Below are 72,089 nucleotides of genomic sequence, written 5' to 3' on the forward strand. Positions count from 1 at the left end.
AATGAACCCAGCCTAAGAGACCTCTGGACAGTGTTAAACACACCAACATTTGCATTATAGGGGTCCCAGAAGGAGAAGAGAGAGAGAAAGGACCTGAGAAAATATTTGAAGATAATATATTAGATAATATATTATCTAATAGCTAAAAACTTCCCCAGCATGAGAGAAGAAACAGTCAACCAAGTCTGGGAAGCATAGAGAATCCCAGGCAAGATAAACCCAAGGAGGAACACATCAAGACACATAGTAATCAAACTGACAAAAAATTAAAGACAAAGATTAAATATTAAAAGCAACAAGGGAAAAATGACAAATAATGTACAAGGGAACTCCCATAAGGTTATCAGCCAATTTCTGAATAGAAACTCTACAAGCTAGAAGGGAATGTCATAATATATTTAAAGTGATGAAAGGGAAGAACCTGTAACCAAGAATACTCTACCCAGCAAGACTCTCCTTCAGATTTGATGGATAAATCAAAAGCTTTATAGATAAACAAAAGGTAAGAGAATTTCGCACCACCAAACTAGCTTTACAAGAAATACTAAAGGAACTTCTCTGGGCAGGAAACACAAAAGAAGGAAAAAAACCTACACAAAAGAAACCCAAAACAATTAAGAAAAAGGTAATAGGATCATACATATGAATAATTACCTTAACAGTAAATGGATTAAATGCACCAACCAAAAGACATAGACTGGCTGGGTCGATGAAAGCATGTGCATGTGTGCAATCCATGTACAACACCACTCTGCTTAACCCCTCAATCTTATGTAATTATTTTCTTTTCTTGGAGCTTCCCAGGTGATGCTATTGGTAAAAAACATGCCTACCAACGCAGATGACATTAGACATGCGGGTTCAATCCCTGGGTCAGGAAGATCCCCTGGAGGAGGGCATGGTGACCCACCCCAGTATTCTTGCCTGGAGAATCCCAAGGACTGAGGGAGCCTGGGCAGGCTGCGGTCCATGGAGTTACAAAGAGATGGACACGGCTGAAGTGACTTAGCATGCACACAATTTATATTGTTAGGTTAATCATGTTTCCATTATGACTTGCAATTATAATTATATTTTATTTTTTGTCTGGCTATTGATTGTGAGAACTGATAAACATTTTTTACTATTGTGATTATGTAACTATTATTCTTTTTAATACCATTGTATCATGACTAGTTAAAAGAACATGATAGAATTCTATATCACTAAAACTACCATTTAATAGAAAAACCTATGTTCACTTTTTAATATCCAGATGCACATTAGAATTTTCTGAGAAATACAAATGCCCAGATATTGTTTTCTTTCTCTAAAATTCCAGATGTGATTCTAATGAGCAGCCGTGTTTAAAAACAACTGGACTATATGATTATCTTTTACTTTAATCTAGTTTGTTTCACTTTTTCTATTTCATATTCTGTGTTCCCATTTCATTTAGTTTAGGTTTTACAATTTCTCTGTCTCTTTTATTTGTATTATTTCTCAAGCCTTTATCAAGTATAGAAGAAAAGCTCTTATATACATATATATGTAGTATGTATAATATAATATATATATTTTAGAAAACATGAAGTTTTGCATAGCAAAAAAATTTATGACATTTTGTTCCACTTGTTTGACTATGTTTGAATAGGATGTTAGATTTATAATTTATATTCACTCAAAACTTTGATTTAATTCTACTTATTCTGGCATCTGTCATTATTGCTAAAGTCTAAAAAACATAATTTTAGTGATTTTCAAAAAAGATTGAATGAGTCTCAAAACTTCTAATACTCCAGTTCTGAGAATATAAAGAAATACTATGTTGTTTTTTTAAAAAGAGTAATTAATAGGTGATACAGTGCTGTTAACTAAAGCACAGATTTTGTTGAAATTTCACACACAAAAAAGAAGGTGGAAATAGAAAGGGTTTGAGATCTCTGTAAGGCTCTATGATGTCAAAGAGGTGAAATTAGAATAACTGAACAAGCCGAAAATCTAGGAGATTATTTGTATTGAAGGAGAGTATGTATGAGCCTTCAGATTTATGTTTTGAAGATCATTTAATGTGTCTGCAGGATGTCGAGGGTTTCCAGGGAGGAGAATGACTGCCGTGGGAAAGGGGTCAAAGAAATGACAGATTTGGACATGAGTTGACTCTTCCACATCAACACTCCAGTCACATGTAGGAGAGAAGAAGGACTCAGGAGTTCAAAGTGCCAGAAAGGTGGAAACCTTTCAATAAATGGTACCTAGTGATCAGCGAGACTGGCAGAAGTCAGTGATAAAATCGAGCTGATTGTCAAGGATGTCAAAGGAGAGGTTTTGCAAAATGGCGGAGGAGTAATGATCAGTAAGTTAATGCCAGTAATAAACAGAGCGGCAAGTCCATCTCAGGAAGAGGCTCCGGGCACTGAGAACAAGAGTAGTCTCCCCTCAAGTTCACTGCAAGAGCATGGTGTCCTCAGCAAAGGGCCATGTGTGAAAGGAGGTCGGATGGGGGTGACTCTTGAGAGAGGAGATGAGGATGAATGAACTTGTTTTACCACAGTTGAAAATCAGGGTACCAGAAGGCCTAACTAAGAAATCTGAAAGAATGAGAGTGGGGTTTTGGACAGAAAAGAGAAAAATCATAGAGCAATAGGGAGATAAGGAACAAAGGAGGAATCAGCTGTCTCAGGTAGTTCTCTAAATTATAGATGAAGTCCAAAACATTTTCAAAAATTGGTCCAACTGTTTTCTGACAGACGGATTTAGCGAGGCAGAAGCGCAGCCTAATAAGTGAGTCTTTCATTAAGACCATAGGGGTTATGCTAGTCCAAATAAGTGTGTCCTCAATTGTAGCCTTTGGGGCCTAGTGATACTTTTTATCATCTACTGGAAACAGCAGCAACTTCTGGTGTTTGGGAAATATTGCATCTACTTTTGCATCTACTTGCAAGCTGAGTAGCTACTCAGCTGTGTCCTAGATTTATTACAGGCTGTGGAATATGGGGAGAGATCTAATGGTTTTAAATGTGTATTATGTTTTCAGTCAGAATATTACTTTATTTTCAACAATTGTTTTTTAATATTTAACTCACGATTTTGCTAGCTTTAATAACTTAGGTGTTATAATTAGCATTTGTGTTTTTCTTTTGAGAATTTCCTTCCTTAGAAATGACTGTTGTCTTAAATAATTCTATTTCCTTAAATATTCTTAAATACTATTTCTGCAATTCAAACATTATCCTAGCTCATCATACTGCCAGTTTTAGCAGAAAAACCTAGAAGAAAATGAATGTTATGTGGACAAATTCTATTTGCAGAAAACTAAATGAGACTATTAATGTGACTTCACTGAAAGAACACAAAGGCACGTGCATATGTTTTTCTTTTAACTTGAGTGTTATGTGTGACTCACAGATTTTATCTGATAAAAAACTGTATTCATGTTAATTTTAATGCAGAGCTATTGGATAGAGTTACGTGGTTAAATTCTGAGACTCAAAACCCTTATATAATGCCTCTGCAAACACAATTTTTTATTCTGGTATCTTCTATGACTTAGTTAAGGGTCATTTTTGTTTGCTTGAATCCTCACCAACTGAAATAGTATCTGTGACTAGAATTTAGCAGCTGTAGAGTATCATATTTACAAAATGCCTTAGCAAATGGCATTAATTCCTGCCTTTAAACTTAGAAATATTTTAGAAGGGAGAAGTAAATAAAATATATTTATAGGGTTTTATATCCTAGTCTTCTTAGGTGGACAACGGTTGGAATTGTAAAGACTTTAAGGACCCAGAAACTTTAGATTAATGAAGTTTTAAAGTGAAGTAAGGGTCAGAAAGAATTTTGATAAGCAAACTATTAGTCTTGATAAGTAAACTTTTGTCTTACATTTTAAGAGCAAGCATTCCATGGAGCTAGGACCTAGGTCATTTTTGCTTGAATCTGGCACTAAAGCAGGCACTTAAGCTTTGACCCCAGATTATTTAGCACTGGGATAGGAAAGAGTTTGGGGTGTAGTGCTTATCACTGCCTTTGTGAGTGAGCCTATGTGCTATGGTTTGAATATTTATGTATCCCCAAATTTATAGGTTGAAATCCTAACCCCTCAAGGGAATAGTATGAGGAAGAGGAGGGGCTTTGGGAGTTCATTGGTCATGAGGGAGGAAGACTTAGGAACAGAATTAGTGCCCCTGGAAATACTCTCCAGCTTTCATCATGTAACGGCACAGTGAGAAGGTCATCCATGAACTAGGGAGTGGATATTAATCAAACACTAAATCTGCCAGCCCTTGACCTTGGACTTTCCAGACTCAAGAGCTGTGAGAAATGAATTTCTATTGTGTATAAGCCACCTAGTTTAAGGTATTTTGTTACAGCAGCCTGAATGGACTAAGATACTAGGCCTGATGCTCATTCAACCAGACACTGCAAAAACAGAGTGCTCTGTACCCTCTTTTATTTTATTTTATTTTTATTTTTTTAAATAGTCTATGAATCTTTTTTTTTTTTAATTTATTTTTACTTTATTTTGCCTTACAATACTGTATTGGTTTTGCCATACATTGACATGAATCCGCTACGAGTGTACATGAGTTCCCAATCCTGAACCCCCCTCCCACCTCCCACCCCATATCATCTCTCTGGATCATCCCTGTGCACCAGCCCCAAGCCTCCTGTATCCTGTATCGAACATAGACTGGCGATTTGTTTCTTACATGATAGTATACATGTTACAATGCCATTCTCCCAAATCATCCCACCCTCTCCCTCTCCCACAGAGTCTAAAAGTCCGTTCTATATATCTGTGTCTCTTTTGCTGTCTCGCATACAGGGTTATCATTATCATCTTTCTAAATTCCATATATATGCATTAGTATACTGTATTGGTGTTTTTCTTTCTGGCTTACTTCACTCTGTATAATCGGCTCCAGTTTCATCCACCTCATTAGAACTGATTCAAATGTATTCTTTTTAATGGCTGAGTAATACTCCATTGTGTATATGTACCACAGCTTTCTTATCCATTCATCTGCTGATGGACATCTACCCTCTTTTAAAATCTATATCATTGTCACCCTCTTGTTTGAAAGTATAACCCTAGGGATAGTCAAGGGATGAGAGCTCAAAGAAGGTAAGATCCTAGAGTGGAAAATTGATTTGGTTAGTTGGCATCTTTTGTTCTGAAGGGATTGCAGGATGGTAGGAGAGAGAGCCCAGCTTTCCACCAGGAAAACTAAAGGGTCAGGTATCTTCTCTGCATACCTCTCTGCAAGCAATTAGACCTCAGGGTGGTCACTCTGATGGTCCCAGCCAGGACTTTGAATCTTGAGAGGATGGCTCAGACCCACCATCATATGTGTCGCCACTAGAAGTTAGCCCATGGGGGTTGTGGCTGCTGACACTGTGACCAGGGCTGGTGTGCACCCAGCTGGTGAACAGCCCCGTCCTAAACAGACTGATGATGTAGTTTCCTCCTGGCTGCTCCTCACTTCCACTGGATCCAGCTCACCTGGTTCTTATGTTCTTTTGATGAATTCTTTCGATGAATTCCTTTTCCTGCTTAAGTGCATCAGTGTTGATATCTGTTGTTTGCAATCCAACCCCTGACAGGTTCACAGCCCTTAATAAATTTATTATAAATCTTTACTGCTCTTGAAGCCAAAGTACAGAAGGTGCTCTAACTTTTCCAGAACTTTAATTGCAAAATCAGTAGTGAAAGTTAGTAGGGAGGAACCAAAGGGAAAAATTGAGTTTTCATTTCAGTGCCTTCCTTTTACATAAAAGGGTAACAAAAAGAGGGATGGTAGAGAGAAGAGTTCCTCAAGATGTCCCCGGCAAAGTTTATGAAACTCTCAATAAGGAGACAAGGACAAGGCTTCATTATAATTATTCCCTTTTGACTGTTCAAGCTGGTAGGCTTAAAATGGACTCCAAATGAGAGTGGTTCACACTGCAATTAATTAAGTGCATGAAATTACAAACTGCATGCCTTTCCTCTCTGGAGAATATTCTTCCTCTATAAGTACTAATTTATTTTAATTCCTCTCGCTCGCTCTCTTTCTGTGTCTCTGTCTCTCCTTTTAAAAAGGAGTTCTCCCTGAAGGAAAATGAACTTTGATTGTTGTTAGTCCACTGAGAAAGCTTCCATTTGAATATGAGAATATACTTCTCTCTAATCCTTCCTTACATCTAGTGCTAAATTTATCAGAGTTGTTCCTGATATATTTTCTGAAAACAATGGTGAGGAAAAAAGATGAGAAACTGTCAAACTCTTTTGGTAAGTGTCCTTGTCTTTTAGAAGTCATTTATCTTTGTTGTCGTGTGTGTGTGTGTGTGTGTGTGTGTGTGCATATGCACATATGTGCATGTGTGTGATTTTCAGAAGTACTTCAGAGAGAGATTATTTCCAAAACCTTACCACCAGTCGGCAGAGTTAACTCCTGGCAGAGGGTATACAGGCCTGTTACCTCAACAGTCTCAGAAAACCTTGAACATTCTTTCCTTCTTGATTCCCTATCTACCTTATTATACTATCTTAATTATATTCACAGCTTTTAAACCTCAATTATAATTCTGTGCTTCAGAATTTGTGTTGTTCTGCCACTTTCCCTCCTAGATTAACATTTATTTTCAGGATGTTTGCTCTAGTCAAATGGAAAGGATCTAATAAGGCCATTCTTCTTGAGATGGGAGTCATTTTAATTAACTTAACAGCTTGTTTCAATGTCAATGGTGGAACTGTGAGAAGAAATGGATGGGTATTTGAATTTTCCAAATTCTTCACATTATTAAATGCATATCCAGTGCTATTTCTTATAACTGAGAAACATCTGGTTGCTTAACAAAAAATCCAGTTGGAATAGTTTTAAAACATCTGGCTTCAATATTCTTCCTTTGAGATCATTGTACTTCTCTGACATCTGCCTGAAATGACTCCCCTCTTTCTAAAGAAGGCCCTGTTGATGTCTACATTTATCTAAAATATTCAGACATGAGCTGAAGATTATTTTTCTAAAGTAACCCTTTCCTGGGATGAAAGAGACCTGGGTAATGAGGGTTCCTGGGCATTTGAGATCCTGAGAAAATTCCAGGATGACTTTCCATAAAGATTCTCTCCCTGCCCTGCCCCATCCTGAAGCCTAATTTACCAGTTAGGAAGCTACATCTTCATTGCAAGATGGTCTTGGCCTTGTTGGCCTGAAAGAGTTAAAGCACTTTTAACAAATATGAAAGATCTCTCCTAGGAATATCTTAAACACCGGGAAAAATCTGCCTTAACAGTAGTCACCTAAAGTTAGTTAGATTTCATTGTTAAAAATTATCACCACTAACTAAAACCCTTGCCCATTCAAAATAATGTGTTGTCACATAACAACAAGATGTATTATTAACCTGCCACATTATTATTGCTTTAACAATTTGAGAACTATTATGTTTAGAAAAAAGACCTTATTCAGCCCCCTATTAGAGTCTATTATTTGACAAGAAAAACCAAATTGGATGACATTTGCAAAAACATAGATTGGTACCACTTCTCATATTTAAAGGACATTTTATCCTGGAAAATGACTGACTACTTCGATTAACCTCACATCACAACAATAAAATAAGGTTGCCTTTGGATGACTTCTAATTTGCATTGCAATTATCCCCGTGGGAGCATTTTGTAAGCATAAGCAAACAAAAGATTGCTTGAGTGATATAGGCCTATGCTCCTGAGAGAGAAATCTATCAACTACACAATTAAAAATATGGGTCTTAGTAAACACCTCTGAAAAGGAATTATAAGGATGTGCATTTTTTCACCTTTTAGAGTTTATCTTTCTAATAATGCTCCAGAAGAAGATAATTCTGATGTACTTTCCTTGGAGAGATCATGGGACAATGATGTCATTTGAAAGTTATGGGAATAAAAATCATGTGTTGTCCTAGAGCTGAGAGACTTTCTTTTATTTATTTATTTTTTTATCTCTACTATTGGCTTTCATGGTCTTTCTAAGATGATTTTATGTCATTAACTAGTAGTGACCTGGAGATTCAGTGGTGAGATGAGTGTAATGAATGAGATCCTCATTTGTGAAGAATCAAAGACTCTGTGAGTCAATAGGGCTATACATGTACATCTGCAGAAAGAGGAGATGTACCAGTTTTGGGGGGCTTGGAACAGGTATATTGCACTTCTGCTTAGAAGATGAGGTAAGATGCAGAAAAACAAATTCCTGACCAGGGCTGGCACATTAGGGCCTACAGGCCAAATCCTGCCTGCCACCTGTTTCATAGACAAAGTTTTCTTGGCGCACACACTGCAGAGTGAAGTAGTTGAGAAGGAGACCCCCTGCCTGCTGAGATGAAAATATTTACTCTATGACCCTTTAGAGAAAATGTTTGCTGACCATTGACTTAGACTGTAAGCAGTTACTAAGTGGACAGCTTATCAAGAGGTTGAGGCTTTTCAAGAATTAGGAGACCATAATCATCTCTTTCCTGTGGCAGGGAGAACAACAACAAAATTGACACTGCTTCAGTGCTTATACACCCATCTTCTCGTTCACCAGCGTGGTCCAGTACCATCTCTGGGACAAGGGTGATGCCTGTCATTCAAGGGCATAAAGAGGCATAGTTCTTTCTCCCATGGGATAAGATAGTGTACAGTGTCTACAGACAGAGTACACATATATTTCTGCTCTTATAGAGCTTACATTTTAGTGAGTAAGTGATAGGGAAATAGATGTGACCTATCTGGAGAGGTTGGAATTTCTTTCAATCATTTTTTAGTGTAAGTATAGTTGATTTACAATATTGTGTTAATTTCTGCTGTGCAGCAAGTGATTTGGTGATGCAAATATATATTTTTTATATTCTTTTCCATCATGGTTTATCACAGGATATTGAAATCAGTTCTCTGTTCTATACAGTAAGACCTTGTTGTTTATCCATGCTCTATATAGTAGATTCCATCTGCTAAGCCAACCTCCCACTCCATCCCTCCCTCAACCCAGTTCCTCTTGGCAATCATAAGTCTGTTCTCTGTATCAGGGAGTCTGTTTTGTTTCATAGATAGGTTCATTTGTCTTATATTTTAGATTCCACATATAAGTCATATATGATATTGGTCTTTGTCTGACTTGCTTCACTTAGCATGGTAATATCTGATTACATCCATGTTGATGCAAATGACATTATTTCATTATTTTTAATGGCTGAGTAGTATTTCATTATACATACGTACCATATCTTCTTTATCCATTCATCTATCGCTGGACATTTGAGTTCTTTCCTTGTCCTGGCTACTATAAATAGTGCTGCTGTGAACAAAGGGGATATTTTAGATACAGTGACTAGGCAAGATCTCACTGAGAGTGGGACTTTGGATGAAGGTTTGCAGGCGACAAAAATAATTATCCACTACAGTTATATTAATAATTATAGCAGTGTATTGAGAAATGTCCATTATATTTTGTATTCCTTATTTAAGAGGGAAGCACAAAATATACTTTAAAAAGAATCTTATTAAAATGGAAAAAAAAAAAAAAACAAGGCATGGAACAAGTCACCCCTCACTAAATAGGACTGTGTTTCTCACCTGAGCAGAAGGAAGAAGATACTACATTTTAAATAAAGGCCCATCTTAAATTATGGGAAAAGTCCATCTAACTATTAATATAAAGTATATGAATGGAAAGATTAGAATGAAGAGCCAAATAGAAAAATTTAAGGACACTGATTTCAAAATAGAAGTTTCTAAATTTGAGAGAGACTAATCTTTCTGATTCTAAGGCTAAATTAGGATAAAGAATCAATACATTGGAAACCAGCCTGTTTCTAAGTTCTGTTATTTTCCTGCTTTGGGTATAGATTGATGACATTGTATTCTAGTAAAAATTCCCTTCTTTAGGCTGCTAGGAGAGCAGAGCAGGGTATATGAGTGGTGTGGGTATTGGTGTGTCCATAAAAGTGGAAGTGGACAGGTGTGAAGCAAGAGTGGTTATTCACTCTTATTTCAAGATTGAAAAGCATTTTAGTTAAAATCTTCAATTCTATGAAATGAAGACTTGGGAACTTAGAATGTTATTGGGAAATGAGGAATTTAATCTGGCTCTCAAAATTCTGAGATTTTTGGCCAAGATGGAGAATGAAAGCATAATTGGGCTGGGAATAGATTGTAGAAAGAGCTTCGATTGCCCACATGTTAATAAACAAAGATAGAGAGGAAATGCAGTATGACCTTTTAGAGCCAAGCCTCTCTTTGCTATTCTACAATGCTTTTTTCCCTCTTAGGAAAAGTGACTCTAATTGTGTCTGCTTGTCTAAGACCTCGGCTTCTCCAGGTCTCCAGAGGCCAGTTATATGCATGTTACCCTTCCTGCTTTCCATTCATCTCGTCTCCTCTACAAAGCAGATGCAGATTTGAGGGCAGAGGACAGCTGAGGCCTAGGCCTAAAGCTACTTCAGTAATATTGTCCTCTTTAAGACAAAAATTATTGTTAGGATACTATAAGTCAGGTCCAAAGTAGGTATTGAACATGAGAAAAGAAGTGACAAATTAAAAATCTGAGTTGGCATATATCACAAATATCACAGATATTAAAAGTCATAATGTACCCAACATAATTCTATGGACATTTTCCATACACTTTTGGCTGTGTATTATTTTATTGCATCTATTTTTAAAAATTTTATTGTAGAGTAATTATAAATTATTAAATTTAAATTTAATTAAAATTATAATTTTAAATTAAAATTATAAATTTATATAAATAATTATATAAATCATATTCCAATAGTAATTTTTTAATTAAATAAATTAAGAAAAAATTATATCTCTGCTATGGTTGAGGTACAGCCCAAGCTACGACAAGGCTCAGGTACTGGAATGATAGGCTCCAGGAGCTGGAGTCTTTGTAGAAGAGGGTGGCGGGGAGGCAACAGCTTGTCTCCAAGTGGTAGGGGCCCCAGAACTATCTTGTGGATTGAAAACTGTTGCTTAATTTAACACAATACTTGCTTGGGCCCACCCCAAATTCATTTTCTCCTGTTGTAAGTCTTGAGCAAGGAGATCAAGCCAGTCAATCCTCAAGGAAATCAACCCTGAATATTCATTGAAAGAACTGTTACTAAAGCTGAAGTTCTAAATACTTTGGCCACCTGATGTGACGAGCTGACTCACTGGAAAAGACTGTGATGTTTTGAAAGATTGAGGGCAGGAGGAGAATGGGCAACAGAGGATGAGACGGTTGGATGGCATTACTGCCTCTATGGACATGAGTTTGAGCAAACTCTGGGAGATGGTGAAGGACAGGAAAGCCTGGCATGCTGCAGTCCATGTGGTCACAAAGAGTCAGACACAACTTAGTGACTAAACAACAGTAAGTCAATGTTCTATTGATGTGATGACCATCTGCTTTATTATTCAGTTTCCTGTCACCCAAGACCTAGAGCACTCACCAAGATTTAGGACTCTTGCTTCTGTACCATTGTTTAATTCAAACTTGAATCCATTGACTTTCTGTCTTGTTTGTGGGGCTTAAAAATGCAAGCGGTCTTTGAGGTGAACTCTTATTGTTCTTTCCGAAAAAGTATCAAATACCTATGTCAGGGAGGAAATGAAGCACAAACCTCCTCTGATTGCAGCACAAGAGGACTTAGAGAACAGAAGACAAAGACATCCAATCACTCCTTTTAATAAGTAGCAGCAGCCCCACAAAGAAAACATGTTGATCCCATTTGGTGGTACATCTTCCATGGAGAAGGGAGGTCTGAATGAAGGGAACTTTGGGCAGGTGGGAGGGATTGTTATAAGGAAGGAGAGGTTCTGTATAATGGAACACCTTCCCCTGCTGCTGTTGCTGCTGCTGCTAAGTCACTTCAGTTGTGTCCCACTCTGTGTGACTCCACAGACGGCAGCCCACCAGGCTCCCCTGGCCCTGGGATTCTGGAGTGGGTTGCCATTTCCTTCTCCAATGCAGGAAAGTGAAAAGCGAAAGTGAAGTCGCTCAGTCGTGTCCGACTCCTAAAGACCCCACGGACTGCAGCCTACCAGGCTCTTCCGTCCATGGGATTTTCCAGTCCAGAGTACTGGAGTGGGGTGCCATCGCCTTCTCCGAGACCTTCCCCTATGGGAGGATAAAAAGGATGGCTGCAGTAGGCAGAGGAACAGCATGAGAACCAGCCCAGCACCCACCTGCTACAGAGAGGCAGTCTTCATAGCTGGCTCATGTCATGATTAAAATGAGTGGGAGAGAATATTAAGCAAGACAGCCCCCTCAACCATTGTGGGTGGAATTCTCAGGCGTGGCCAAAAAGGCACTGAGGAATCCCTGCAGTATCTTGAAAGCTGAAAGCCTGAGCAGACGCAGGCCAAATTCTGTGATATTCCTAGGGGATTTCCTTCCTATTTTGAGCAGAGGAATGGACTTGGATGGGGCAGCGTGTTCCTGTGAGTTGGCAGGCACCCACTGAACAGAATAACTGATTTGCTGCTCCGGCTGCACATGCCAGTGGAATTGCCAAGCCAACATTGCCTGGGGGAAATACCTGCTAAAACTGAAAGGATCACAAGCTAGATGGATTGGACACTCACTCCTGTCGACTATCATTATGCATAATGTTTTAATTTTTGTTAATGTTATGGGCATGTGATAAAAATTCAAACAAGAAGGTAGAGTATCATTTTCTGACTCTAGATTCTCTGTTTTTCAGTCCCTCCCCTGAGGCACAACTATCTCAGAGTTTCTGCATTTTCAAGCATGTATAGCTAACTTTCATTTATTAAATATGTCCATGAAGGTTTTAGAGTAGGCATATAAAAGACAATTTGATTGTAAAAATTGCAAACACTTTAATGTATTTTTATTCCTGTGTATTTGCTTTGTTTTAAAATTTATGCCAGTCTAGAGGGGAAAATCTGTAAATATTTCTGTTGAAATCTTAGAAATCAGTTATTTTTTTAAAAACTTATTTACATGAGGCATGTTCACTGTGGAAAATTTGGAAAATATAAAAAAGTATAAAAAATTTAAATAATTTTACCATACTTCTCAGAGAAAAGTACTACTAATCTTTTATATTCTTTTACATTTTATATATATTTATATGATTTAAAAGAGTCTTAATGTAAATACATTATGTGTATATAAATTATACATGAATACATTATATGTATTTATATAATTTTAAAAGTTTTAGTTATTCAGTCATGTTCAACTCTTTGCAGCCTGATGGACTATAGCCCACCAGGCTCCTCTGTCCATGGAATTCTCCAGGCAAGAATACTTCCCTTCCCCAGGGGATCTTCCCAACCCAGGGGCTGAACCCAGGTCTCCTGCATAGTAGTCAGACTCTTTACCATCTCTGAGCCACCAGGGAAGCCCTGTATAGTAAATCCTCAGAATTATTCATTTTTAACTGAAAGTTTATGCCCTTTTGCTAATCTATCCCTATTCCCACCCCTCAACCCTGGTGAGCACCATTCTCTTTATTTTTATGACTTCAGCTTTTTCTGAAGACTTTGCTTATAGAATATACCAAGTGATATTTGTCTTTCCCTGTCTAGCTTATTTCACTTAGCATAATGCTTTTCAGGTTCATCCCATAATAGGATTTCCTTTTTTTAAAAAAAGCCCGCATAATATTCCACTGTATTTATACCACATTCTCTTCATCCATTTGCCCATCGACGGACACTTAGGTTGTTTCCATAAGTAGCTATTGCGGATAATGCTGCTGCGAACATGGAAGTGCTCGTATATCTTTGGGATCGTGATTTCATTTGTTTTTGGATATACACCCACAGGTGGGATTGCTGGATCATATAGTAGTTCCAGTTTTAATTTGAGGAAACTTGATACTCTTTTCCACAGTGGCTGTACCAGTTTACATTCTCACCTGCAGTGTATAAGGATTCCCTCATCATCACATCCTCATCAGCATTTGCCTCATATTTTTGATAATAGGCATCGTAATAGGTGCAAGATGATAGCTCACACTTAAGTTTGCATTTGTGTTTTTCACATCTTTCATGGACCTGTTGGCCATTTGTATGTCTTCTTTGGGAAAATGTCTATGTTCTTCACCCATTTTGTATTTAGATTATTTATTCTTTTCCTATTGAGTTGTATGAGTTCCTTTTAATATTGGATAAACACTGGACTGGAAGAAACACAAGCTGGAATCAAGATTGCCAGGAGAAATATCAATAACCTCAGATATGCAGATGACACCACCCTTATGGTAGAAAGTGAAGAGGAACTAAAAAGCCTCTTGATGAAAGTGAAAGAGGAGAGTGAAAAAGTTGGCCTAAAACTCAACATTCAGAAAACGAAGATCATGGCATCCGGTCCCATCACTTCATGGGAAATAGATGGGGAAACAGTGGAAACAGTGTCAGACTTTATTTTGGGGGGCTACAAAATCCCTGCAGATGGTGACTGCAGCCATGAAATTAAAAGACGCTTACACCTTGGAAGAAAAGTTATGACCAACCTAGAGAGCATATTCAAAAGCAGAGACATTACTTTGCCAACAAAGATCCGTCTAGTCAAGGCTATGGTTTTTCCAGTGGTCATGTATGGATGTGAGAGTTGGACTGTGAAGAAGGCTGAGCATCGAAGAACTGATGCTTTTGAACTGTGGTGTTGGAGAAGACTCTTGCGAGTCCCTTGGACTACAAGGAGATCCAACCAGTCCATTCTGAAGGAGATCAGCCCTGGGATTTCTTTGGAAGGAATGATGCTAAAGCTGAAACTCCAGTACTTTGGCCACCTCATGCAAAGAGTTGACTCATTGGAAAAGACTCTGATGCTGGGAGGGATTGGGGGCAGGAGGAGAAGGGGACAACAGAGGATGAGATGGCTCGATGGCATCACTGACTCAATGGATGTGAGTCTGAGTGAACTCCAGGAGTTGGTGATGGACAGGGAGGCCTGGTGTGCTGCGATTCATAGGGTCGCAAAGAATCGGACACGACTGAGCAACTGAACTGAACTGATAAACCCTTTATCAGATATCTGGTTTGGAAATATTTTCTCCCATTCCATCGATTGTCTTTTCATTCTGTTTATGATTCCCTTTGCTATGCTGAGTTTTTTAGTTTGATGTAGTTCCAACATGTTTATTTTTATTTTGTTGCCTTTCTTTTTGTTGTCAAATCTAAACAACTAATGTCAAGAGTTTACTTTTGAGAGTTGTATGGTTTCAGTTCTTATATTCAAGTCTTTTAATCCATTTTCAATTGATTTTTGTTTATTGTATAAAATAGGGGTCCAATTTAATTTGTGAATATGCAGTTTTTCCAGAAACAATTTTTGAAGAGACTCTTCTCCACATTGTGTACTTTTGGCAACTTTGTCAAAAATTGATTGCCCATATATGCATGGGTTTATTTCTGGACACTATTCTATTCCATTGATCTATATGTCTGTTTTTATGCCAATACCACAGTATTTTGATTAGTATAGTTCTATTACAAAGCTATGGCAGTTCACTTAGTATTTTATTTAACTTTCTTAATGTATTGTTTGGAATCATAAAAATTCTTCCAGATAATGATATTTTATTGCTTTAATGTCCTGTACCAGATTATTTCAAATTTTTCACCATTACAAATGCTTATATACACAAAGTGTTTGAAAAATTTCTAATTTCCACTTTGGGAAAAATGTCCTGTGTCAGAGAATATATTCTGCTAGGTTTAATACAGGTATCTGAATTCCAGATACCTGTTCTATAATTTCTGATAGAAGATATTTAAACAAATATTTTTGTGAACCCTTTATATTCTAGATATTGTCTTGTGTATCATCACATGCATAAGTTTACTTAATGCAGGTAAACACTAATCTTCTCTATGGAAACTGAAAAGAAAAAGGCTTGCAGCACATATATGTTATTCTTCTGAATCTCTCTGAAAAGCGATTGCTCACTAAGTACTGTAGTAAAATCTTGGAAAATAAGGAGCATACCTTCAGGGCCATGACATTTTGCAACTGAGTCTTTGGGAATAAGAATGAATTCTTATTCTGTGTTAGTGCCACAGTCTGAACTAAAATATATTTAGATTTGCTAGTTGTATTAATAACATCCACTTCCAACTTTTTAGTCTTTCCTGCTTTTCACCACTATCTTTGGGCCTGAATCGCCCTCCTGAACACATTATTTTATGCTGAATGTTAATCGGAAAAATGCCATAATATAGTTCAGTAATCCTGAACCAGAATGTTGGCTTCATAGGGTAAAATAATTTGGAAGATAGCTTCCTTTTTACACATGTCCAGTTCTTCTCAAAGATACGGCCATAGTAATTCTTATTACACTGTTTCTTGCTTTTCCTTTCTCTCTTTAAGAATATTAAAGCTTTCCAAGAAATTGAGCATTTAGTGAAGTCCACGTTTAGTGTATCTGTTGAGTAATTCTTCCTTTCACTAAACCCTTGCTACATTTCCCCTTATTCTGAAATATACAGTTTAAATTGTAGGGAACCGCATGCCTGCTCAGTCATGCCCAACTTTTTGTGACCCCATGGACTATAGCCCACAAAGCTCCTTTGTTCATGAAGTTTTCCAGGCAAGAATACTGGAGTGAGTCACCATTTCCTATTCTAGGGGATCTTACTGGCCCGAGTCTTTTGCATCTCCTTCATTCTTTACCATTGCGCCACCTGTGTAGGTAAAGCAAATGGAAAATTATTGCTACCTTTTTAGTTATCATTTGTACAGATGTGTTATGTATGTAATATTACAAATGTCCCCAACATTCCTTGTAATTTATAGTACTGTGAGCAAGATAAATAATATGACAAGCACTGGGCCAACTCAGTCAGTGTAATATCTTACCAAAAACAGATTGAGAACTGTGAAATTATGTTAGTAAATGTAAATTTCCAAGCTTACTGACAAATATACTATGCCACCTAAAGAGTTGCTTTGATGATCAAATAATGTTCAGTGTTATTTTCAGTTTTATCAAATGGATGCTAATGAGGACTTTAGTTGGCTCCAGCAAAGTTGTTCTTTACCTTGTGAAAAATATGAATTAAACTTAAGGTGATAATATAAATGCTTTGTTTTTATGGTTTTACAATTCTACAGAAAATGAATATTTAACATAAATACCTTTGATGCATTTCATTAGCAAAATATAATTTACAGTTGAAGTTTTTCTCCTCTGCATAACTAGGACATGATTCCAAATCTCACGTTTATGATATAAACATTAAACAATCTCGAGAAGAATTGAAAATATTTCTATATGAATGGCTAGAACAAATATTACCTTATAAATGTATGAGACCAGAACTTATTTGGTGAATATTTAAAAAGCAGTTTAGCAATGAAGGGGCTTCCCTCTTGGCTCAGCTGGTAAAGAATCTGCCTGCAATGTGGGAGACCTGGGTTCACTCCCTGGGTTAGGAAGATCCCCTGGAGAAGGGAATGCCTACCCACTCCAGTATTCTGGCCTAAAGAATTCCATGGAATGTATATGTATAGTCCATGGGGTCGCAAAGAGTCGGACATGACTCAGCAAATTCATTTCACTTAGCAAAGAAGATGGCAAAACATGAATATGCCCTCTTTACACCAGGTGAGGATATGAGGAATGTTAGATGGTCATGAGCTCCTTTCTAAGAGGTTGAATTTGTTATCTTCATACCAAACTACCTCGAAATTTAGTGATTTAAAACTTTAATATTTTATTATCTCTCAGGTTTCCTGCAAGTTAGCAAATTGACCAAGGCAGAGAGGAAATGACTGATCTCTGTTCTGCAACGTCTAAGGCCCCAGCTAATGACTCTTGAGACTGGGGACTGGAATCATCTGAAGGGCCATTCACTCACATGGCTGGTGATTGATGCGGGTGTAGACAAGAGACTTCAGTTTTTCTCCATATATCCTCTCTCTCAGGGCTAGTCTGAGCTTCTTCACAGCAAGCAGCTGGGATCCTAGAGCAAGCATCCCAGAGAGAGATAGCCTTTTAGAAGCAGAGTCCTTTCTATGACATAACCTTGGAGTCTTTAGAGCATCAATTAGATCATACATTATATTAAGATCATATGTTATTATTAAGTTAGATCAGCCACAAACTTCATCTTGATTCAAAGAGAGAGAATGTAGACCCCACCTTTCTGTGAGGGAAAGGTCAGTCATTCCCCTAACACTATAGATGATGTAAAATCTATAAATTTATCTTTATATAAAACAATCTGCTATGGGTGAGTGGAGGTAGGCTGTCTAATGCCAGCTCAGGGTTTTATTGAGTGAGACATAAAAGTTTAGGGCCCAAAAGCAATGAGGCAGTGTTGGGGGGGGGGGGGGTGGAGGTATATGGATTTTATGGACTGTGGATTTAAAGGTCCAGAGAGAAAGGAAAGGTGAGGATTTGACATTCAGAGATTATTTGAGGGAGGAACAGAGACGTTTAAAGAGGATATTTATAAAGCTTTCTTGTGTGGTATGTGTGATAAAACTGTTTTTCTATATTCTTATAATCCTTAGAGAAAATAAGGTCCCAATGAGTTGTAGAATTGGATTTATTTTGAGAATGATACAATGAGCTGCTGAATATGACCTCTGTGTAATTGTAGTAAAGTAGTGGCCTGCAAAATCTAGGTTACATCTGCTTTCAGAAAAAATTAGCCATAAATGTGGCTGTCATGTTCTGACGTTTGGTGGTTCCCAAATGCCAGTACAAAGACTGGTGCCTGTGGATGGTGAAGTTTTCATTGGCAGCCTCCAAAATCAGAAACTAGACAACATCATGAATCTTTCACAAAGCTAAATTTATTCACTTACGGAAATGACTTGAATTATGAGCTTACATCCATCCAACATTTTTGTTTGTGTGTGTGTGTGTGTATATGTGTGCACAGTCTATCAGTTGTGTCCAACTCTTTGCAACCCCCTGGACTGTATAGCCCGCCAGGCTCCTCTGTCCATGGAATTTTTCTTTTTTTTTTTTAAATTAATTTTAGTTGGAGGCTAATTACTTTACAATATTGTAGTGGTTTTTGCCATACATTGATAGGAATCAGCCATGGGTTTAAATGTGTTCCCCCTTCTGCACCCCCCTTCCACCTCCCTCCCCATCCCATCCCTCTGGGTCATCCCAGTGCACCAGCCCTGAGCACCTGTCTCATACATTGAAATTTTTGGTTTTTAAATTGTCTTTCTTCTATGAAATTATGGTGATACTAGATGATACCTATATTTTAGATTTTTAACTGTCCATAATGGAAAAAGATAAGGTTGTTGGCTAGCATACTTTTGGAGAAGGAAATGTCGACCCACTCCAGTATTCTTGCCTGGAGAATCCCAAAGGACAGAGGAGCCTGGTGGGCTGTAGTAAGTGCATGTGCACATGCTTATGTGCTCAGACACTTCAGTCGTGTCCAATTCTTTGCGACCCTATGGGCTGTAGCCTGCCAAGCTCCTCTGTCCATAGGATTCTCCAGGCAAGAATGCTGGAGCCTGTTTCCATTTCCTTCTCCAGGGGATATTCCTGACCCAGGGATTGAACCTACATCTCTTCCATCTCCTGCACTGGCAGGCAGGTTCTTTAAGACTAGTACTGGGGCTATAGTCCATAGGGTCACAGAGAGTTGGATATGACTGAAGTGACTTAGCCCGCATGCATGCACTATACTTTAGTTCCTAATACCCTTTACCACTACTCTAAATTGCAAATGTGTTTGAGAGTATTTCCGACTTTTTACCTTTGACATATTTTATTGATATTGAAAGTAAAATTGTAGTGTAAATTTATCTGAATACATGGAAAAATATTTTATTTACTTCTTACAATCCTAAGGATTATTCCTTGATTTTTCTTTTCTTCTGTCTACTAACAGTAGCTATTGCTAAAGCTGTGGCTGTTCAGTCGCTCAGTTGTGTCCGACTCTTTGCGACCCCATGGACTGCAGCATGCCAGGATTCCCTGTTGTTTCCCATCTCCCATAGCTTACTCAAACTCATGTCCATTGAGTCAGTGATGCTGAGGCTACACAAAAATATAAAGAGCATGATATTATATTTACTATCTTTCGCACATAGGCTTGTAAATTCATACTTAAAAAGAACTTAGAATCATCTCTGGCACAATTCAATAAATGTTACTGTTGATGATTTAAGAATGATTCTTTTGAGATTTCTCTTCTGCCTTACGACGCAATTGGCATCATTGCTTTAAGTGTTTTTCAGGCCATACATGATGTTACTTTATTCAGACCTAAGCTGAGTTAAAACTATTGTTTCATTAAAAAAAAAAAAAAAAAAAAAAAACAATTTTTTCTTACCTATTTAAATTTAAATTACTCAGAAAAGAAGCAAAAACAAAAGAAATAAAAAATATATCAATAATAAAGCCAATTTCTTGGTAAGCCAGAAGATAACAACAAAATAATTTAACTAAATACAGACCTTGATAGAGAAGGGATTTGTCCACCAAAGAAAGATCTAGACTCAAACAGTCAAGAGAGAGGGCAGCCCAGGTTGTACTAAGTGATATCCTGAGCTTTGCATCTTCAATCAAATAGCACACACTCAATCATGGCTTTCCAGGTGGTGCAGTAGTAAAGAATCTGCCTGCCAATGCAGGAGACTCAAGAGATGTGGGTTGGATATCTGGGTCAGGAAGATTCCCTGGTGTAGGAAATGGCAACCTGCTCCAGTATTCTTGCCTGAAAAATTCCATGGACAGAAGAGCCTGGCAGTCTACAGTCTATAGGGTTGCAAAGAGTCTGACATGACTGAGTACTTGCACTTCTTATTCTAATCATGATTAGATATTTATCTATTCATGTTTGCATTCATTCATTCAACAAAAATTGAGTATCTGTATTCCAGAAACACTAAGACAAAGAAGATATCTCCCTCAGTCCAAAAAAATCGAGCATTTTATTTTATAACCATCATAAATATTTACTGAGGATTGGGGGCAGGAGGAGAAGGGGGCAACAGAGGATGAGATGGCTGGATGGCATCACCGACTCAATGGACATGAGTTTGAGTGGCTCCAGGAGTTCATGATAGACAGGGAAGCCTGGTGTGCTGCAGTCCATGGGATCGCAAAGAACTGGACACAACTGAGCAACTGAACTGACTGAACTGAAAATGAAAATCTCTCTAACTCAAGTCTACACAAAAACAAGTTTTCTGGATTTAGTGAGTGGGTACTTTATGTCATCTAATATACAAATCACAGCAGGTGACTTTCTATGGGAAAGTTGTTTCTTTATGTCAAAATATATGTGTGTTTGACATGGAGAGTCAGGTCCACATGGTTATTGAGGTAGGCTCAGGAATGGTGTCTCTATAGGCATACGACCTGAGCAGAATTTCATTGTGTCTTATAGTTTGTCCAGAGAGTTAGTAAATCTTTTATCATGAAAGAGGTCATACATCATGTAACACAACCAGAAAAACCCATCAGACATTCATCCTCTCTCTCTTTCTCATACAGTTTTATTCTCTATCTTTCACATGCACACACACACACACAATTCTAATAGTTCCATAATCGCTTCTGTCTGATAATACAGATTTGAACCTCTGCCACATATTAGCAACATAATCCAGGATGCATTACTTAACCTTGTTTTGCTTTGGTTTCCTTATGAATAAAAATGGGTTCCAATAATTGAATATTTCCTACCTCCTAGGGTAGTTTTGAGGATGAAGTGAGAAAATATGTTTAAGATGACTGGCACTTGTAGTGAGCATTCACTAAATGTTGCCTCTAACTAGGTAGGAAGACTGAGGCCCAGGGAAACCATAACATGATCAAGGTAACTAAGGTAGCTGATTCAAGGCTAATCAAGATTAGAATGAAAGTGCTACACTCAACATACCAACAACTTTGGAAAACTCAGCAGCTGCCCAGGACTGGAAAAGGTCAGTTTTCATCCCAATCCCAAAGAAAGGCAGTGCCAGAGAATGTTCAAACTACCATACAGTTGCACTCATCTCACATGCTAGCAAAGTAATGCTCAAAATTCTCCAAGCTCAGCTTCAACAATACATGAGTCAGGAACTGCCAGATATTCAAGCTGGATTTAGAAAAGGCAGAGGAACCATAGATCAAATTGTGAACATCCATTGGATCATAGAAAAAGCAAGAGAATTCCAGAAAAACATCTACTTCCGTGTCATTGAGTATGCTAAAGCTTTTGACTGTGTGGATCACAACAAACTGTGGAAAATTCTTAAAGAGATTAGAATACCAGACTACCTTATCTGTGTCCTGAGAAACCTGTATGCAGGTCAAGAAGCAACAGTTAGAACCAGACACGAAACAATGGACTTGTTCCAAATTGGGAAAGGAGTACGTCAAGGCTGTATATTTTCAACCCATTTATTTAACTTATACACAGAGTACATCAGAGAAATACCAGACTGGATAAAGCACAAGCTGGAATTAAGATTGTTGGGAGAAATATCAATAACCTCAGATATGCAGATGACACCACCCTGTGGTGTAGAGGCAAGTATGCTGCTGCAGCAGCTAAGTCACTTCAGTCGTATCCAACTCTGTGCAACCCCATAGACGGCAGCCCACCAGGCTCCCCCGTCCCCGGGATTCTCCAGGCAAGAACACTGGAGTGGGTTGCCATTTCCTTCTCCAATGCATGAAAGTGAAAAGTGAAAGGGAAGTCGTTCAGTCGTGTCTGACCCTTAGCATGGACTGCAGCCTACCAGGCTCCTCCATCCATGGGATTTTCCAGGCAAGAGTACTGGAGTGGGGTGCCATTGCCTTCTCCAGAGGCAAGTATAGAGGAACTAAAAAGCCCACTGATGAAGTGAAAAAGGAGAGTGAAAAAGCAGGCTGAAAACTCAACATTCAAAAAACTAAGATCATGGCATGCAGTCACATCACTTCATGGCAAATAGATGAGGAAACAATGGAAACAGTGATGGGCTTTATTTTCTTGGGCTCCAAAATCACTGCAGATGGTGACTGAAGCCATGAAATTAAAAGATGTTTGCTCCTTGTAAGAAAATCTATGACAAATCTAGACAGCATATTAAAAAGCAGAGGCATTACTTTGCCGACAAAGATCTGTATAGTCAAAGCTATAGTTTTTCCAGTAGTCATGTATGGATGGGAGAGCTGGAGCATAAAGATGGCTGAGTGCCAAGGAACTGATGCACATTAGAAAGGTTCTGGAGAAGACTCTTGAGAGTTCCTTGGACAGCAAGGAGATCCAACCTAAAGGAAATCAGTCCTGAATATTCATTGGAAGGATTGATGCTGAAGCTGAAGCTCCAATACTTTGGCCACCTGATGCGAAGAGCTGATTCACTGGGAAGACCCTGATGCTGGGAAAGATTGAAGGCAGGAGGAGAAGGGGACGACAGAGAATGAGATGGTTGGGTAGTACCACCAACTCAATTGACATGAGTTTGAGCAAGCTCCAGAGGATGGTAAAGGACCAGGACGCCTGGCGTGCCACAGTCCATGGGGTCACAAAAAGTTGGACATGACTGAGCAAGTGAACAGCAACAACAACAAAGATTCCCAACTCAGTGTTCTTTATTTTATACTAAATTGTCTCATGACCTGGCAGCTAATGATATAATTACTTTATGTTTAATGTTTTGTATTTGTGCCTTGTCTCCCCAAGTAAATTATAGGTGTTTTAAAGGCTAAATCCATAGACTAGTGACTTTATCAACCACAGCCTCTAGGTGGAGAGCTCTTGCTATTGGAGACTCAGTGTTCATTTGTTAATTATTAACTTTTGACACAGTCTTCAACCTGAAACTCTTCTATTCATCCCATTATATCTCATTCTTCACTAGCTCAAACTGTAAGAACAGTCAGCCATTACAGTCTTTGCACAAAATTGGAATTACACTGTGCTCAACCACTGACTACTTTCTCTGTAATTCCCCAGAGAAGAACGTGCAATTTCCTACTATATTTCTGCAGTGAGAAGAAAATAATATAATTCATCTCTGCTTTAGTTTCTCCATAGATACAATTTGTATACAGCATTACTCAATCACAAAAGAATTCCATTATAATTTAGCTTATTGCTATGTAAATTCAGACATAACCCAGACCACAATATCATCCCAAGAATATAATAGGTACCCATAGGGAAAACCTGGTAGAATATCTCAAGAGTGGTGATTATTTTTTAGTGTTGGATAACAACTTTTATATAAAGGTGCTCCACTCATGATGCATTTATGTCACTATTAGGTACACTCACCAGTAAGCTAATATTTAAGATTTTATTTTATACATCTCTATTAGAATGTACTAGTGTACTAGACATTACAAATTACCACTGCAATTTCCTTTGGAGTTACTCTTAAGAGTCAAACATTTCCTTGAAAATCAGTTTCCTAAACAAACGTCTTAAATATGCCTTTGAAAGTTTTAAGTTGCTTGTAATTGGCATTTCACATTCTGAGAACTTAACAAGCATTCAGCAGCAAGTATGTAGATCCTACAATTTTTTCAGTTTTCTCCCCATACTCAGGATGTTGTTAATATCCATTCAAAGGAGAAGCTAGTAACTGACTCACAGGAACAGATGGGCCAGTTTGTCCTTCTGTAGACCTAAGCCCTTGAACCCATTATCTGACCCTTAGAAACCTTCCCAGCCTTCCAAGTCCTCGGCTATATAACCAGGAATTCATCTCCTGTTTAAGTGTGGATTGAGAAGAGTAAAGACTACCCTTTCCGGGTTAACCCAGGTTGAGAGAGAAGGGAAGAACAACTATTACTCAGCCGTTAAAAAGAATTCATTTGAATCAGTTCTGATGAGATGGACGAAACTGGAGCCGATTATACAGAGTGAAGTAAGCCAGAAAGAAAAACACCAATACAGTATACTAACACATATATACGGAATTTAGAAAGATGGCAATGACGACCCTGTATGCAAGACAGGAAAAAGACGCAGCTGTCTATAACGGACTTTTGGACTCAGAGGGAGAGGGAGAGGGTGGGATGATATGGGAGAATGGCATTCTATCATGTATACTATCATGTAAGAATTGAATCGCTAGTCTATGTCTGACGCAGGATACAGCATGCTTGGGGCTGGTGCATGGGGATGACCCACAGAGATGTTATGGGGAGGGAGGTGGGAGGGGGGTTCATGTTTGGGAACACATGTAAGAATTAAAGATTTTAAAATTAAAAAAAATAAAAAATAAAAATAAAAATTAAAAAAAAAAAAAAAATAAAATAAAAGTGAAAAAAAAAAAATCTCAAAAAAAAAAAAAAAAAAAAAAAAAAGAACAACAGCTAGGCCTCGCTTTCCAAGGAGCATTAAAAAGATACTCAAAGGACTGACGAGTGCTCTCTGTAGGAAAGTACTGGACAGTTACACTGTCTCATGAATTGAAAACCTTCAGATGACTTGAAAATAGCCCAGTGAAAGAACAACCAGTTTCAAAGTTTGTTGGCCTATGACACTCCTCTAGGCATTCTTTGTTTCCAGGTCAATCTCATTAGCTACAAATAGAATCTACTAAGCCTTATTAGGAGTCTGGCATTTTGTTTGAGAATCCAAACTTTTCTGTTCGAAAACTAGGGCAAAACTCATTTATATATCAACAGGGATATGAGAGAAAGAGAATACCAGGGAAGTTATTGCATTATAAAATGCATTACATTTAAATATGTAGAACATAATAGTTTGAAGAGGAGAGATTTCTGATGAGCCCAAATAAATATCAGGATGTTACACACAACTGAAAAGAGCGTCAATTTACACAGTGTAGCAATGAATTATGGGTCCATTAGGGTAGAAATCATAATAAGCCATTAATTTAAATAAGAGCCCCGATATGCGTATAGTATCGTGTTTCACCAATTAGAAAGTGCTTTCCGTGAGTCACTTTTCACATTAGATGACTCAGGGCAAGTGAGATCCTGGATCTGATAACATATTGGGAGAAGTCCGCCAATCATTTTTGTGTCCTGGTAAATTCCAGTGACTCCACAACTGGATGAAAATGGCTTTCACTTTTGAATATTATTCTTTAAATGAAGTTGGCGGGGGGAGTGGTGAGTGTTCTTCTTCAGTGCCTACCATATCTGAGATGCAAAATACTTCAGAAAGCCTTTTGCTCCAACCCTCTGACTTGTGAAAAATTAATCTTGACATAAAATTAATCTTTTCCTTTGTTCACTAAGGCCTAGTTGTATCAACTTCCTTTAGCTATTTAGGAGCAAGAAGCTAATTCCCAGCGCTGCTCTAATATAATTGCTAAACATAAGAAGTTGTGAAGATGAGCTAATTCCACCTGCCTCATTAGATTCTACCATGGTTCCTTATAGGTTGCTCATCCACCACTGTGCCAGTTTTACTATCTGTAACTTGAGGCTAGTAGAAGGAACAGCTTATCTGAGGTTCAGCACCAGGAAAGGAAGGACAACAGAGAGAAATAAATTGGCCAGAATGAGTGACATTAGCCAGAATGCTGCTCCCAATTCCACAGCAGGACCATCTACAGTGTGGGAAGGCAGCTCAGATATGGGTCAGTTTGTTCAGGAGACCACACATTAAAATCTGCTGCGTTGTTTTTTTCATCATTTTCACTTGAAAAAATAAAAAAAGAGAAGTGGCTCCTTTGTGAGGCTGTTAATTCCATAACATTATTTTGTCACCTCACCTTCTCATCGCTTTATTGTCATCAGACTTTAGTACATGGTTCCCACATAGAAGATGCTTCTCTTTTGTGTTTTAACCAGGTCTCTATCATGGCCTACAATGTGCAAATGTTAGAAAGGAAAGAATGAAAGCAATAATTGTATAAAGAGACAATGAGTGGGAAAAAAATACAGGAAAGTGATCTTTCCGTGTTCAATTTTAGCTGAATACAAATTGTCCATGTCTTTGTCTCAGTGTTCAGAAATGAAATATCCTAAGACTAAAGGATCCCAGATCTTTATTTGATCCTGCATCTTAAGTTTGGTCTATATGGAAAACAGCACAGACTAATTCAGGCTCCGTAATAAAAGACTCAGCTGTGATCCAAAGTGTTTTCAATATTTTTCTGATAGACTTATAGTGATTTTTCATGAAAAGCACTTGATTCAACTGTCATTATTTTATCTTTTAATGTTTTAGTCAACAATAAATGATACTCTCTCTGATATACTCCTCTCAAAATGCTAGAACAGCTTATGGAAAACTGCCATTTCAACTGTTTATGCTGTGCCAGGAATGTGGTATTAAAACATAGAAACTGGGAAAAATTAACTAAACTACTCCTATACACTTCAAAAGAAGTGACAGAAAACCTGGTAAAATAATAATGGTATGATTGTACTCCATAGATTGATGTATTTGATAACATTTGATATATTTAAAACTTTGATATATTTGATATATTCTCAATAGATTGATATATTTGATAACATTTCAGAAAACTTTGCACTCTGACATTTTAAGAGATCACAGTGCATATTTTAAAAAGTAACCATACCGTCCAGGGTGATTAGTTATACTTCATGTCATCAGCATTTCATGGGATTTACGATCAGACATTCTGGTTCAAATTCTACGAACACTGGAGAGAAAAGAAGGCTAAGGTGGTAGGAAAGAGAGAGAAAGGGAGGAGGGGAATAAGAAAAGATGGAGGGAGAGGAAGAGAGAAGACAGAAGGAGAAAGGTAGATGAGAGGGAGGAAGTAGCAATCACTGAAGCCCATGTAGGGCCATCTTACAAGTCATGCTGAAGAGTCTCTTCATCTCCAGGGAGTAAGGAGGGAATTGCAAGGTGATCAAATAGGACGTGCACCTGGATAAAATCCTGGTGCATGACTTTCCTGAGACTAAACAGTATTTCAAACTGGAGAAAGTAGAAGAGAGAGCTTTTGAAATCTATCCAGAGATTTCAAAATAATTCAAGTAAGGATCTGTTAAAACCAGAAAGGGAACACATAGCTCTTTCTTGTCTTCCATACTTTACTCTCCCACACTAAGTTAACATCTCTCTGGTTTGCCCTGCGGTTAGTCAGATTGCCTGGAGGAAGGTACTTGTTTCCTGCACAATGTTAGGGTCTGGCTGGGGTCTGCCCCATGGCACCATTTCCAGATTTTTCTTGCAGATATGTCATCTTATTAGTGTGTTCTTCAGCCCCCAGTGCCCTTCCCTCTTGCATTTCCTCATTTACTTTTTGTTCTCTTATTTCCTTCACTTGCCATCATTGTCCCTGGGGTGCAGCATAAGTGCTTCTAGCAATTCTTAACTGCACATTTGTTGTTACTGTATGATTAAGGTACCTGGATATTATAAAATGTGAATGCTTAGTATTTTGAAACATCATTCCTTCTGGGGAGAGGGCAAACAGAACATCTGAGAAAGGGTCAGAGTTCAGAACCAGATCCATCAGAGTCTGACTTTCATTTGGACTGGTCCATTTTTTCATACTGCACATATGAGCCCAGCTGTGTGCCCCTCCCATAGAACAGGGCTCACCAAGTGATGACGGGGACTATAGAGCATATTGAGGACAGTCAGAGTGAGCTGCTTATGTGGGTCCCGAGGAGGAAATGATGCTTGCCAGGTGGCAGTGGCCAAGAGGTTACCAATGAAACTAAGATAACTGTAGCCTGGACCATAGATACAGATTCTTCCCTAAATAATACACTTGGCCTTAATGAGAAATTAGCAACATGGTCCAGTTAAGAAAATGCATTGGGGTAAGAGCAGAGTTTTCATAATGCTGGTGGGAGAAACACATGATATTAGTTTCATTGAATTAGTTTGTTCATACAGTTATTGTTGGCACCATAGCAAAAAAAGATTAAAAGCTCCTTTAGCTACTCGATCTGGAGTCTAATAGACACAGTGGGAATAGGAGCTCCATGATTCATTGACTTCCTCACCTGGGAAAAAGCACTTATCCTCTCAGAGTCTCAGTATCCTCCTCTGTATGAAAGGATAATAGTAATTCATACACAGGGAAAATTATCCCTTTGTCTTCCTTATCTTCTTATTCAGTCACTAATTCTTGTCCTACACTTTGCAACACCATGGACTATAGCCTACCAGTCTCCTCTGTCCATGGGATTCCCCAGGCAAGAATACTGGAGTGGGTTGGCATTTCCTCCTCCAGGAAATCTCCACCCAGGAATCAAACCCACATCTCTTGCACTGCAGGTGAATTATTTACCACTGAGCCACCTGGGAAACCCACTCCACTCCTTAGGTCCCTGACAAAACCACACTTTTCCACAGTTTTGCCTGTCTCACTAGCTCTATGCCCTCCCTTTCCTGTCACTCCTGAATCTATTTTATGCTGTTTCTTATCTCATTTCACTAATAAAATTGTCCTTATTCAGATGAACAATAATCTTCATACCTTCAAATAAAATGGATCTTCCAGTCCATCTCTTATTTGCTGTCTCAGCAGGATTCACTGCTTTTAGCATCCCTGACCTGACATGTTCTGTCCTCCTATCTTTCCTAATACCACCTCTCTTGGCCTAATCTGTGAGGTCTGGGACACCTGGCAGAGCTGAGGCCTCTCTGTGTTTTCACCCCCCAGGACACTAGCTCAGGCTTGTTCAAATGGTGGTAAAAGGGTTCCCAGCATCAGGAGAGGGCAAGCCTCACAGAACAAGCACTTCATGAACATCTGTTTGTATCATGTTTCTAGCAATCTCTTGGCCAATGCCCAGAATCAGTGTAGGATGGGCAACCCAAGATGGAGCCATAGGGAGAGGATCAACTCCTGGCGGACAACTGGAGGGCTCTGTTGACTAGTTTCACTCCCCACAGAAGCCTGTGAAACATAAAAAAAAATTTAAGCCTCTAGAAATGACAGAAGTGACTTAGCAGCAGCAGCAACACAAATGGTCCTAAGGAGAAACAGCAAATGAAGAAACAACTACACAAGAACATCCATAAAAATTCAGTAAGAAGGTGAAAGTCTGTGCTATTAGAAACACAATTGCTCCCCCTCACTTCCTTCCCAGTTCAGTGAAGTTGGAGGCCCTACTCCTGGCTGGTACAATGAAGAATGCAGGACTCCCTTTCCTCGACAGCTTCTGGCTAGAGGGCTTTCTTCCCAGGAGGAGCAGGGCTTCAGTGTTTCTTATCCTACCCCAGTGCCTGTTGCTAAAATTAAGCCCTGGATGAGTGCAGGGAAGAGAGGGAAGAGCTCCCTCTTCCATCCTTACCCCCAACCACAGCCAGAATGGAGAATGGAGCTAGCATCTTGTGCACAGCCTCTAAGGATGCTGAGGTCCTCAGGCCTCTCTCCTGGGCTCCTGAGATGGTGGTTCTGCACCAGGAGAAGCAAGCCTAGAGGACATCAGGCTGCTGCCACCAGGCCATCACTAAACTCAGCTTTTAGAGTGGGACCATCTCTCAGTCCCACTGAGAGAAGCTTGTCATGGCCTCCATCCCTGTCTTCAGAGCTGTGGTTTAGAGACTTTGTCTGGGAGGAGAAGCAGTCTATCAAATAAATAGTTCTTAGTCTCTTCCCAGAGGAACTGGCTTAATTTGCAACAAAGCATGGAGAAATTCAAGTTTAAGAGTGCTCTCCATAACAATGGAGGCCACGGTGAAATTGGGAGAGTCAAGATTCAGGATAAATCTCAGGCTAGTTTTTAGGAGAGTATCAGGAATTGGACCATTAAGGAGAAGTGCCACTGGGGTCAGAACCAATACTGAACTCTGCGCTCAGAATCAATGCCTTCAAAGGGGCCATAATCTGGTTGTATTTGTTTGTAGAACAATTTGTGCCGCAGGCCCTCCCTCTACGTCCACCACCAGTAGTTTAGTCTAGTCTGTCATCATCTCTCACCTGTATTACTATCAAATCCTCCTCACTGGTGCCCAGATAAGGAACACCCTCTAACTGAGATGCAATTCAATAAGATCTACAGCTGTAGCCAGAAAAAAACAGTCATTTGCAATTCATAACTAATCCTGTCGTGTGCTCCCCCTCTACAGAGACTGAAACGTGGACCCTTAGTGATGTTTGATTTAGTGCTGACCATCTCGAAGTCTCATTTCCTGCCTGTGTCTGTTACTTCCTCCAGCACCATGGTAAAGCTTCAGCCCCTCCTCTGCCTCTACCCACCCCCGAGTCCACGCTCTCTCTGGACCTCTCTTTCAAATTTTATGATGCTGGAGGGGATTCTCCTTTATCGAATGCCTATTCAGTCTCTGTTCTCTCTCTCTCTCTCTCTCTTTCTCTCTCTCTCTCTCTGTCTCCAGCCTGGACCTCCTCCCAGGGAGCTGTCCTCTACCCCACACATGGCGGAACACCTCACCTGTATGAAGAATATATATCTTTCTTTGATCCTTTCAAAAGAGTGGTATCACAAGTTTTGACATCAGAATTTAACCTTGAGAGGAAACTTCCCATGTCACAGTGAGGTGCAATGATACCCCTTCCACCATCTTTAAATTCTTTCATGGCTTCCATTTCATTTATTTTTATCATAAAGTCTAAAATCCTTGGCTTGGCCTGCAAAATATGGCCCATCCACATCTTGCTGGTTTCTTCGCTTCTCTCATGTTGGTCATGCTCCCCACTGTCCCATGGTCTACCTCAGGACATGTGTACCTGTTATTTCTGCCTGAAATGCTCCTCTTCCTTCTCATTCCTAGTCTTTACTTAATTTGCTCTTGGTCTACGTAACTCAGCTCAAAAATCAGTTTCTCAGAAAGGCTTTGCCTGACACCTCAGTGCAGTCCTCCCAACTAGGTCAGATATACTTTTTCTTCATAGCTCTGACTTTGGTTAAACTTTATATCTATATATGTCATTGTTTGATGAATATGTATCTCCTTCACTAGATCACGACCCCCATGATGTCAATGACTTTATATTTTCTCACCGTTGTACCTTCAGTGTGTAGACCACTGTCTAACCCACTGTAGATATTCTGATAAATCTTTGTTTAGTTTGAAGTAAATGAAGACTCTTCACAGCATAATATATGTGTAATTTAAAAGCATAAATACTATTTTAGTTAGAATAAGCTAGGTTATGTTATAGTAACAGCCCTGCCCACAAAGCCACATACGTTCACAAATTTCAGAGGCTTAAAACAACAAAGGCTGCTTTCTCACCGATGCTATATTTCCCATGTGCTTTAGCAGGGGACTCTATTCCATCTCAAGCTTCCTGGGTGGATCAGTGGTAAAAAACCTGCCTGTGCAATGCAGAGATCTTCCCCTGGGTTGGGAATATCCTCTGAAGGAGGAAATGGCAACCCACTCCAGTATTCTTGCCTAGGAAATCTCATGAACAAAGGAGCCTGGTGGCTACAGTCCACGGTCATAAAAGAGTTGGACACAGCTTAGTGACTAAACAACAACTGGTCCATCTCATCTGTATTCTGGGCCTCAGGCTGATGAAAGCTACCACTTGGAACATTGTCTATTTTAGTGAGAAGGGGAAGAGAGACAGGGATTTTTCCACACTGGCAATTAAAAACCCCAGAAAGGGCAGAAACATACTTCATCTCCGTGTGCTATCAATTAGCCAGAACTAGTCTCATGGCCCTGCCCATCTAAAAAAGGGACAGGGAAATGTAATCTTCTCATGTATTGAGAAGAAAGAACCAGATGTGTGAGACCATTAGAAATCTTTTCACTGTTGTGTTAGTATAGAGCGGTGTGTGATTAACGTTCAAGTTGAATTTGAAGGATTAAAGGAAAAGCTCCAGAGGACATAGTAATTGAACTGGGCTGAAGAATGAGATTTGGAGAGTCTGGGTGAGGAAGCACTGCCCGTAGAGGAAGCAGCATGAACATAATCGAAATGTCTGTATGAGTATGTGTCGAGGTCACGCTGAAGAGTGATCAGCCTTGCCGAAGCAGAGAGTGGGTGTCGGGAATCCGTGGGGAGTGACGGTGGAGGGACAGATTGGACCATTAGCACACCCGTGCTCCTCTCTTAGTATTTTTGTTCCCCAGAATAAGGAATAATGGAGAAATATCCTCAGAATAAGGAATACGGTATGTAATTTTAGGCATATTAATCAACCTTACTTGATTGTGCTTTCTTCATTTCTAAAATTCCAAACTGTCAGCTGCCTCTTGGCCAGACTCTTCTTGGTTGGCACAGCAGTTCAGAAAGAGCTGCGCCTGACTTAATCCATCTTTTCAGTCAACTGTAAATTCATGAGCCGGTAAACACCAGTGACCCTGCTACTTTATGAGAACAGTGTCTTTAATCTTATCTTTAATTGCCATTTCTAGGGACTTAACTGAGTGGAGAGACTCTTAACAATGATCCAAAGTGAAGGATAGTGTCAAATAATAGATTTTATGAAAACCTGGATGCAATTGAAGGACATCATTCAATAAATCTGCCCCCAAGAAACTGGTAATACTCAGTCAATACAATTTGACCTATTTTCTCCCACCTTACATTTGTTAGGTTCTTGGCATTGGGAAAGAAAAAGAAAGGGCATACTGTCTCCGTTTTACAGATGGTTTTATTCGGATAGCACTTCCCCCAAATATCTGTTTCAGTTCTACTAATAAGAAACAGATATTTGGGGAAAATGATATCTGAATAAAAGCATATGTTAAGCAAAAAATGTTAACCATTAATAGAGAGAGCTATGTTTTGCTTATTAAGCCCTCTGTTCATTGATCCTCAGGGGGAGTATAGTCTAGTGACTATACTAGAGCCAGCCTGCCGTGCATGTGTGTGTGTGTGTGTGTGTGTGCTCAGTCATGTCTGACTCTTCGCAAGTCCATGGACTGTACCACAGCTTCCTCTGTCCGTGGAAATTTTCCAGACGACAATACTGGAGTGAGTTGCCATTTCCTCCTCCAGGGGATCTTCCTGATCCACAGATTGAACCCATCTCCTGCACGTCCTGCATTGGCAGGTGGATTCTTTACTACTGAGCCACCTGGGAAGCCCTAAGCCACCTGGGTGAATGTCATTTAATCATGATGTTGTCATTAAAAATCATGAACATTATTTAATCATGCTTTATGGCAATTCCACACTGTTGAGGATTAAGTTCTGTCCCCTGAATAATTCCTGTGTTGAAGTCCTAGCCTCCAATGTGACTGTATTTGGAGATAGGTCTTCTAGGAGGTAATTCAGATTAAATGACATCAGAAAGGCAAGGTCCTACTCTGAGAAGACTGGTGGTATTCATTATAAGAAGAGCAGCAAAAAAAAGGAAAGGAGAAAAGGGAGGCTCTTTTCCCTGATGTGCATACTCCCAGGAAAGGCCTTGTGAGCACACAGATAAGGCGGCAATCTGTAAGCCAGGAGGACTTGTCACCTGAACCGAGCCATGCTAGCACCCTGATCTCACACTTCCAGCCTCCAGGACTGAGAGAAAATGCATTTTTGCTTAGGTTTAAATCACCTAGTCTATGGTATCTTCTTCTTTAAAAAACTTTTTTATTAGAGTATAGCCAGTTAACAGGCTTTCCAGGTGGCTGTAGTGATAAAGAACTCACCTGCCAAAGCAGGAGACATAAAAGATGTGGGTTTGATTCCTGGGATGGGAAGATCCCCTGGAGCAGGGCATGGCAACCCACTCCAGTATTCTTGCCTGGAGAATCCCATGGACAGAGGAGTCTGGTGGGCTATGGTCCAAAGAGTTGCAAAGAGTCAGACATGACTGAAGCAACTTAGCAGCATCATAGCTGGTTAACAATGCTGTGACAGTTTCAGGTGCCCAGCAAAGGGACTCAGTCATACATATACATGTATTATTCTCCCCCTACACCCCCTCCCATACAGGCTGCCACATAACATTTAGCAGAGTTCCCTTTGCTCTACAGTAGGTCCTTGTTGGTTAATGTTAAATATAGCAGTGTGTATATGTCGATCCCAAACTCCCTAACTATCCCTTAGCAGCCTGAGATGACTAATACACTCACCTATTAAATGAGGATAACAATCATGCCTGTCTGATAGCATGTTTGTAGTGGACTGAATGTGTGAATATATGCTGAGCTCTTAAATTGATTCTTGGCCTACAGTAAGTACTTAATAGACCTTAGCTAATACTACTGATAGTTCCCTCTCTAATCTCTCATTTGATAGTATCACATTTAAGAATTCTACTTTTTCAGTCAGATCTGGATTGGACTCTCAGCTCTGTCTCCTATAAGCTATATGATCTTGTTCAAGTTATTAATTTCTCCCAGCCTAAGTTTTGTATCTATAAATGAGGCTAATAGCATGTTGCCTGATTCATAGAGTTGTTGTAAGGTTTGAAAGAGATATGTATGTAAATGTATCTATGTACATGTAAATGTATATGTATGTAAATGTATGCAGCCTATATGTGCTGTTTACTGTCATTACGGAGCTTCCTAGTTTATATTATCTGCGTAAGAAACTCATCTTGAGAAAATTTGGAGGAGCCAATAACAGCACTTTCTCCTGAAACTTGTAACTCTAAAGATATCCTTCCCAGGACCATTCTTCCTTTTATTTTGTCATTGTGAGATATTTGCTTTGTGCAATTTTACTTTCATTTAATATAAGCCCATAATATCCTTCTCTCCATCCTGATGTCAGTCTTATATTACCAATTCGAAAGAGCATGGGCTATGCCCCTTAAACTCAAATTACTTAAAACAACAGAATTAAAGCACTGGGTGTGACTACTGCTTTTGCAATGAAACTGAAGATGGCAGAGGGACAATTTTCTCACAGCTATTGAGTGCAAGATTTGAAAACCTGGTTATTATCTTCTAATGTGAATTCCCTTGGAGGAGGGCATGGCAACCCACTCCAGTATTCTTGCCTAGAGAATCCCATGGACAGAGGAGCCTGGTGAGTTACAATCCAGGAGGTCATAAAGAGGTGGACATGATTGAAGCAACTTAGCATGCATGCAGTGTGATTTAAGGAATCCATAAATATATCGAGGAACCTAGTGGTCATGAATATCCTTACGTTGCATGTAGACAAAGGAGTATTATGTACAGTGAGCGTGCGTGCTCTGTCTGTGGGGACCACCAGGCTCCTCTGTCTATGGGGTTTCCAGCAAGAATATTGGAGTGGATTGCCAATTCTTCCCCCAGGGGATCTTCCTGACCCAAGGACCGAACCTGTGTCTCTCATGTCTCCTTTATTGGCAAGTGGTGGATTCTCTACCACTGAGCCACCTGGGAAGCCCATAAGGCACAGCACTGCTTCTTAAAGTTTAATAAATGAATCACCTGAGGAGTATGTTAAAGTTCTGACTCAGGAAGTACAGGATGGGACCTGGAATTATGAGGTTGCTGGTCCCCATGCCCCTCTGAGTAGAAAGGATATAGATGCTTTTAGCATTAGTGACTTTGAAGGCTTTGAGCTATTTTTTGTTATTAAAAAAAATTTTTTTTTACATTTTTGTATTCACTCAAATGTACACTGGAAGAAAGAATCGTTTTTAATGTGAATGGGAATTAAAAGTCCACATGGTGGAGATTCAAATTGGACATGCTATAACTGCCTCAGTTCCTTTCTCCATATACTCTGTGTTCCTAAATCATTCAAAATGGCTTTGTCATCTACCCCTTTTCCATCATATGGGGAAGAAGCACTCTGGAACTTATTTCCCAGTGTTTACCTTCCATAACATACTAAATCACATCACCCTTCCTAAAAAACTCACCTTGTTTTCTGACCTCTGCAACCTCAAGTTCTTGTTTTTACCAATAAGTCATGTGTGAATTCTGTCCTCTGGCATTTCCTCATCTCTGTTGATCTCTTCTTGGGAAGTCCCATCCATCCACTGACACGGATTCATTTGTTACTTCAGGCCTTCGGAATCACTCTGAATCAATATCTTTTGTCTTAAAGGTTCTCCTAAGTTTTAGTCTTACATACCCAATGGATTTGATATTTATGACCTGTCAGCCTTCGAACTCAACAAGTTGAAAACCAAAGTCTTCATATTTCTTAACCCTGGGCAACCAGCTCAATGACCACCGGGTTATTTCACTCCCTTTATAAAAACTTTCAGTGACTCTCTGTTTACTAGGGAATGAATCTCTATCTCCTTAATCTGACATTGAAAACCCTCCTTTCTCAAACCTCCCCTTTTTTTCTACTTATATCTTCCAGTGCTCATCAACATGTGACTGAGTTAAGTCAGTCAACATCCTCCTGTTTCCAGGGCATGCACTGACATTCAGCCTTCATGCCGTTTTTGTGCTGAGTTAAATACCCTTACACCGATCTTGGCTTATCCAAATGCTACGTGTCTTTCCAGGCCTATGTGAGACGCTACCTTCTTTCTGGTATATTCTTGATGCCCCTCCCTGACAGGAACTCCTCTTCTGCGCTGCTGTAACACGTGTTCCCTGCTATTCAGACGGCACCTGCTACGCTCTGTGTTCCAGGTCTGATCAAATGTCTGCCATCCGAAGCCCCATGTCCTCCAGCTTTCTGGCATCACTACTTTCTTTAGCAGCTAGGGAACATGACTCAAGCCGCATGCCTTGGAATGACAGGCTCCGACTTCCTTCCTTCCTTTCTAGGCTTACGTTCCTCTGTGGCATTTAGAGGAAGCGGGAGCTGTCAGCTATCTGTTCCAAGCCAGTTCATCTACAAATCAATCCTCTTTATTTACCCAGCTCCTAGCGGAGTAGGAAATGGCTCTCCACTCCAGTGTTCTTGCCTGGAAAATTCCATCGACAGAGGAGGCTGGCGGTCTACAGTCTGTGGGGTTGGTTGGACGTGAGTGAGCACACAGACACTCACACACACAACCCAGCTGCTTTTAGCTCTTCCTTCAGACTGGTTTCCTCCTGTTGACCACCATCTGGAATGTCCGAACTCCACACGTCCTCTATTATTACCCCAAATACCACTAACAGCAAGTTAAAGCTTTACTGAAAGTTTTGGGATAATACAAGCTAAGCACAAAGGAGTCACCTGAAGTATAAATGATGGAATCAGAGCTCCTATACCCTGTCAGACACTCCCTAACCAAGCCCATCCACAGTCATGGGACCCCCATCTTCAGCCTTTCCCCACCCCACCCCCATCTCCTCTCCTAGGGTCATAACTCTCCATAATCCAGAGTTCAAACCCCTTTTACCTATTCATGCAGAATGTCTCATCATTCCTGTTGCTTAAATTTGCCTGTTTATATTATACACGAGAGTCCCCAGTTCTATACTCAAATAGATTCTTAAGTGTTTTCCTAAACCCAATAGCTGTTCTGTCGCTCAGAGGAATTCTGCCATCCTGAAAGTGTCTTGGATCTGTCAGATCAAAATAAATTAGTTTTTATAACTGCAGTACAGTGAGATATGCAAAATTATTATTGACTTATTTTTGGATGTCTCATTGTTTTCTATTTCAGTTGAAAACCATTATATCCTCCTAGGAAAGGAGCATATAGACTCAAGCATTTTATTACATCCCAATATGAGGGGGTAAAAAACAGAATTTAAATTCTCAATTCACCAGGTTTAAGGTTTGTGACTTTGGTCATGTACTATTCCTGGGGGACCCTCAGTTTCCTGAGCTATAAAGTATGTAATAGTATCTGCCTCATATAAATGTGAGGATTTAGGTTATTTCTATAAAAATCATTTAGTTAGAGTTTTGGCACACAGTAGGAGCCCTGCTCTTAGTACAAGTTAAAAATGTTTGTTGAAAGTAAAATGGTTACTCCAGTGAGGTTTATGAAACTTTCAGCTGGATACAGGGTATATGGCAGGATGCTGAGAGCTCTGATGCTCTGATTTTCCTGTCTCAGTCTCATCATATTTACTCTGGAGTCAGTTCCATAGAGCTCTAACCTTAATTGAAGAGACAGGAAATCATGACTTTAAAACTCTCAGTGTTAAGCCTAAATGACACATTAGTTTAGAGACCTAGGGGTAATTATGGAAGTATCTTCTCAAATTGTAATGTTTTCCTCTGCCTTAGTGCTAACAATCAAAACCACTGAATTAGTCTGAGCAGGGTTAGGACTTGGGATCTAAGGAAAATCACTTAAATTTGAGGCATTATGTGTGCAGTACAAGATGTTCCAGCTTCCAGTGCTCTGAATTCTGTTGGAAAGAAATCGTGCAGGGGACCAGAGATCCATCTCCAGACCTCTGAGCCCCGTAACGTCTGGGCAGGCCTCCGGAAGTCTGATGCTGATTCCAGAAGGAGGGGATTCTCCTAGTTTGCTGAAGGGTTAGCTGCTCTCTGAGGATAAGGGGTGGGGAGTGGAGATTGGGATGGGGAGTGGAGATCAGGATGTGGAAATTTCCTTTATGCCCTGAAATTGCACAAAACCCACTGCAAGAGGTGTTCACTAAAAGTTTCCCAATTTTGTTGGCTAATCTCCCTAGCTGAAATGCTTTTTCATGCATGTTTGAAATTTCTCCATGTCTTTTGAAGTACAGCAAAGAAGCAACTCATTGTTTGCTGCTTTTCCAAATTCCCCCAGTTGAAGTAAATCACTATTTCCTCCCCTTCTATATTCCTAGAGCATAAAGTAAAAGTACTTATCAGAATCTTTGGTTAATGATAATGGTGGAAGGTCAGAATTGTTCTTTCAAGTTCAAACTTTAAAGTCAAATTTCCACTTATTGGTTGTTAGACCCTGGGCAGGTTATTTAACCCCACTCTGTATTGGTTTTTTCACTTTTATTTTTCATAAACTACTGAAACATTAGGCAGAAAGCTTTTTGATAGCAGTGACCATATTTATATGATCATGAAAGTCATAATGGTTCTGTTTTTAATATCTGATTTACCTGAATGCGAATGGTTTCTAAGAGTAAAGTAGCTTTTAATGGTATAATTTAGAATGTGTGGCAAAATCAGAAAAGTACATAAACCAAATTATTCAACATGCCTTTGTAACTCTTAATTACTTTTTCTTTTTCTTTCTTTTTTTTTTTTTTTTTACTGTATTGGTTTTGCCATACATTGACATGAATCCACCACAGGTATACATGAGTTCCCAACCCTGAACCCCCCTCCCATCACCCTCCCCATATCATCTCTCTGGGTCATCCCAGTGCACCAGCCCCAAGCATCCTGTATCCTGTATCGAACCTAGACTAGCGATTTGTTTCTTACATGATAGTATACATGTTTCAGTGCCATTTCTCCCAAATCATCCCACCCTCTCCCTCTCCCACAGAGTCCAAAAGTCTGTTCTCTACATCTTTGTCTCTTTTGCTGCCTCACATATAGGGTTATCATTACCATCTTTCTAAATTCCATATATATGTGTTAGTATACTGTATTGGTGTTTTTCTTTCTGGCTTACTTCACTCTGTATAATCGGCTCCAGTTTCATCCATCTCGTTAGAACTGATTCAAATGTATTCTTTTTAATGGCTGAGTAATACTCCATTGTGTATAGGTACCACAGCTTTCTTATCCATTCATCTGCTGATGGACATCTAGGTTGCTTCCATGTCCTGGCTATTATAAACAGTGCTGTGATGAACATTGGGGTACACGTGTCTCCTTCAGTTCTGGGTTCCTCGGTGTGTATGCCCAGCAGTGGGATTGCTGGGTCATAAGGCAGTTCTATTTGTAGTTTTTTAAGGAATCTCCACACTGTTCTCCATAGTGGCTGTACTAGTTTGCATTCCCACCAACAGTGTAGGAGAGTTCCCTTTTCTCCACACCCTCTCCAGCATTTATTGCTTGTAGACTTTTGGATCGCAGCCATTCTGACTGGTGTGAAATGGTACCTCATTGTGGTTTTGATTTGCATTTCTCTGATAATGAGTGATGTTGAGCATCTTTTCATGTGTTTGTTAGCCATCTGTATGTCTTCTTTGGAGAAATGTCTATTTAGTTCTTTGGCCCATTTTTTGATTGGGTCATTTATTTTTCTGGAATTGAGCTGCAGGAGTTTCTTGTATATTTTTGAGATTAGTTGTTTTTCAGTTGCTTCATTTGCTATTATTTTCTCCCATTCAGAAGGCTGTCTTTTCACCTTGCTTATAGTTTCCTTTGTTGCGCAGAAGCTTTTAATTTTGATTAGATCCCATTTGTTTATTTTTGCTTTTATTTCCAGTATTCTGGGAGGTGGATCATAGAGGAGGATCCTGCTGTGATTTATGTTGGAGAGTGTTTTGCCTATGTTCTCCTCTAGGAGTTTTATAGTTTCTGGTCTTACATTTAGATCTTTAATCCATTATGAGTTTATTTTTGTGAATGGTGTTAGAAAGTGTTCTAGTTTCATTCTTTTACAAGTAGTTGACCAGTTTTCCCAGCACCAGTTGTTAAAGAGATTGTCTTTAATCCATTGCATATTCTTGCCTCCTTTGTCGAAGATAAGGTGTCCATAGGTAACTCTTAATTACTTTAAAAAAATTTTTTAATTTAACCTTCTTAATTACTTTTTATATATAACAAAATAAGACTAAATCAACTTTTTAAAACACTTGGAAATGACCATAAGCATAAGTTAAACTTACCACTTGTCACATATAAAGCTTTTCTTAGACAGACATATGAGGTGGCAAAATAGGAAAAGTAAGTAAATAATTTACAAAATTCTCTCTTATTGAAAAGTATTACAGAAATTAAAATTCATATTTCCCTAAGGATGTTTTATTTGTGAATGGAAGAATAAATATGGAACATTTCACCTCAATGAACTTTTTTTTTCTCCTCTGAAAACTTAAAAAAAGAGGGGACAGGAATCTCTGAATTATTAGAAATCTGTCACATTTGTTATGGCAAACACTGTGATCCTGAATAAAGCTTTTCTCTTTTGTTTCTCCTGTTTGGAACCAAAAATTGCCAGTACTTTAACATATAAATACAAGTTCATTTAGCCATAATTTTGCACAATGTTGTTCAAAGCAATCTTTTCTTTCAATGTCTCCAAGTAAAATTTCTGGCTCTCCTTATGAGTATAGCATCACTTGCACCCTCTCCTTAAGGTACATCCACCCCGCCTGGTCTTCCATACCTTTCTCAACAGAGGCAACATTGGAAGAGTTCAGACTTCAACATAAGATTGATTCCATATTAGTTTTCCAAGGCTGCCATAGCAAATTATCACAACACAGATAGTTTTAAACAACAGAAATTTATTCTCTGACAGTTCCGGAGACCAGAAGTCTGAAATCAAGATGTCAGCAAGACTCACTCCTCCTGGAGGCTTTAGGGAAGTTTCCATTTATTGCCTCTTTCCTAGCTTCTGGTGGCTCCAGGTGTTCCTTGGCTTCTGGAAACATAACCAATATCTCTGTAGTCATATGGGCTTCTTCTCTGAGTATTTCTCCTCTTCTCTTCTAAGAACACATCATCGGATTTAGGGACCACCTTAATCCAGGATGATATCTCAGTCTTTAATATAATTGCAACTGCAATGATCCTTTTTCCAAATAAGCTCACATTCATAGGTTCCAGTTGGATGTATCTTTCATGGACTCACTACAGGTTTGTTTGGACTAAGGCTATGTTCTTGTCAAAGATGTACCAACCACAAAGACTGTATTTGCATGAAGTCAACATTTCTTCTGCCCTATTTGACTGCATTGCTCAAGCTTACATTATACTTCCAAAGAGATATTTAATAGCTAGGGGTTCCTTATTCACTGACCTTGAAGAGAGGTACTTTCCTAGGGAAGGGGTATACAGTCCTTTCCTGGCCTTTTCTGTAAGATAGGCTTAGCTGTGTAATAACTTGCCTAGAGCCAGTTCCACTGATTGTCCATCAGGATGGCATGTTACAGAAACTGTCTCTGAAAATGATAGGAATAAATATGTATATGAAGCATTTCATAGACAAATGCAGTTGCACATTTTTAACCAAGTGCCCATATCCTTGCCTAAATATTTTCAAATTTTAAACACTTAACATATTGGGGAAAATAATATTAATGAGGATGTAACATCTAAGTTTTAAGATTCTGTGGGGCAGGGACCAACTTTGAAGAAAATATTATAGGTACAATATCCTTTAACTATTAACAAGATTTTTCAGAGGCTTTTTTTTTAAGTTAATCAAAATGGAATGGGTATGAAGATGGTGTGTTTGAGATGCAAAAGAATTGACCTACAATTTTTTCTAAAGGTAGGACTAAATGGGCATAGATGGGGCTCCTTTTCTCTAGATAGGAAAGGGTATACATGAGATTCCTCAAGGATTGCTAAGACCAATATTATAATTTTTCTGAGGACTGGGGAGACGTAGTAAAAATGTCTAAACATTTTCAATATTTTCCTTTCTTTTTTAGCCTGCCTTAAGCTAAACTGATATGAGTTTTTAAAGGAGATAGTAAGAGTTTTTAAAGGAAAATAATTTTCACATGATTGCATATAAAATTAGTGCATTTCCAGATTGTAAACATAAATATATACACACATACAGAGAGAGAGTATCTTTTCATGATCCAAAAAATAGTCTTTATTTGAACTCTTTATACCTGGAAATGTTAATGTCCACTAAATTATTTTACTTTCAATTTAGTTCAATCACTCAGTCGTGTCCGACCTTTTGTGACCCTACGGACTGCAGCATGACAGGCTTCCCTGTCCATCACCAACTCCCAGAGCTTGCTCAAACTCTTGTCCATTGAATCGGTGATGCCATCCAACCACCTCATCCTCTGTCGTCCCCTTCTCCTCCTGCCTTCAATCTTTCCCAGCATCAGGGTCTTTTCTAATAAGTCAGTTCTTCATATCAGGTGGCCAAACTATTGGAGCTTCAGCTTCAGCATCAGTCCTTCCAGTGAATTTTCAGGACTGATTTCCTTTAGGATGGACTGATTGGATCTCCTTGCAGTCCAAGGGACTCTCAAGAGTCTTCTCCAACTCCACAGTTCAAAAGCATCAATTCTTCAGCACTCAGCTTTCTTTATAGTCCAACTTTCACATCCATACATGACTACTGGAAAAACCCTAACTTTGACTAGACAGATCCTTGTTGGCAAAGTAATGTCTCTCTTTTTTTATATGCTATCTAATTTGATCATAGCTTATCTTCCAAGGAGCAAGCATCTTTTAATTTCCTGGCTGCAGTCACCATCTGCAGTGATTTTGGAGCCCCCAAAATAAAGTCTCTCACTGTTTCCATTGTTTCCCCATCTATTCGACATGAAGTAATTGGACTGGATTCCATGATCTTAGTTTTTGTTTTCACTCTCCTGTTTCATCAAGAGGCTCTTTAGTTCCTCTCTGCTTTCTGCCATTAGGGTGGTCTCATCTGCATATCTGAGGTTGACATTTCTCCCGGCTATCTTGATTCCAGCTTGTGCTTCATCCAGGCTGGCATTTTGCATGATGTACTCTGCATATAAGTTAAATAAGCAGGGTAACAATATACAATCTTGACGTACTCCTTTCTCGATTTGGAACCAGTCTTTTTTTCCATGTCCAGTTCTAATCGTTGCTTCTTGACCTGCATACAGATTTCTCAGGAGGCAGGTCAGGGCGTCTCATATTCCCATCTCTTTAAGAATTTTCCACAGTTTATTGTGATCCACACAGTCAAAAGCTTTGGCATAGTCAATAAAGCAGAAGTAGATGTTTTTCTGGAACTCTCTTGCTTTTTCAGTGATTCAGTGGAAGTTACAAATTTGATCTCTAGTTCCTCTGACTTTTCCAAACCCAGCTTGAACACCTGGAAGTTCACAGTTCGCATACTGTTGAAGCCTGGCTTGGAGAATTTTGAGCATTACTTTGCTAGCGTGTGAGATGAGTACAATTGTGTGGTAGTTTCAACATTCTTTAGTATTGCCTTTCTTTGGCAATACTATGAAAAGTGACCTTTTCCAGTCCTGTGGCCACTGCTGAGTTTTCCAAATGTGCTGGCATATTGAGTGCAACACTTTAACAGCATCATCTTTTAGGATTTGAAATAGCTCAACTGGAATTCCATCGCCTCCACTAGCTTTGTTCGTAGTGATGTTTCCTAAGGTCCCCTTGATATTTTTACCTTTTTTCTGCTTCAATTTGGAGATGGTGGTTGTAAAAATGAGCAAGGATATTTGATTTAATGAAAAAGTGAAAGTCTTTCAGTCGTGTCTGGCTCTTTCCATGGAATTCTCCAGGCCAGAATACTGGAGTGGGTAGCCTTTCCCTTCTCCAGGGGATCTTCCCAACCCTGGGATCAAACCCAGGTTTCCCGCATAGTTGGCAGTTCAATGAAAAATGTAGCATTTTAATGTCCAGACCTTCAGGGTGTCACATTTTATAGTAAAATAAAAAGAAAGACACAGGTAGTTCCAGGAGTAGGGTGGGAGATTTGTGGTCTGGTATCAATTTTATATTTGTTCTATTTCATCCTTTTGCAGGACAAAATTAAGTCCCAAGGGGGTAGGAAAGGTAATTAACAAACTTCTTCCATTATTCCCATTCTTTATCCCTCCCTACTATTCAAAAACTGAAAAGTTGTGAAATTCCATCTTCATCAGATCGTGCTTGCATTCTAAGTCACTTCAGTCCTGTCTGACCCTTTCCAACCCCATGAACTGTAGCCCACCAGACTCCACTGTCCGTGGGATTCTCCCAGCGAAAATACTGGAATGGGTTGCCATGCTCTTCTCCAGGAATCTTCCCGAGCCAGGGATGAAACTTGCATCTCATGTCTCCTTCATTGGCAAGCTGGTTCTTTACCACTAGCGCCACCTGGGAGACCCTTCCATCAGACCCTGTATATCCAAATAACTTCCTTGAAGGAGAATTTTGTGTTAGTCTTTCACTTTTAATATCTAGTCTTGGTGCTTATTTGCTAAGTCCCCTGGGTAGACTTCTGGGTCCATGTCAGCTCAGGAAACCTGGTGCTGAGCCCTCCAAATGTTTACTTTGGTCAAACTCCATATTCACACAGTCATATTTACTTACACGCTGCTCACATCATACAGCTCTATAGCTTTGTCACTCGATTCAAATCCACTGAGCATTATTCAGCCTTAAAATTTACTTTTATACCAAGCACATAAACAAAATGAAATACAGTTTAAGAAATCAGCTCATAACATTTACAATTAAATTCATTAATCAAGGCAGTTTATGGAAATGCCATGTGGAAACTGTAAACTTCATAAATATTCAAGTGCTGAACAACTAGACAATCACATTTCTTAGTAATAGATGCTCCGTCTTGGTGGCTTTATTTCAGTGTTAAAGATGTGGAACATTCCCATCCACCAGCTTGCATTCTTATTTTGAAACATTTTAAACCATGCATATCATCATGAAAAAAAAAGCCCTTTGTTTTGGTGACATTCCTATCCCCATATGTTCTCCGTTTATCTTCCTCTCTAGATTTACATGCTTTGAAACTAATTAGCACCTGCACCTGATTTCAGGAAGCAGCCCTTGAATCCAACCAAGTATCTGTGAAGGGAAAAAAACAATACCAAGTTCCAAGATTTCTAGGTAATAAATATGAACAATATACTTTGTTGATATTCTCACTCATATGTGTCTTCTTAAAGTATGAGAACTTATGTGTACTTTCTTTTGGTATTTACAAATCTAACCACACTGCTAGCTTCATGCTATATACTAAAATGTACTTCGGTTGCCAGTTTACATTCTACTGAGGCTTCCCAGGTGGTGCTTATGGTAAAGAACCTGCCTGCTGATGCAGGAGACATAAGAGATGTGGGTTCCATCTCTGGGTTGGGAAGATCCCCTGGAGAAAGAAAGGGTGACCCACTCCAGTATTCTCGCCTGGAAAATCTCTTGGACAGAGGAGCCCAGCAGGCTATAGTCCATGGGGTTGCAGAGAGGTGGACACAACTGCACACACATCTCGTTACATTCTATTACAAGAATTTCACTGGCCAAATGCAATATAGTATTTACCACATTCGGATTGTATATTGATGAATTAGTTTCACCTTCTAGGTTTGGGAATGGAGAGAAGAGAAGCTCAAGGAGGTCCAGGTAGTCATGAGAAGTTTTGCATCCGAGGAAACATTTAAGCTAGATCTTGAAGGATGCTTAAGAGATCAAAAAGAGAAAGAAAATAGAGAAAAGGTTGAGTAGGAGTGAAAGGAAAAAACTTGTTATGAAGTAAGGGCAGAATATGGAAGGGAGGATAATTTTAGGCATGGAGAACTACAGCTCAAATGTTTTCACATGCAGAAGTGTCCTACTAGCAAAATTCACTCCTTCATTTTCAAGTGTTAGCAACTATACGTAAACTGAACCCTCCTTCTTCCGGCTGTCGTGCCTCAATTATGGCAGTTGCCTATGTATTTTCTAATAGTTGAAAACCTGTTTTCCACCTGGACAATTGAAGGTGGAGTCCATGGGTTTTCACATTCCTCTCTGGAGTATGACCTGCCATCTATCATTCCTCTACTGAAGGCCAGCCTACCTGGTTTTAAATATTTCCAATGGCTTCTTGCTTCACAAGACAGCCTTATCCATGGTTAAAGGACACTAATTGTTATGCAGTTTTTCTTTATGTCCCACTCTTCTGCCTCTTGGCAATGTGGACGATAGGTTGCTAATGCTTCTCTGGAGTAACAGTAGGCCTCTCAATTCCAACTGCTTGTTAAGTCCCATGAATACATAAAGGAGAAACAATGATTCCTATTCCTGATAATTTCCTTCTTCAATATGTCCATCCTTAATTTCTTCATCCTTTCCTTATTTTCTACTCCTTCTTTCCAGACTTCCTCTTTATTCATCCATCAAGTATTCATACAACAAACAAGCTTTTTAGAACCAGTAAACACCCAACACAAGTACATATAGTTTTTATTATTCATGAAAATTTTGGTTTTGATATCTGGGCTCTCCATAGTTTTCTGATATTAAAGAATAAATTAGAAATAATCATGGTAGTCCAGATACAATCTGACCAACACAGAGTACAGTGAACTGCCATTTCCCCACTGAGTGTTCTTTTCCTTGAATGCCATCCAAGATGGCTTAACTGTACAGTTGCAGCATACTGCAGCTTATATAAGTTAGTGTCAAGATTTCTTTTTTCTCATAAAACCTGCTTAAAGCCAGATCTTTTTCTTATTATAACTTTTATTTTTCTTGTAACTAAATGTAGAACTTTACAAGTATACATGTTGAATTGTGATGCTTTGATTCCTTTAAAATTTCAAAGTAGCTTTTAACCTATAATATATTTTGTTTTCTTACAAAATTGGTAATCCTGCTTTCCTAATCGCCACTCAGGTCACTGATAAAAAGAGAGAATTTAAATTCTGGACTTTATTTGAATTGTGTTTCCAAGTTAATCCCAACTACGTAGCAATACTCTCTGAATACAGTGTGTTCAGCCAGCAACCAACAATTAATTCACTCAACAGCACAGTCATCCCATATCACATTTCACAAGTTATCCATAAGGATATCATGGAAGACCGTCAGGATCATGCTGAAATCAATACCTCTTAAAGCTTCCTTGGAGCTAAAACTATATCAAAAAAGAAATTGAGGTTAGTTGACCATGACTTATTCTGAGTGCTATCTCTAGTGGTTTACTTTTTGAAATACTGTCAGTGAGATGGTTAATAATCTATGTTTTTTCCCCTAAGAATAATATCATATATTTAAGAGTATAGTTTCCATAGCTACCCAGTTTCTTTTTGTTGAAATTCACAAATTCATAACTTCAACTTTAATAAGACTAAATACTGTTCTTAATATTATATGATTACATAGTCATTATTATCTTTTTCCTTGAAACTTCATTTGTTTGAAAAAAAATGCATCCTGTACCCAAATTATTTTGAACATGGGACAATATTTTGAGTTTTTTTTTTTAAACATGAGATGATGTCTGTAATTTATAAAGAAGATAAGATGTTTGGACTGTGGCTTTGTGAAAGTTTTCTGTAAGAGAAAGCATGTTAAATGTTTGAAGTTGTTATCCTTAGTACAAAAAATAATCACTAAAAATTAAAAAAATAATCTCAACTTAAACTTTGCTATTGATGTTATTAATCATTTCTCAATAATGTATATTTCAGTGATTGCCCATCAAAACAGTCCAAAACAGATGCTACTGAGATCTCACAGTAATGTACATTCTATATATTTTTTATAATTGGAAAAAAAAGTGCTCACAAATTCAGAAAGTGCAATTTTGTGGAACTTAATATAATGTAATGTCCTTGAGTGCTTGAATTTTTATTAATATTGATATCTTGTCCATGAAATAGAATATCCCTTTTTTGAAAGATAAAAGTAAGCTCTTATTAAAATCTCAGTTTTGATATTTCTGTAAAACGTCTGGCAAAATACTTTAAGGAGGATTATTCAAAAGTCTGGCTAGACAAAATTTAAATGACCTTTATATTTTCTGTGTGATTTCTGCAGGTTCTCATATTTTCTCCAGTCTCCTTTAGGAAATCAGTCTCGTCCATTGCCATCATATTTTCCTCTTTAGTCTTGTTTTAGCTCATTTTTGTTTTTCTTGTTTTGAGATTTCCAGTATAGCTTCAATGCCATTCACTAAAGATCAATGTTAAAATCCCTTCTTAGGGTATCAAAGAGTGTTACTAGTCATAGTAAACCTTCATGTATTTAGTAACCATGATAATGGTAATGTTTCAATTGTTACATATGATATGCTACCCAGTTTGAAATGTTGACTTCAGAGGTGACTATGCTTGACATGATCTATTAATAGTTGCTAATGTTTAGTGAAGACTTTTTATGTACCACACACTCTTCTTGGTATTATATACCCATTACCACATTTAATGTTCACACCAATTCTATGTACTTTTGTTATCTCTTTATAGGTGAATAAACTGAAGCCTAGAGAAGTTAAATAACTCACTGAATGTCATACAGCTAGTAAGTGGCAGAGTCAGGGTTCAAACCTGGGTAATCTGACTCCAGATTCTATGCCCTTAGTCACTATTCCATAATGAAGTCAATATGTTACATATTACTAACTCAAAGCCAGGAAGACAAAAGCTACTTTCAAGTTAAGCTAAAGACGGTATTCCAATGTATATATATTTAACTGCAAACATCAAATACCTCAACGCAGTCCATTTACAGTGAAGGAGAATTTTACATCCAGCAACTTAGCATTTCCCTAGGATGATCAAGTGGTACATAGGAACAAAAATAGTGATTGTGATACACAGTTATTTTTCCCTTTGAAGTAAGGGCTTGGGAAATGGCAGATATAAGAATTTCAAATGGATAATTAATTAGCTTATCCATGTTGGTGTTAGTTATTATCTAGCGCCATATAGGGTTATACAGGTTTTGAATTAGGCTAGGATATTGAAGCCAATGACAAGGGAGAAGAGAAAAAAGAAACAAGTGATATTCAAGAGACTTAGCCACGCCTCAACATAGGTTGTTTTCATTAGCACAATATTAAGGTTTTGTCTGAATTTTACCTATGGATTCAGTGCATATGTTTAACATTTAAACAATAAAATTCACTTTATATAATCTTAGAGAAAGTTAATTAAAATCTACCATGTGCATTAAATATATATATATATATATATAATATACTTTGCTGAATAAAGGGGAGATATTATCAGAAATCACTTACTCTATCACTAAAGAGATCACATTTACAAATTTATCTTTGCCAGATTACCAACTGGATATTTGTGACGTTAAAATATGTGTTCATTTATGTATAAAACCATTTTGAAAAATAAAAGTTCTTAAATATTCATTAAATGTCTACTATGTGCCAAGCTCTGAGCTGAAAATGGAAGAAAAATAGACAAGGGCTCTTCCTCAAGAAGGAAGAAATAGAGCAGGAAATGCATGATTACCAGGTGCAGTGATTTGTATGGAGAATTCTTCAAGTACAGAAGAAAAGTACCTAAATCAGACCTGATAGAAGGATTCCAGATATGGCTTTCAAAGGATATACAGCTGATCTGAATTTAAGATGAGTAATAGCAAGATGAGGAAAGACATTTATAATATTATTAACACAAAGCTATATAGTTAATTCAATTTTTTCATCAGGATTTGGCACATTTGATGAAAGAATAAAACTTATAGAAAGTCCATGCAGATTCTATGGTGTGGATTTAATTGGTCCCTAGGAAAGACTTGGGTTAGAGGAGGGAAGTGAGAATTGAGTAATATAGCCCTGCTCCAGGCTCAACCATATTGCTATAGCCTTACTCTAAACGTACATCCTAAAGCCAAGCTGAAACCCTTAGACTGACATTGGCAATTGACTGTTTTATGGATGTAAACTTAGCATATTGTTGATGTTATCAACCTGCTTAGGAAGTAGTTTGTGGAATCTGTCCAGCTGTAAATTATTAGAAAGCAAAACTTTTTCATTTGAATTCAACCAGTTTTCAACAAAGATGTTGTTGTTACTAAATTCAGCTGTTTTTCCCCTAAAAGACAGTTTGCTTGTGTATATGTGACGTGATGCATATATGTATGTGATTTTGAATCTGTGATATCTGTGTCGGAACAATTTCTCTTCCTCAGATGTTTCATATATTAGTTTTTCATTGCTGTGTAACAAATTACCACAAACTTAGTGGCTTAAAACACATTATCTTATAGTTTCTTATCTTATAAGAGACGATAGTCTCTTCAGCGAACTAAAATGGACTGGAATGGGTGAATTTAACTCAGATGACCATTATATCTACTACTGTGGGCAGGAATCCCTCAGAAGAAATGGAGTAGCCATCATGGTCAACAAAAGAGTCTGAAATGCAGTACTTGCATGCAATCTCAAAAACAACAGAATGATCTCTGTTCGTCTCCAAGGCAAATCATTCAGTATCACAGTTATCCAAGTCTATGCCCCAACCAGTAATGCTGAAGAAGCTGAAGTTGAATGGTTTTATGAAGACCTACAAGACCTTTTAGAACGAACACCCAAAAAAGATGTCCTTTTCATTATAGGGGACTGGAATGCAAAAGTAGGAAGTCAAGAAACACCTGGAGTAACAGGCAAATTTGGTGTTGGAATGCGGAATGAAGCAGGGCAAAGTCTAATAGAGTTTTGCCAAGAAAATGCACTGGTCATAGCAAACACCCTCTTCCAACAACACAAGAGAAGACTCTACACATGGACATCACCAGATGGTCAACACAGAAATCAGATTGATTATATTCTCTGCAGCCAAAGATGGAGAAGCTCTATACAGTCAACAAAAACAAGACCAGGAGCTGACTGTGGCTCAGATCATGAACTCCTTATTACCAAATTCAGACTGAAATTGAAGAAAGTGGGGAAAACCATTAGACCATTCAGGTATGACCTAAATCAAATCCCTTATGATTATACAGTGGAAGTGAGAAATAGATTTAAGGGCCTAGATCTGATAGATAGAGTGCCTGATGAACTATGGACTGAGGTTCATGACATTGTACAGGAGACAGGGATCAAGACCATCCCCATGGAAAAGAAATGTGAAAAAAGCAAAATGGCTGTCTGGGGAGGCCTTAAAATAGCTGTGAAAGAAGAGAAGCAAAAAGCAAAGGAGAAAAGGAAAGATATAAGCATCTGAATGCAGAGTTCCAAAGAATAGCAAGAAGAGATAAGAAAGCCTTCTTCAGCGATCAATGCAAAGAAATAAATAGAGGAAAACAACAGAATGGGAAAAACTAGAGATCTCTTCAAGAAAATTAGAGATACGAAGGGAACATTTCATGCAAAGATGGGCTCAATAAAGGACAGAAACGGTATGGACCTAACAGAAGCAGAAGATATTAAGAAGAGGTGGCAAGAATACATAGAAAAACTGTACAAAAAAGATCTTCATGACCTGGATAATCACGATGGTGTGATCACTCACCTAGAGCCAGACATCCTGGAATGTGAAGTCAAGTGGGCCTTGGAAAGCATCGCTACAAACAAAACTAGTGGAGGTGATGGAATTCCAGTTGAGCTGTTTCAAATCCTGAAAGCTGATGCTGTGAAAGTGCTGCACTCAATATGCCAGCACATTTGGAAAACTCAGCAGTGGCCACAGGACTGGAAAAGATCAGTTTTCATTCCAATTCCAAAAAAAGGCAATGCCAAAAAATTCTCAAACTACTGCACAGTTGCACTCATCTCACATGGTGGTAAAGTAATGGTCAAAATTCTCCAAGCCAGGCTTCAGCAATACGTGAACCGTGAACTTCCTGATGTTCAAGCTGGTTTTAGAAAAGGCAGAGGAACCAGAGATCAAATTGCCAACATCTGCTGGATCATGGAAAAAGCAAGAGAGTTCCAGAAAAACATTTACTTCTGCTTTATTGACTATGCCAAAGCCTTTGACTGTGTGGATCACAATATACTGTGGAAAATTCTGAAAGAGATGGGAATACCAGACCACCTGGCCTGCCTCTTGAGAAATCTGTATGCAGGTCAGAAAGCAACAGTTAGAACTGGACATGGAACAACAGACTGGTTCCAAATAGGAAAAGGAGTGCATCAAGGCTGAATATTGTCACCCTGCTTATTTAGCTTATATGCAGAGTACATCATGAGAAATGCTGAACTGGAAGAAACACAAGCTGGAATCAAGATTGCCGGGAGAAATATCAATAACCTCAGATATGCAGATGACACCACCCTTATGGCAGAGAGTGAAGAAGAACTAAAAAGCCTCTTGATGAAAGTGAAAGAGGAGAGTGAAAAAGTTGGCTTAAAGCTCAACATTTAGAAAATGAAGATCATGGCATCTGGTCCCATCACTTCATGGGAAATAGATGGGGAAACAGTGGAAACAGTGTCAGACTTTATTTTGTTGGGCTCCAAAATCACTGCAGATGATGACTACAGCCATGAAATTAAAAGACTCTTACTCATTGGAAGAAAAGTTATAACCAAGCTAGATAGCATATTCAAAAGCAGAGACATTACTTTGCCAACTAAGGTCTGTCTGGTCAAGGCTATGGTTTTTCCTGTGGTCATGTATGGATGTGAGAGTTGGACTATGAAGAAGGCTGAGTACTGAAGAATTGATGCTTTTGAACTGTGGTGTTGGAGAAGACTCTTGAGAGTCCCTTGGACTGCAAGGAGATCCGACCAGTCCATTCTGACGGAGATCAGCCCTGGGATTTCTTTGGAAGGAGTGATGCTAAAGCTGAGACTCCAGTACTTTGGCCACCTCATGTGAAGAGTTGACTCATTGGAAAAGACTCTGATGCTGGGAGGGATTGGGGGCAGGAGGAGAAGGGGACAACAGAGGATGAGATGGCTGGATGGCATCACGGACTCGATGGACGTGAGTCTGAGTGAACTCCTGGAGTTGGTGATGGACAGGGAGGCCTGGCGTGCTGCAGTTCATGGGGTCGCAAAGAGTCGGACATGACTGAGCGACTGAACTGAACTATCTTATAGTCTCTATCTTATAGACTATCTTATAGTGACATTATCTTATAGTCACTTATAGGAGTCCAGGCATTGCTTCGCTGGATTCTTTGCAAGGTTGAAATCAAAGTGTCGGCTATGGTTTAGTTCTCATTTGAAGGCTTTACTGGAGCTAAATCCACTTCCCAGGTCACTTATGTTTTGGGATAATTAATTTCCTTGCAGCTATAAGATGGAGAGTCCTAGCTTCTTGGTGGCTGTTGGTTAGAGGTCATTCCTAGAGACTGTGCTCAGTTCATTTCTAGGTTGCCCTCTCTGTAGACCCTTTACAATGTAGCAGCTTATTTCTTTAAAAAAAAAAAAAAAAGTGGGAATAGAGCAAGTTTGCTAGCATGACTTAGTTTCATATAACATAATGTAAGGGAGCACAAGAGAGGCAGGCCATCACCTTTGTCAAATTTTCTTTGTTAGAAGCACATCAGTTTCCTGCACAAACTCAAGATGAGAGAAATACACAAAGCTGTCAGTATCATGGGGGCTACTTTAATGCCACATTCCAGATAATAAAATCTATTCCAGTCTTAGGCATTTTTGGAAGATTTCCAGATAATCAGATAATCAACTTTCAATTATCAATTATTTAAATAGCATTTAGTTGTTTCATAAACAGGTCCTTCTTTATAAACTAATACACACACGTATTTTATGTTTTTTAAATTAATTCATTTATTTTAATTGGCAGCTAATTGCTTTACAATATTGTGGTGGTTTTTGCCATACATTGACATGAATCAGCCACAGGTGCACATGTGTCCCACCATCCTGAACCCCCCTCCTCCCTCCCCCACTACGCCATCCCTCTGGGTTGTCCCAGAGCACCGGCTTTGAGTGACCTGCTTCATGCATCGAGTTTGCACTGGTCATCTGTTTTTCATATGGTAATATACATGTTTCAATGCTATTCTCTCATATCGTCCCACCTTTGTCTTCTCCCACATAGTCCAAAAGTCTGTTCTTTTCATCTGCATCTCTTTTGCTGTCTTGCATATAGGGTCATTGTTATTGTCTTTGTAAATTCTATATATATTTGTGTTAATATACTGTATTGGTGTTTCTCTTTCTGGCTTACTTCACTCTGTATAATAGTTTAATTCACCTCATTAGAACTGACTCAAATACATTCTTTTTCATAGCTGAGTAATATTCCATTGAGTGTATGTATCACAACTTCCTTATCCATTCATCTGCTGATGGACATCTAGGTTGCTTCCATGTCCTAGCTATTGTAAACAGTGCTGCAATGAACATTGGGATACATGTGTCTCTTTCAATTCTGATTTCCTCAGTGTATGCCCACCAGTGGGATTGCTGGGTCATATGGCAATTCTATTTCACGTATTTTAAGGAATCTCCACACTGTTCTCCATAGTGGCTGTACTAGTTTGCATTCCTACCAACAGTGTAAGAGCGTTCGCTTTTGTCCACATCCTCTCCAGCATTTATTGTTTGTAGACTTTTTGATGGCAGCCATTCTGACCAGTGCACACACATGTTTTAAAGTAGAGGCAAAGTATGCCAAGAACTGATGACTACATGGCTTTTTTCCTAATACTATTTATCTTCTAGAACATGTTGAAAACATATTTTCTTTCAAATGATGGTTATATTTTTATCAATATTGTAGATAACGTTGTTTTTCCCCTAGATTTATCCTACTGTTTTTCTCCTTTTTGTAGCACTGATGTATATTTATTACAAAATCATAGGTTATTAGATTATCACTTTAGAAAGTGATTAAAAGACAGATTATACATTTTTATTTTTATGTAAGCATATTTTAATTACATTCGCTGATTGTAACAGGAAATGTGATTATGTAACATTTATTCTACATAATTTTTTTAAACTTTTTACTTTGTATTAGAGAATAGCTGATTAACAATGTTCTGATAGTTTCAAGTGGACAGCAAAGGAACTCAGCCATACATATTCATGCATCCAAAATGTTATATCTTTATTTTTATGTAACAAAATCTATAGTATGTTGGCAAGTATATTAAGTTACATTAAATGTCTATGAATGATCATTTAGGCGAAATAAGTTTCATTAGAATAGCATGCTCCAGTCTTCCAAATTCATTCTATATTTAGCCAGCAATACTTATTAAGCATTAATTATGTTCAAAACTCTTGAAACACAAGGGTGATTAAATCACATCTCACTCAATGCTCTTAATTTTTGGATGGAGGTTGGAAGAGTATTAATATAAAGTAATTTATGAATAATGGCATTAAAAGTCAGAGTGTTTCGTTAATGTATTTTAGATCATATATTTAGGGAACCTGTAACTGGAACTGGAATCTTCTGTATCCAAGTTCAGTGCCTTTTAAGGTGTCTAATGAATTGCTAAGAGGAGGTTGAACCCTTTAAATTGTTTCTATGGAAGTCGTTGAAACTTTGTGTTGATCTATCCAAATTCTCTTGCCTGGCCCCTGAGCTGTGAGTCAGCTGATGATGTTTAGTATTCAGCTTAAAAACATGAAGCAGAATGCGGTTAGTTGACACATATCAAAATCAAGCTGTGCCTGGTCTCGTGAGCACCATGCCCCATCTACATGTGCTAGCGAGTCATGGATGTCACTATAGAACTCAGTCTATATGCCGCATTCTCCGCTTCTCCCTTGACCTTCACTCTTTCTGTTTAACAGTATGTAATTAAAGACATCTTTGAGAAGTAGTCTATTAAGTCTCGTAGGCTTGCAAAAAATACTATATTCCCAATCTGTTTGCACTGATTCTTAAAAACATGTACTACAAGTTGGAAATAACCAGAACCATCTTTTAAAAAAAATGTTGTTGTTCAGTTGCTTAGTCATGTCCGACTCTTTGTGACCCTATGTTTGCAGCATACCAGGCTTCCCTGTCCTTCACCATCTCCCGGAGCTTGCTCAAACTCATGTCCACCAAGTCAGTGATGCCATCTGACCATCTCATCCTCTGCGTCCCCTTCCCCTCTTACCTTCAATCTTTGCCAGCATCAGGGTCTTTTCTAATGAGTCAACTCTTCGCATGAGGTGGCCAAAGTATTGGAGCTTCAGCTCGGCATCAGTCCTTTCAATGAGTATTCAAGTTTGATTTTCTTTAGGATAGACTGATTTGATCTCCTTGCAGTTCAAGGGACTCTCAAGAGTCTTCTCCAACACCACAGTTCAAAAGCATCTATTCTTGGGCACTCAGCCTTGTTTATGGTTCAGCTCTCATATCCATACATGACTACTGGAAAAACCATAGCTTTGACTAGACAGACCTTTGTCAGCAAAGTTATATGTCTGCTTTTTAATACATTGTCTAGGATGGCCATAGCTTTTCTTCCAAGAAGCAAGCATGTTTTAATTTCATGGCTGCAGTCACCACCTGCAGTGATTTTGGAGCCCAAGAAAATAGTCTGTCACTGTTTCCATTGTTTCTGCATCTATTTGCCGTGAAGTGATCTTCATTTTAATGTTGAGTTTTAAGCCAGCTTTTTCACTCTCCTTTTTCTCCTCTTTCAAAAATGTAATGAACATAATATCAGTGTTAACAATCAACTATTTGATTAATGGTCCTTTAAGCAGGTTTTGAAGCTGAATTATATGTACATTCATGGGCTTGTCAGATTCAAGTTATTAAATGCATTGATTTTATGCTGAGGAAACTGTTAATTTCCCATAGTTTATCTTTTGACAAGTGCAGTTGGCACGTACTATTTTGATCAGAATTGCTGTATTTCTTATTGCTCACCGTACCTGTGCATCTTTCTTGTTTTAATTTGTGGTATAAACTTAGTTACATAGGTAAATTTTTCTCATGTTAAGAAAGCTTCAGGTAAAAATATAGTTAAAGCCATAACAGCTCATTTTTTTTTATTTTGGTTATGTATATGCATACTTTTGTTTTCTTGTTGTAGATGTTGCCAAGTAGTATTTTTCAGTTAATACGTGAGCTTATTGCCTAGGTTATTGTCCTTTTAGCTCAAGTCTTGGTGTATTAGGCAGGATTTCTAAGAGAGGACCCACTATTGTCCTCTTTTCCAAATGCAGAAGTGCAGGGAAAGGTCTTTCATAGATTATACTTTATGGTTTAACTGCCCAAATTTAGGGAAGGTGTGTGTGAGGCGATGAGCAGGGGTAGAGAATGAAAAACAAATCTGGTTACCGAGAATTCTGGAGAATATAAGGTTAAAGAAAGTAGAAAAGGTGTGGAGATAAATTATTACATAGGAATATTTCAAATAAATAAATACTATCTGTTTCAGATTTAGATCAATGTGATCTCAAGGGATCATACAAGCAAATAGCCCACTTTGCATTTCTAGAGTGATAATATTCTTGATAGTTTATGTCACCAAAAAAAGATAAGCATTTTTAAGAAGTGAAAATTACTTCCGGAGAAATATTTGACACCTTCTACTAAGAATAAATTACATAAATGTGAGGGGAGAATTGATACATTCCTAACATAATGCAATGCTATAATTCCTAGAGAGGTAAAACATATGAGAGGATGTTTAGTCTTATATAATTGGGAAAACAAGAACAATGCTCATTTTTTGCATTAAAAGTCAGAAAATAATATAAAATCATAGTCTTCATGCCCTAAATAAACTGTCCTAATACTAGCGGCAAACAATACCCCCTTTCCAAGGTGTACTGAAGCCAGCAGCTGCTTAAAAAAACAAAAAACAAAAAACCACAAACGTATTCCCAGTATTCTCTTAGATACAGGCTTAACAAGTTATTGAGTCCTCTTAAGCAACTACCTAATGTCAGTTACTGAGAATAAATTTCAAAATAACCTTCTGTGTAATTGAACCAGCCCTTCTTTTGGTTTCTAAGATGATGTCAATTTCATGTTGCTCTTTTTATGCATTGCCCTTCCTTCAGGTTCTTCATAATTTATCAAACTCAATTTGCTTCCTTCTGATTTACTGAACAAATTCAGTCTTCAAACTTTCCCTTCATTCTCTGTAGTCCTACCTTAGCTGGTTATCCACTAATAACAACTCATAAACTTATTTCTCTAGCCCCAGGCACAAATGGGAGTCAATCCTAATACAGAATTTCTATAAAGAAATGTTTATATCACACACTTAGATAAACACAAATACACTATATTTTCTATATTCTTCTTGAAAGACTAATAGATGTCTTAAGCCTAGTCTGATCTAAAACATACTCTGAATTTATAGTCGCCACACCTAGGGCTTCCTCAGTTCCCTAACCTCACTGAACAGCAACTTCCTAACACCAGTTGCTAGGATCAAATGGCTTTGATTTCTTTTTGACACATGGCATCCATTCTGTAAGCAAAATATAACTAAACCTTAACTATTCTCTCCCTCTTCCCAACGACTTCTTCAACTCTAGTCACTTAATTCCCAGTTCAATTATTGAAAGAGCTTCCTGTCTGTATCACTACCCCTATACTTTGTCACTCCATAATCTGTACTTAACATGGCAGCCAGAGCGTGTGCCTCTTAATATGTAATTCAAACTGTGACATTTCACTCTCTAAACCTGCCAAGAGCTTCCATCTCATTCTGAGTTAAACACAAAACCTCTCCCCACAAACACACACATACACAGCACCACAGCTCAATTTTATCTCCTCTGAACCCTCACTTGGTCAGCCTACTCACCCCTGCCCTGCTTCAGGGACTTTGCACTGACAATCCCCTCTACTTCTAAGGCTTTCCCCTGTTTCCCCTTGAGTCTCTGCTCAAATACCACATTATCACAGAGGACTTTTCTGATCGCACAAAACTACAGTTTCCTCTCCCCCAGTCTTTATTCCCCTTGCCTTTATTTTTCTCTACAGAACTCATCATCACCTGATAGAATTTGCTTATTGTCTCTTGTCTATTCTAAGAATGATAGGAATTTAGTTATTTTTATGCCATACTCCAGTATCCAGAATATGTAGTAATTATTCATATTGTCTAAATGTCATTTAAATAAATAAATCATTTTTACAACTGATTTGCACAAGTGAGATCGTGTCAATTTTAATTCATAATTTCTGTAGAGAAATGTATAGATTATACCCAAGGATAAATTATATTTAAGAAATATATAATTTATTCTATTAGAGATATATAGAGAAATGGAATAGAAATAGCAAAACAGTATATACATATCATTTGATGACATGTTATCTTTTGCTTTTTAATGTTGAATATAGCAAAGGATAAATGATGTCTCTCAAAAACAACTTCATGCCAAAAAATTCTAACATTACTCTGAGCACACTTTAAGGCTATTATTATTCTTGATCCTAGTATTGGCATTTCATGTTTGTTTCCACCAACTATACAGAAGCTGAAAAAAGCATACAGAAGCAATTTTTAGCAGATTTGCACAAATAGGAGTCAAATATCAATCGTAACTCCACATTTCTATAGATAAATATATATTATATATATTCCAGGTAAACAAGCATGAAAGTGAAGTCAAAGTGTTAATCACTTAGTCATGTCCAACTCTTTTCCGCCCCATAGTCTGTCCATGGAATTCTCTAGGCAAGAGTACTGGAGCAGGTTGCCATTCCCATTTCCAGGGGAATCTTCCTGACAGGATCAAACCCAGGAATCCTGCATTGTGGGCTACAGTCCATGGGGTCACAAAAGAGTCGGACACAGCTTAGCGACTAAAGCAACAAAGAGACGGTAACTTGGTGTCTTTTCATTGAAACTGGCCAAGTCATTCTTTAAGGCTGCTGTAATAGCCTTTTTGTTTCCTCTGTAATGATTATCTCTTGATATTTATATTTTCCTCTATATCATTTGGATCTCAGCCTAAAAGTCACTTACTCAGAGAGGTCTTCCCTAGCAACCTCACCTGCTAGCACCACCCTTATTTCACTTCTTGGCATAGCTTGCCTCACTATTTTCTTTCGGAAGTGTTTGTTTTTATGTATAATATGTTTATTGATCACCTCACTACATTAAATACAGACACTAGCCAGCTTGATTGTGTTATTCACTGCTGTATCCCCAGTGACTAGAACATTTCCTGGCAGTTAGCTGATGCTCAATAATCATTTATTTACTAAATGAATGATGTGATCTCTGTTACGTCTTATATTTGTATAAATGATTAAAAATCATTAGAGATTCAAGAGTGCAGAACTCACAAATATGAACTCCCTTCCAGCCTCATTATGGATTGTTAACAAAACACCAGATTAACTGACCTGATCCTCATAGATCACCAGAGTAATGTACCTAGGTGTTCTGATGTTGTTAGACTATTCTGTGATAGAAATACTGATCAAAATATGTTTATTAGTTTGATGGTGATACACATCTCCGATTACCAGCTTTCCTGCATCTGAAAGAAGAAAGGACTGAGTTGTTTTCCCTTCTATTCAGGTATTTTAGATGAGTTACATTAAAATAAAGAAATATCAGCTTTAATCTTTTTTCTGGCCAATAAAACAGGTTAATTATATTAACCCAACAAATGATTTTTGAATACTTACTGCATACCTGTTTCTCTCATTCAATTTTAGGGGGAAGAAGACATAAATAGCTGCATGGCAAGTACAGTTCTCAACCCATTTTGTGTGTTATTAAATTCTTATTGCAATTCTTTCATGTATAAATTATTATTCCATTTTTTTTAACATCTTGGGGGAATTAACTTCAGAGAGGTAGATAACATACCCCGATTCATACTGATAGGGGCAAAGTTGAGTTTTGAAATACATTTTTATTACTCCAAAGCCTCCTCTTGTACTTTGCCAATTGAAAGAAGGGAAATTCTATGAAAATTTAAATAGTAATAATAACAAACTAGTGTGAGCCTCATAAAACCTTAAAATAAGTATAATTCATACAAAAAATAAATTACCTATTCAAGCAGAGAATTTAGCTATATGTTTTGGTCACAGAAATGAGGGACATAGACATTGCCATAATGCATTACTTTAAATGTCTTAAAAAATGGACCACGGTGTAATTAGACCTCATCAAAAGACCATTTAGATTCAAAGTTTATAAATTACTGTCCAAATGTTCTCATTAAGACAGCTCAAATTGCTTTAGAGCTTTGAATATGGCGGGCTTTAGATTCTGGTAGACAGATAAGCCAGTCTTTAAATCAACCAATGCTCCTTTGCTAATCCTTTATCTAGCTTATTATCTAGTCTCTGACAGACTGTTGTATGGACCCTCACCCTACATCATGAACTCTACTGCACTGTGAATTCTGACTTTGTGTTTTAGACATGGAATCCTTTCGAGGCAAGGAGATATTTGTGGTTATAAGTATCATGAGTAAATAATACCAGTAGGGAACCTGGGGCCTGTGGTGTATCAGAGCCATGCACCTAGACTAGCAGCATCTATTTGTAGTGTTGAGAGCAATAATTGAGAAATGAGGTGTCTTGTGATTTTGTGACTAGGCAGAATGATGCTTATAATTTCAAGCTCTACCTCACAATTAAATCAGCCAGCAAGATCTTCATATGATATTTGGACTAGAATTTTAATGTTTATGTTGCTAGCATTTTGTTTGATTTGGGATTAATTCAGTTGTCATGAATAGATCTTTGGTAAAGGAAAATGAGATAACTGTAAGCTAATAAAATTAGACAATTTCAATGTGAGATATGTGCAATACCGAAAGAATCATCTCTATCAATCAAAATAAGTGGTTAAATCAATGGAGACCATCCATTTTTAATTTATTTAGTAATTTCAAATATATTTATTCATTGTTTGTGAGGATGCTTGCAGAACAGTTTAGATACAAAATGTTCTTACCCTCAGAAATTACATGATCAAGGTGTGAAAATGAGACATGCATACTCACATTAAAAATTAAACAACAATTCAAGAAGCATTTCAGGCTGTGATTAAGGGCCATGTGAATAGTATGAACAATAAATGAAAGATCAAGGGTGGCACAATGGAAGAATAGAAAAACTTGGAATTGACTTGCTTTTGGATTGAATTGCAATTGGGTTGAAGTTGAATAAGTGGAAGGTGTACCAAGCTGAAGATGGGAGAAACTCTAAATAGAGCTGAGTGCCTGAAACTAGACATTAGCATGTCATCTTTGGAGACAGTGAAGGGCTGCCAATGTAGTTTCTGACTATCTTGTTTGGGTTCTTGATGGCCAAGTTGAGCCATTTAGACTTCATCCTGAGAATAATGGTAAATCTGGAAGAATCTCTATGGAGGAGTAGAAAAACAATGACAGCACATTTGAAGGGTGAATCTGATAAAAATGTGCATACCTTCCTGAAACTAGGCAGAAATTAGAAAGGAAGAAAGCAGTGGTTTGAACAGTGGTTTTTAAACTTGAATGTGCTTAAGAATCCACCTAGGTAGCTTGTTGAAATTGCAGATTCCTGAGCCTTACTCCAGAGGTTCTGATTAAGTCAGGAGAGGGCTTTTAATTTCCATCTTAACAAGTATCAATGTGCTTCTGATTTAAGTGGTCTTCAGACCACATTTTGAATAATACTAAATTAAAATGCAGTCATAATAATCCATGAGTGAAGGTTTATACTATAAACTTTTGGAAGTAGCAATGAAAAGGAAATAATGTCTGTAAAAGATACAGTGATAAGACTTAGAAATGTTTGCATATAAAAAAATCAAAGAGAAGACATAGTCTAAGATGATATTAATGTATTTAAGTCAATATATTTGATCAATTTTGTTTTTACAACTGGATTTTCTACTCAATTAATTCACCTGAAAGACTCATGCATATAAAGATGATCCCTAAATGTGAACTAAGGAGAAAAGTGAAAGTGAAAGTCGCTCAGTCGTGTCTGACTCTTTGTCACCCCATGGACTACACAGTCCATGGAAGGCTCCAGGCCAGAATACTGGAGTGGGTAGCCTTTCCCTTCTCCAGGGCATTTTCCCAAGCCAGGGATCGAACCAAGGTCTCCCACATTGCAGGCAGATTCTTTATCAGATGAGCCACCAGGGAAGGAGAAAATACAATATGAAATAATGAATATGGTAATACATGTAGATAAAAAAGAAATTCAGAAAAAAATAATCCACCATTTTGTATTAGACTCAAATAATCATTCTAATGGTTATGATTATTTTTCCCATCATGGATTTCACTAACTCTAGTCAAGTTTCCTGAATTCCTTTCATCATTAGTTTTTGGAAATGGATGTAGAATTCTCAATTATCTATATCTTCCCCATTTAGCTAAGAGGAAGACAATAGGGACCATGTTGGATCACCTCTATAGTTATGATTATCTTATATCCTATATTTGGGGAAATCATTATTATTAAAATAATCATTTCCTGGTCTCACAGATACAGAGAACAGATTGGTGGTTACAAGAGGTGGTTGGTGGCAGACTGGGAAAAATGGGTAAAGGTACAAACTTCTAGTTTTTAAATAAATAAATCCTAGGAGTGTAGTGCACACTATGGTATCTATAGGTAATAATACTGCACTGTATTTTTGAAAATTGCTGGGAGAGTAGATCTTAAAAGATCTCACCATAAGGAAGAAAGACTACCTGTGTGGTGATGGATGTTAACTAGACTTATTTTAGTAATTATTCCATAAGGTATTCAGTGTTGTACCGCTGAAACTAATATAATGTTATATGTCAATTATATCTCAAATTTTGAAAGTAATAATCACTTCCATTTCCTAGAGAATTATCTGACTATGAAACCCAGTTTTTGGTTTGAACAATATAATTACTGGAATTATGGTCCATAGTAGGGCCATATTTTACAAAAAATACACAGTTTTGGACCTTATTCTCGGTTGTTTCTGGGACAAAGTCACAAGACCATCTTAAGGAGATTAATATAGTTAGATTCTAGCTTATGTTATTAAGCCATCAGGAAGGGTACTGATGAACATTATAAGGAAAATTGAATTTTAAATAGAAATTATAATAATTATCAGAAGTTTTCCAGTCTCAGGTTGATGCAAATTTTGAGGTCACAGTGCTTCCACTAAAACAGTAATCAATACTCAAAAACAAGTTTTCCTAAAGAAATTACACCTTTTAAAAGATTTTTGAGTTTATTTTATACCTTCCTTTACACATGTGAACAAATTATTTGGCCTTTCAGTTAATAACATCTGAGTATGTTTATAGATTACTTTCAGAGTTATTGTGAGCTCCAATAATGGTATTAGGAACTGGAAATGTTTCTTTTACATGGACATCGCCTAAAATTATTGAAATTTCAAATTCTTGTTTCCACCAACAGAAGGAAAATAAATGAATCCAAGTGCCTTGAAGAAGAAAGGTATATAAATCAGTTTCAGTTCAGTTCAGTTCAGTAGCTCAGTCATGTCTGGCTCTTTGCGACCCCATGGACTGCAGCACACCAGGCTTCCTTGTGTATCACCAACTCCCGGAGCTTGTTCAAACTCATGTCCATTAAGTCGGTGATGCCATCCAACCATCTCATCCTCTGTCGTCCCCTTCTACTCCTGCCTTCAATCTATTCCAGCATCACGGTCTTTTATAAGGAGTCAGTTCCTCGCATCAGGTGGCCAAAGTATTGAAGCTTCAGCTTCAGCATCAGTCCTTCGAATGAATATTCAGGACTGATTTCCTTTAGGATGGACTGGTTTGATCTCCTTGCAGTCCAAAGGACTCTCAAAAGTCCTCTCCAACACCACAGTTCAAAAGCATCAGTTTCAGTTAAGGGTAAATAATCATATTCCTTCACACTTTAAAAGAATATTTGAAAGAGGGATGACTTTCACCTCTTGAAAAGGATGGAAGAAGAGGGATAAAAAGAGGACTTGGGGGAAGTTTCAACTGAGGGGAAAAAGGAGTAGCAAGGAAAGTCTGCAGACAAAAGGTGAGCAGTTAATTGTGCTGGGAAGCTAGCGATTGTAAAGAAGAGCTCTTCCTTTGGCGTGAACTATTTGAATTAAAACGATTCTCTTGAGATCACACTACCTCATGCCCTGAGTCCCCTCTGGTACTTGAATATGTCTTCTAGGAGCTTGACACTCACTTTTGCCCAAACATGACAGGGATTATGTCCTGTGGAACATTGGTGGTTTGTTAGTCATAGAATTTGTCATCTAATATTTTCTTATTCATTGCCATGCTCACTTGCTCAGTTGTGTCTGACGCTTTGTGACCTCATGGTCTACAGCCCACCAGGCTCCTCTGTTCATGGAATTTTCTAGGCAAGAATACTACATCAGGTTGCTGTTTCCTACTACAGGGTATCTTCCTGACTCAGGGCTCGAACCAGTATCTTCTGCATCTCCTGCATTAGCAGGTGGATTCTTTACCACTGAGTCACCACAGAGGTTAGCAGACTGTTTCTATAAAGACCCATAGAGTAAATATTTTTTACTTCATGGGCTATATAGTCCCTGTCATGACTACTGAACTCTGCCATTGTAGTGTGAAACAGTCACAGATAATCAGATGTGGCTGTGTGCCAATAATACTTAATTTACAAAAACAGGTGGTAAGGAGGATTTGTCCCATGCCTATAGTTTGTCAGACCCCTTCTAGTACAATATATGGTATTTCTATTATGGATCAATAGACTGGCTTAGAAAGCGAACTACTTTCCTAGCATAGTTTCCTAAAAAGTTGCAGATTAAAAATAGGTAGGAACCTGACCCAGTACTAGATTTGGTAAATTCCTTAACGAAATGTAAAAGTCTTTGGAAGTACATAAATAGTGTCTAGAAATTGGGTTGCAGTATTTTCTATTTGTGTAAATTTTATAGCTCTTTTTCATCTGTGGAGTAGAAATAATAACACCTACCTGAGAAAAAGGCCACAGCCATCAATTGCCATACCACAGGTAAATGCCCATTACAGCAGCTCTGATGTACAGTAGGCCTTCAGTAAACATTAGTTTTCTTCCTTCTCCTCCATATGCCAGAATACACATATGGAGTAAAAATAAAAGTACAACAGAAACAAAGCAGAGTAGGAAGCATAATTAGCTTCATTTTTAAGGTACAGCAGCTCTTTATTTCACTAAAATATCCATTGTTGGCTTAAAGACATAGTCTTCTTACTGCTTGGACACAGCTCATAGTTTTCAAGAGCTCTGCATCTAGCTTGATACTGTGGGGGTTGTTGGTTTTCCATTTTCTTCATTTCCTATATTATATGTAATAAATGTAAATTTAAATATATGCATGCTGTGTTGTATACTAGTCAGTCATGTCTGACTCATTGCAGGCAGATTTTATATATATATATATATATATATAAACATATATGTGTGCTTTTGTATACATATTGGGCTTCCCTGATACTTAAGTGCCAAATACTGTGCCAAGCTTTTTTTATACTTATTGTCTTATTTAATCCTTACAATATTTTACAAAATTGTTGCATTATCATCCCCATCTTATAAATGTGAAATTGATAGAGCACTTAATGAAATCTACCTGCAGTTACACATGCAGAAGCAGCTGGTATTGAAACTCAGGGCTTCTGGTTATAGTGTCCATTTTCTTAATAATGATGATTAAATATGTTTAAAATTACTTTAAAAAATAAAAATAATATTTAAATGCAATGAAACCATTTACTACTGTTTTGACCATTTTGACTTAACAACTTTGTTATTTATGGGTTATTTGCCCAACACTAAAGAACTGAGTTGAAAATGCAATGTGTAGTTTATAATTGGTCAGTTCATCCATACCTTTGAATCTGCACTGAAGCCGCTTGCAAATAAATCTAGATATCCATTTGGCACACTCCACAAAGCATTCTAAACAATTCAGTGTGTTCACATGATGAGATTCCCATTATTTATGCATGAAGAAAATATGCCATTTCCCATGCACTGAGCCAGGGAGGAAATTATTCAGTCTTAGTAATATTAGACCATGGGTCTTCCATTTATCTGAAAATGGTCGTGTCATGCTGAGGAGAATAATGGTTCAGATCCTTCTCCTTCCTTCAAATATTATGTCAAAATTACATTGATCAAAATAAATAAAACCTTGTATCACTGTGTCAAGGCTATAAGAAGATAGAATAAGCCAGCACAAACATTAAAAATGAACATGTTAGAGAGTCTGCCTTGAATTGTGAATTCTATTCATTTTTACCTCTTCCAAGGTTCTTGTTTTCCTCTACTCAGAAAGTTACATGGAAATTTTATACTTCTATTGAAATAAACAGCATGTTCCCCATTTTTTTTTTAAAAAGGCACTGTTTCATTAAAAAAATAACAACAAACTGGCATTTACAAAGAAAGGGAATAACTGGACCACATTCAAGTTAGTTTGTGAATGTGCCCAGGTACTAATCTGAATTCTCTCTTTTGGACAGATTAAAAAAAACTAGTCTTTCCTCAATGCCAGCCCCCGCTTTGAAGTTGTTTACCTCAGCTCTCAAAGACAAATTGTAGTATTGCTGAAAAATAACATATTTGTTATCACTTAAGGAAAAGCCATTTGCTATAATTAGTTAAACTTACTCATCTTTCAACAACTACCACCTATAGCTACATTAAGATTTGAATTAGGTGGTCTTGGATAATTTTCTAAAAATATTCAGAGACATCTCCACATCTCCACCCACCCCACCCACATGAAAGCTCATGAATTTAAATTTAGGGAATCAGTCCTAGAATGGCCTTATTCCTTGCCAGGAGGGAGAGAATCCCCCCCTTTTTCTATGTATTACAAGTTTCTAGTTTGGGCATCTGAAAATTGGGTTTCTGTTGAAGCTTCTCCCAATGTGGTTTCATACTTAATTGCTGTCTGATTCAGGGAGATAAAAGAGGAAGAAAGCAATAAAATGTCTGGGTTCTCTCAAGATGAGAAAGGTTTATAAAAGAGGAAACTAGGGCTCAACAAAGTTACAAAACTTCCCCCTAATCTCACAACTTTCAGGGGTAAATTAGTTCTGTTTGGTCCTGTACCCATCCTCTTAACTAGAGCATCCCATTCCATTTGCAAGGAAATTGGAGACATCCAAGCACACAAGACTTGCTAGTAGAGGGGCAGGTACTGAAACGGCAGAGGCATCAGGGAACTCTAGTCTAGAAGAGCTCTGTGTGCTCTTTGACAAGTCATTACCCTTCTCTGTGCCTCAGTTTTGTTATCTGTACACTGGGGATAATAATAAATTCTTGAAATACAGAACAATTGCTGCCTCGCAGTAAACTATAAATACTAACTATTGCTGGGATTTAGGCATCCTCACCTCTTTTGTCTTATACTGTTTATTGCTTAGAACAGATAGATGAACATGTGATTCAGAGATGTAGTTTTTTATACATCAGAACAGTTTGAGGGAACTTGAGGTTATATTGAGAATAGCAATTTTTTTCTCTCTCACTAACCATATTCTATTTTAAATTACCATAATTCTCCTCTTTTTTTCTGCTAATCCTGCTGCTTCTTGATCCTTAGGCAACTATCCTCAGTTCTTGTTAGTTACTACTGATCCCTACTGTGATGTTTGCTGATAGCGAAAATGTTAGATGATAAGGAATGTTATATTTTAATGGCAGATATATGAAAAATTAAAATGCTTCCTGACCCTACGAGGGAAACTTTCTGCTGATCAAAGGATGTAGGGCTCTGTGACAACCTAGAGGAGTGAGATAGAGTGGAAGTCGGGGGGAAGTTTCAAGAGGGAGGGAACATATATATACCTGTGGCTCCTTCATGTTGATATATGGCAGAAACCAACACAGTAGTGTAAAGCAATTATCTTCCAATTAAATTTAATGCTAAAAAAAAACAGTATGTAAGGGTAAATATCTAGGGCTACAGGAAGAGATAGTCACAGCCAAAGAATGGAACACGTTAACCTGGCATTAAAACCTACCATCTTTGCACAATTTTTTTTGCTCTATTTCAGCATTGATTTAAAAGCTATACTTTGAAAGGAAGATAAATTCTAATGTAAAGAAGTTTGCTTATCATTTTTCAGAATTCTGTTTGGATTTCTCATATTTTTTCTGCTGCCACAGGTCTGAAAGACAGTCCAGTGATGGAATTGGGGGAGTTTATAAATACAGAGTGTTTACACATGGCCTGTAGCTTTCTCTTCTAAATAATGCGATATTTGGCTCCATGCTGCCCACTAAGCTCCTGCTCACTTCATTTTATCTGTTCTCTTGGTAATGAAGTAGGTTCCCTGCCCTGTGGATATTGTGGGTTTTTATCATTCAATATTCAATATATACAAAGGAATCTTTGTAATATGCAGCTTATAGAGCATATCATTTTGGAACTATAATATTGTCAACATATTGCATCCTCTTTCTCCCACTAACCATCTCTTTCTTCCCAGCTCACCAGGTAATAACTATCCTACATTTTGTGAATTTCATAATCTTTCTATTTTTAAGTACTTCCTAAAATATCACATATGTATGTATTCTTTAAAATCTTGCTGCTTAAGATCTGTAGCAGTGGTGCCATCTGGGAACTTATTAGAAATATGGAATCTCAGATCTATTGAATCAGAATCTGCATTTAATAAAAAATCAACTCATATGCATATTACTTTGAAGAGCATTGTGCCGAATGTATTATTTTGTTTTCTGTGGAGTTTTTGCCTTATTTTCTCATTTGTTTCTTGGGTTTAAACTTCAGAAGAAGGGTATAGTGTTTGTAGTCTACTGCCACTTGCTTTGCTAACTTAACAAGGCATTTATTTCTAGGATTCATCCAAGTTGCTTTGAGTAGTCATTTATGGCTTCATGATGTAACATTTGTGTGAACATCCCAGAATTTATTTTTTCTTTTATTGTGAAGAATTGAGGTTGTGTCTGGCTTTTTGTTATAAAGCATAATCCTGCTACAAACACTCAGGTGGATGTCTCCTGGCATGTGTGTGTGTGTGTGTGTGTGTAAGAGATTCTCTGCACTAAGTACTCAGGAGTGGAATGGTGAATATTGGTCTATGTTAATAGTCACTTTTACAAGATAATGGTAGATTATTTTCCCACCAGCAATGTATAAGAATTCTTATCTTTACCAACAACATCAGGCTTCTTACTTCTTTCCCAACCTAGTGGATAGTACATGCCTTCTCACTGTAACCAGAACGTGCATTTCACTTGATTACAAAAAAGACTAATCAATTTTTCTTAAGTTTCATGACCATTCAGCTTTCCCCTTCTGTGAAATGCCTTGTCATATATTTTGACTGTTTTTCCATTATTTCTTTCTTGATTTATAGGAGTACTTATTCTAAAATAATGCTTTGAGAATTACATGTATTTCAGTATTTTTTCCCAGTTTATGACTTGTCCTCTTACTTTCCTAATGGAAGTTCTACATGCTAATGTAGTTTGGTTTATTAATCTTTTCTTTCATTGTTAGTATTTCTTGTAACTTTTAAAAAGAAGATCCTCTCTGAAATGAAAATTGGGATATATATGTCTTTTAGAATTGTGATTTTCGCAGGGTATATGCCCAGCAGTAGGATTGCTGGGTCATATGGTAGTTTAATTGCTAGTTGCTTTTTTTTAAGAAATTTCCATACTGTTATCTGTAGGCTGTATCAATTTACATCCCTACCAACAGTGCAAGGCAATTCTCTTTACTCAACATCCTCTCCAGCATTTAGTTTTTATAGATTTTTTGATGATGGCCATTATGACTGGTGTGAAGTAATAAATACCTCTATAGTTTTGATTTGCAGTTCTCTAATAATAAGCAATGTTGAGCATTTTTTCATGTGTTTATTAGCTATCTCTATGTCTTCTTTGGAGATACATCTGTTTAGGTCTTCTGACCATTTTTTGATTAGGTTGTTTATTTTTCCGATATTGAACTGCCTGAAACTGAAAGTGAAAGTCACTCATTTGTGTCTGTCTCTTTGCCACTCCATGTACTATAGAGTACATGGAATTCTCTAGGACAGAATACTGGAGCGGGTAGCCTTTCCCTTCTCCAGGGGATCTTCACAATCCAGGGATCAAAACCCAGGTCTCCCACATTGCAGGTGGATTCTTTACCAGCTGAGCCACAAGGGAA

This window comes from Budorcas taxicolor, chromosome 20 (genome assembly GCF_023091745.1).
Source record: "Budorcas taxicolor isolate Tak-1 chromosome 20, Takin1.1, whole genome shotgun sequence".
NCBI lineage: Eukaryota > Metazoa > Chordata > Mammalia > Artiodactyla > Bovidae > Budorcas > Budorcas taxicolor.